This window comes from Nycticebus coucang, chromosome X (genome assembly GCF_027406575.1).
Source record: "Nycticebus coucang isolate mNycCou1 chromosome X, mNycCou1.pri, whole genome shotgun sequence".
Lineage (NCBI taxonomy): Eukaryota > Metazoa > Chordata > Mammalia > Primates > Lorisidae > Nycticebus > Nycticebus coucang.
The window spans coordinates 111844321-111916037 of NC_069804.1; the positions used below are offsets into that span (position 1 = coordinate 111844321).

General features: G+C 43.8%; 2 protein-coding genes and 1 pseudogene across 4 annotated transcripts; all 3 read left to right on the forward strand.

Moving 5' to 3' along the window:
- Window positions 1-20325: 20325 nt before the first annotated feature.
- LOC128577697 (39S ribosomal protein L1, mitochondrial-like) lies at window positions 20326-21296 on the forward strand. The gene is given in 2 exon segments (XM_053579979.1): window positions 20326-20473; window positions 20476-21296. Coding segments are annotated over 2 exon segments (969 nt in total).
- Window positions 21297-35738: 14442 nt separating this feature from the next.
- On the forward strand, window positions 35739-35837 carry LOC128578773 (uncharacterized; annotated as a pseudogene).
- A 22521-nt stretch (window positions 35838-58358) lies between these two features.
- On the forward strand, window positions 58359-69102 carry ARMCX4 (armadillo repeat containing X-linked 4). 3 transcript variants are annotated; one of them, XM_053579996.1, is made up of 6 exons: window positions 58359-58471; window positions 58973-59046; window positions 59775-59854; window positions 60384-60467; window positions 60771-60869; window positions 61216-69102. In XM_053579996.1, exon 6 carries the CDS (start codon window positions 61361-61363, stop codon window positions 68753-68755), a length of 7395 nt encoding a protein of 2464 aa, XP_053435971.1. In that variant the 5' UTR covers window positions 58359-58471; window positions 58973-59046; window positions 59775-59854; window positions 60384-60467; window positions 60771-60869; window positions 61216-61360; the 3' UTR covers window positions 68756-69102. The 3 variants fall into 3 exon arrangements, with proteins under 3 accessions (XP_053435971.1, XP_053435972.1, XP_053435973.1); XM_053579997.1 differs by having other exon boundaries at window positions 58371-58471; window positions 58976-59046; XM_053579998.1 differs by lacking the exon at window positions 60771-60869 and having other exon boundaries at window positions 58371-58471.
- The last annotated feature ends 2615 nt before the right edge of the window (window positions 69103-71717 follow it).

Consider the following 71717-nt stretch of genomic DNA (forward strand, 5'->3'; position numbering starts at 1 on the left):
GATCTATTTTCATAGAGTAACAGAAGAGCAATCTGGATTGGAATAGAATGCAGTTAGCAAAGAGGGGAAGACAAAGAAATGGAAAAAAAGCGTACAGGCAGCTATTGAAGCAGTTTAGCTGCAACGGACATGGAAATGTCAAGGTAGTAGCAGGAGTGAGATTAGAGTCAAGACAGGCCTCTTTTTTAATAGGGAAAAGTTTTGTAGATGGTAAAGTTTATATTTAAGGGTCTGTAGAGAGGTTAAAATACAGCAGAGAGAGGTGATAAATTATAGTGTATGTTTGCTGAGAAAGAAAAGGGGATGGGACCCAGAGCATATAGGTGGAGGAATTAGTGTTCAGTGTGTCAACCTAAAATAATCAATTTTAGTGACCTACTTTATTTAATTTTATTTTATTTTTTGAGGCAGAGTCTCACATTGTTATCCTTAGTAGAGTCCTGTGGTGGCATAGCTCACAGCAACCTCAAACTCCTGGGCTCAGGCGATCCTCTTGCCTCAGCCTCCCAAGTAGCTGGGACTACAGGTGCCCATTACAATGCCCAGCTATTTTTTAGAGATGGGGTCTTGCTCTTGATCAGGCTGGTCTTGAACACCTGAGCTCAAGCAATCTGCCCACCTCGGCCTCCCAAGTGCAAGGATTACAGGCATGAGCCACTAGACCTGGCAAATAATCTAATTTAAAGAGAGTTTATTTGAGTGCAAAATTTGAGGATGAGCCACTTGGAAACACTGACTCCAAAGGAATGAAGTCAGTATTATGAAGTAGAGAAGTTAAAGTTTCATTTATATAGGCAGAGACAGCAGAGTTTTTAGCAGTATTATGACGTTTTTCATACAAAGTTGGTACATAGTTACAGAAATTTGATTGGTTATAAGCAGTGTTTCTTTTGGGGGAGGGTATGTTTAACATTTTTTACAGAGGTATAAAATAGTCATTTCATGAGTTCTCTGTTATCCTGTCTAAGCAAAGCAAGACAATAAAAGGAAAGTTATCTTGAACGAGGATCATTGATTAAAAAGGCAGAACGTTTTTGTCCCTGCCATCATCATTTAATTCTCTCTAGTCACTGCACAGAACAAGAAAAATAAGAAAGTAGGGTGGTGCCTGTGGCTCAGTGAGTAGGGCACCGGCCCCATATACTGAGGGTGGCAGGTTCAAACCCAGTCCCTGCTGAACTGCGTCAAAAAAATAGCTGGGCGTTGTGGTGGGCGCCTGTAGTCCCAGCTACTTGGGAGGCTGAGGCAAGAGAATTGCCTAAGCCCAGGAACTGGAGGTTGCTGTGAGCTGTGTGATGCCACGGCACTCTACCGAAGGCCACAAAGTGAGACTCTGTCTCTATAAAAAAAAAAAAAAAGAAAGAAAGAAAGAAAAATAAGAAAGTAAATTAATCTATAATCTGAGAAAAAATAAAAGGGCGGTGCTTATAGCTCAGTAGCTAGGGCACCAGCCACATACACTGGAGTTGGCAGGTTCGAACCCAGCCCAGGCCTGCCAAACAACGACAACTACAACCAAAAAATAGCCAGATGTTGTGGTGGGCACCTGTAGTCTCAGGTACTTGGGAGGCTTGGGCCCAAGAGTTGGAGGTTGCTGTGAGCTGTGACACCACAGCACTCTACTGAGGGTGACATAGTGAGACTCTGTCTCAAAATAAAAATAAAAATAAAGGGCCACAAGGTGGAACTATGGTAGGGGAAATCTATATATAAGTAGCCATTATTTCCTCCCTTCCTTTCCTATAATTGCTTACTACTCAGGAGCCATATAGCTGATGGTCCTAAAGATTCTTAACTTTCTTTTTCTTTTCTTACTGAGACAGAGTGTCACTATGTGGCCCTCAGTAGAGTGCTGTGGCATCACAGCTCACAGCAACCTCCAACTCTTGGGCTTAAGTGATTCTCTTGCCTCAGCCTCCCAAGTAACTGGGACTAAAGGTGCCTGACACGATACCTGGCTATTTTTTTGTTGCAGTTGTCATTGTTGTTTAGCAGGCCCGGGCTGGGTTTGAACACACCAGACTTGGTGTATGTGGCCGGCGCCCTACCCACTGACCTATGGGGGCTGAGCCTTCTTAGCTTTCTTCATTGCTGCCACAGATAACAACTTTGTGAAACCTGAGGCTGATTTTTTTTTTTTTTTTGAGACAGAGTCTCACTTTATGGCCCTCGGTAGAGTGCCACGGCATCACAGCTCACAGCAATCTCCAACTCATAGGCTTAGGCGATTCTCTTGCCTCAGCCTCCTGAGTAGCTGGGACTACAGGCGCCTGCCACAGTGCCCGGCTATTTTTTTTGTTGCAGTTTGGCTGGGGCTGGGTTTGAACCTGCCACCTTGGTATATGGGGCTGGCACCCTACCCACTGAGCCACAGGTGCTGCCCAATTTTTTTTTTTTTCGAGACAGAGCCTCAAGCTGTGGCCCTGAGTAGAGTACTATGGCATCACAGCTCACAGCAATCTCCAACTCCTGGGCTCAAGTGATTCTCTTGCCTCAGTCTCCCAAGTATGTGGGACTACAGGTGCTTGCCACAAGAACTGTCTATTTTTTGGTTGCAGTATTTTGTGTATTTTTTGGGAGGCCTGAGCTGGATTGGAACCCATCATCTCTGGGGTATGTGGCTGGAGCCTTAGCTGCTTGAGCTACAGGCAGCAAGTAATTTTTTTTTTTTCCTGAGACATAGTCTTACTTTGTCACCCTTGGTAGAGTGCTATGGTATCACAGCTCACAGAGACTTCAAACTCTTGGGCTTAAGCAATTCTCTTGCCTCAGCCTCCCAAGTAGCTGGGACTACAGGCACTGCCCCAATGCCCTGCTATTTTTAGAGACGGGGTCTCACTCATGCTCTAGCCGGTTTAGAACCATGAGCTCAGGTCATCCACCCACCTTGGCCTCCCTAAGGCTAATTTTTGAGATACTTTCTAGGCCCTGCATTCCAGTGGAATGGCTGACTCACCCAGACCAGTGGCCCATACTAAGAAACTGACTCAACTGGTCTTGTGACACCCCACCCAAGAACCAACTCAGCGAAGAAGGTAATTTCTTTACCCCTATGGTTCTGACCTGAAGCCAGCCAATTAGCAGACCAAAGCATACCAAATCCAATTGCCTAGCCCTTTACCTGATAAACTATCTTTAAAACCCCTTTCTCCCAGGTGGTGCCTGTGGCTCAGTGAGCAGGGCGCCGGCCCCATATACTGAGGGTGGCGGGTTCAAAACTGCAACAAAAACAAACAAAAAAAACCCAAAACAAAACCCTTTCTCCCAAATTCTTAGGGAGATGAATCTGAGAACTTCCTTCTATTTTCTCCCATGGCACCTGTAATATGCTGTCTCAGTGTATTGGCTTTGTCTTGTTCAGTGGGCAATAAACCTTGTAGGGCTCTAACAACATTGGCAGCCCATTTGTACAAGCCCGTTTCAGGGTTTTTTCTTTTTTTTTTGAATCAGAGTCTCACTTTGTCGACCTAGGTAGAGTGCTGTGACATCACAGCTCATAGCAACCTCAAATTCTTGGGCTCAAGCGACTCTCTTGCCTCAGCCTCCCTAGTAGCTGGGGCTACAGGCACCCGCAACAATGCCTGGCTATTTTTTGTTGTTGTTGTTGCAGTTGTAATTGTTGTTTTAGCTGGTCCAGGCCAGGTTCGAACCTACTAGCCTTGGTGTATGTGGCCGGTGCCCTACCCACTGAACTATGGGCACCACCCCCCTTTATTATTATTTTTTTATTTTTTATTTTTATTTTTTGCAGTTTTTGACCGGGGCTGGGTTTGAACCTGCCACCTCTGGCATATGGGGCCAGCGCCCTACTCCTTGAGCCACAGGCGCCATCCTATTTTTTTTTTTTTTTTTTTTAGAGATAGAGTCTCACTTTGTCGCCCTTGGTAGAGTTCTGTGGCATCACAGCTCACAGCACACACCCCCATTTTTTAAACAGAGTCTCACTCCATTGCCCAGAGTGCCATGGCATCAGCTTAGCTCACAGCAACTTCAAACTCCTGGGTTCAACCCATCGTCCTGCCTCAGCCTCCTTAGTAGCTCAGACTACAGGTGCCCACCACCATGCCTGGCTAATTTTTGTATTTTTAGTAGAAATGGGGTCCCTCTCTTGCTCAGACTGGTCTTAAACTCTTGAGCTCAAGTGATCCACCCACCTTGGCCTCCTAGAGTGTTAGGATTACAGGTGTGAGCCACTGCGCCCAGCCCCATTCCAGGTTGTTAATGTTAAATTTACCATGAGCCAAACTTTGTTTTCTAAATGCCTTTCGAAGTATTCTAATGTTTTATTTAGTCCTCAAAGCAGCCGCATGAGATATTATTATTATTGCCTCCTTTTCATAGAGGATGAAATGGAGATACAGCTAAGTTATGTCATTTGTTCAAAGTCAAAAGAGCTATGTTTGGAAACAGGCATCAAATCCAGATAGTCTGGTTCTAAAGCCTATGATCTTTTTAAAAAAAAATTCAGATTAGGGGGCGGCACCTGTGGCTCAGCGGAGTAAGGCGCCAGCCCCACATGCTGGAGGTGGTGGGTTCAAACCCAGCCCCGGCCAAAAACTGCAAAAAAAAAAAAAAAATTCAGATTAATTCGAGGTATAAACAATTAGGTTACAATGTTTGCATTTGTTAAGTAAAGTCCCTGTTGTAGTTGTGTCCTGTACTCAGGAGGTGTGCCTTTCCCCCTACATTCTGCCCATTAGGTGGGAGCACACCAATCCCTCTCCATCTTCCCCACTCCCCATTCCCTCCTCCTTGAATTGAATTGAGTTTTTCTCCTGTGTGGGCGTGTATTAGTTTGTCTATTGGTTTCATATTAGTGCTGAGTACATTGGGTACTTGCTTTTCCATTCTTTTGATACTTTACTAAGAAGAATGTGTTTCAACTCCCTCCAGGTTAATAAAGAGATGTAAAGTCTCCATTTTTTATGGCTGAATAGTATTCCATGGTATACATATACCATAGTTTATTAATCCATTCCTGGGTTTATGGGTACTTAAGTTGTTTCCACATCTTGGCGATTGTAAATTGAGCTGCGATAGACAGTCTAGTGCAAATGTCCTCATGATAAAATGATTTTTTTTCCTTCTGGGTAGATGCCTTGTGATGGGATTGTAGGATCAAATAGAAGGTCTATTTTGAGTTCTTTGAGGATTCTCCATACTTCTTTCCAAAGAGGCTGTATTAGTTTGCAGTCCCACCAACGTGTAAAAGTGTTCCCTTCTCAGGGCCGGGCGCGGTGGCTTACACATCCTAGCACTCTGGGAGGCTAAGGCAGGTGGATTGCCTGAGCTCACAGGTGCGAGACCAGCCTAAGTAAATACAAGACTCTATCTCTAAAAGAAAATAGCCAGCCATTGTGGCAGGTGCCTGTAGTCCGAGCTACTCGGGAGGCTGAGACAAGAGAATTGATTGAGCCCAATAGTTGGAGGTTGCTGCAAGCTATGAGGCCATGGCAGTCTACCAAAGACAGTCTACCAAGGTTGCTGCAAGCTATGAGGCCATGGCAATCTACCAAGGGCAGTCTATTCTGTCTCAAAATAAAAAAAAAGTGTTCCCTTCTCTCCACATCCCCTCCAGCATCTGTAGCTTTGGGACTTTGTGATGTGGGTCATTCTCACTTGGATTAGGTGATATCTCAGGGTGGTTTTGATTTGCATTTCTTTGATGATTAAGGATGATGACTATTTTTTTATGCGTTTTTTGGCCATTTATCTGTCTTCTTCAGAAAAGGTTCTGTTCACAAGGTTCTTGCCCAGTGATAGATGGAATTGTTTGCTCTTTTTGTTGATTAACTTACAAAGCCTGTGATATTAACTATTAGACTAAAATATGTCCTAAAAATTGGTCCTGGCTTGGCGCCCGTAGCACAGTGGTTATGGTGCCAGCCACATACACCGAGGCTGGAGGGTTTGAAACTGGCCAGAGCCAATTGCAACAAAAAAATAGCCGGGCACTGTGGCGGGCGCCTGTAGTCTCAGCTACCGGGAGGCTGAGGCAAGAGAATTGCTTAAGCCCAGGAGTTTGAGGTTGCTGTGAGCTATGATGTCATGGCACTCTACCAAGGGAACATAGTGAAACTCTGTCTCAAAAAAAAAAAAATAGGTCCTGATCATATTTTACCTTTGATAAATATAAATCTACATAATCACATTTAATGACTGCACTATAGTCCATTGTATGGGTGTAGCTCATGTTAGGATGTGGTCAAAGTATTTTCTTTCAAAGTGGTTTTCTTGTTAACAGGCACAAACTCAGTTGCTAGAACAGAAACTGTGTTCTATGTTCTTTCTTTCTTTTTTTTTTTTTACTGCCCTCTGTAGAGTGCTGTGATGTCACACGGCTCACAGCAACCTCCAGCTCCTGGGCCTAGGTGATTCTCCCGCCCCAGCCTCCTGAGCAGATGGGACAACAGGCACCCGCCATGACGCCCGGCCATTTTTTTGTTGCAGTTTGGCCGGGGCCGGGTTCGAACCCGCCACCCTCGGTATATGGGGCCGGTGCCCTACTCCCTGAGCCACTGGCACCGCCCCAGTGTGTTCTTTTGCCCTGTGTGCTTATAGGAAGAAAGCTTAGGAAGGCTGTCAGTGAACATGGAGTTGTTTGCACTTCTGGCCTGACTAGTGACTCTGTCCAAACTGAGCCTTGTAGTATACTGGGCTCTGACTCTTTCATAGAGAGCATCTCCATAGATTTGTAAATTGGTTTTATGCTTGGCAGTCTGTTCAGTTAATTTTCCAGAAACTCTATAGTTACGATTCTGTGTTCTCAAGTTAGTCAATAATGAATGCCAAATCCTAGAAAAGAGAGAGCTTATTTGAACACTAGGTTACAGGATGTTTTTTTTTTGGCCGGGGCTGGGTTTGAACCCTCCACCTCTGGCATATGGGACCGGCACCCTACTCCTTGAGCCACAGGCGCCGCCCAGGTTACAGGATTTTTAATTTCCCCTCTTTCTTTTCTTTCCTTTCTTTCTTTCTTTCTTTTTTTTTTTTTTTGAGAGACAGAGCCTCAAGCTGTCCCCCTGGGTAGAGTGCCATGGCATCACCACTCAAAGCAACCTCCAACTCCTGGGCTTAAGCGATTATCTTGCCTCAGCCTCCCAAGTAGCTGGGACTAAAGGCACCCGCCACAATGCTTGGCTATTTTTGGTTGTAGTTGTCATTGTTGTTTGGCAGGTCTGGGCTGGATTTGAATCCGCCAGCTCTGGTGTATGTGGCTGGCACCTTAGCTGCTTGAGCTATAGGCACTGAGCCGTTTCCTTCTTTCTTGTTTTTTTTTTTTTTTGGTAGAGACAGAGTCTTACTTTATTACCCTTGGTAGAGTGCGGGTGTCACACAGCTCACAGCAACCTCCAACTCCTGGGCTTAGGAGATTCTCTTGCCTCAGCCTCCCGAGGCCCCCACCACAATGCCTGGCTATTTTGTTTTCTTTGAGACAGGGCCTCAAGCTGTTGTCCTGGGTACAGTGCCGTTGCATCCAGCTCACAGCAACCTCCAACTCCTGGGCTCAAGCGATTCTCCTGCCTCACCCTCCCAAGTAGCTGGGACTACAGGCATCCGCCACAATGCCTGGCTATTTTTTGGTTGCAGCCGTCATTGTTGTTTGGTGGGCCCCAGGCTGGATTTGAACCCGCCAGCTCAGATGTATGTGGCTGGTGCCTTAGCCACTTGAGCCACAGGGGCCGAGCCCCGGCTGTTTTTTTGTTGCAGTTTGGCCAGGGCCAGGTTTGAACCTGCCACCCTCGGGTATATGGGGCCAATCGCCCAACCCACTGAGCCACAGGCGCCACTCCCTTCTTTCTTATTTGTTATATTTTTCAGTTTTCTATAGAGAGTATATGTAACTTTCATTTATGTCTTAGTAAAGCATCATAAGAATGGAGACGTAAGAATCCAATGTACTCAATTCTGATATGAGGACAATTGATGCTGGGACATGGTGGGGGGAAGGGGAAATGGGGGAGGGCAGAGAGAGGGAAGGAGGGAGGAGGAGGGAAGAGTGTGTGGGGCTATGGTGTGTGACACACCTCTTGGGGGTGGGACACTAATTTTTTTTTGAGACAGAGTCTTACTATGTCACCCTCAGCAGAGTGCTGTAGCATCACAGCTCACAGCAACCTCAAACTCTTGGGCTTAAGCAGTTCTCTTACCTCAGTCCCCAGGTAGCTGGGACTACAGGCGCCCGCCATAATGCCCGGCTATGGGGTGGGGGTGGGACACTATTAATAGAGGGACTTCACCCAGCAAACACAAGCCATATAACTTGGCTCATTGTACTCTCAACGATTCCCCAATGATAAAAAAAAAGAAAAGAAAAAAAAAATTTCATTTTGTGGTGGAAAATAAAATTAACTTCTATAAAATGAAAAATCCAGGCCAGGCAGGCAACAGGTCTAAGACTCAGTCCTTTTTTGTTTTAAGCCACTCTCTTGCCTCAGCCTCCCGAGTAGCTGGGACTACAGGCACCCGCCACAATGCCCGGCTATTTTTTTTGGTTGCCGTTGTCATAGTTGTTTAGCAGACCCGGGTTGGACTCGAACCCACCAGCCTTGGTGTATGTGGCCGACACCCTACTCACTGAACTGTGGGTGCCAAGCCAAGACTCAGTGCTTTTTTTTTTTTTTTTTTGTAGAGACAGAGTCTCACTGTACTGCCCTCGGGTAGAGTGCCGTGGCGTCACACGGCTCACAGCAACCTCTAACTCTTGGGCTTACGCGATTCTCTTGCCTCAGCCTCCCGAGCAGCTGGGACTACAGGCGCCCGCCACAACGCCCGGCTATTTTTTGGTTGCAGTTTGGCCGGGGCTGGGTTTGAACCCACCACCCTCGGCATATGGGGCCGGTGCCTTACTCACTGAGCCACAGGCGCCGCCCAAGACTCAGTGCTTTTAAATCTACAATAGCTAAACATATGTTTGCTCTGTGTCTTAGTTTATTTTGTGTTGCTAAATCAGAATTACCCAAGACAGGCAGCACCCGTGGATCAAAGGAGTAGGGCGCTGGCCCCATATGCCGGAGGTGATGGGTTCAAGTCTAGCCCTGGCCAAAAACCACAAAACAAAAACAAAAAAAAAATTTGACTAATTTTAGGGCAGTGCCTGTGGCTCAAAGGGCGCCAGCCCCATACGCCGGAGGTGGCAGGTTCAAACCCAGCCCCAGCCAAAAACTGCAAAAAAAAAAAAAGAAGCAGAATTACCCAAGACTAGGTAATTTATAATGAAAAGAGGTTTATTTGTCTCACAATTCTGCAGGTTTGGAAGTTCCAAAGCATGAGCTTGACTTGTGGCAAGGGCTTTCCTGTTGTGTCATAACATAGTTCAGAATGTCAAAGAGGAAGTGGATTCATGTAAAGAAGCAAACCTCAGGGGCATCCTGGCTTTATAACAACCCACTCTCATATGGGGGAAATGGCAACTGATCCATTTCCAAGGAAACTAATTCATTGTCCAAACAGGGAGAACTTTTCACTACTATAAGAAAGGCACCAAGCCCTAGATGCCTCCCATTAGGTCCCACCACCCAACACTGCCACATTGAGGATAAAATTGCAACATGTTTTGGTGGGGACAAACCACATGCAAACTATGATCCAAAAGTTCCATCCCTAGGTATGCACCCAAGAGAAATAAAACCTAATGTGTATGTAAAGACTTGTATACAAATATTCTTAGCAACTCTATTCATAATTGCCCCAAACTGGAAATAACCAAAATGCACATAAACAAGTGAGTAGATAAACTGTGGTACATCATACAATGAAATACTACTTATCAATAAAAAGAAATAAATTCTTTTTTTTTTGAGACAGAGTCTCACTATGTCACCCTTGGTAGAGTGCCATGGCATCACAGCTCACAGCAATCTCAAACTCTTGGGCTTAAGCGATTCTTGTGCCTCAGCTTCCCAAGTAGCTGGGACTACAGGCACCCGCCACAACACCTGGCTATTTTTTGTTGTTGCAGTTATCGTTGTTTAGCTATCCTGGGCTGGGTACGAACCCGCCAGCCTTGGTGTATGCAGCTGGCACCCTATCCACTGAGCTACAGGCGCCGTTCCGGAATAAATTCTTGATATATGCACCAACACAGACAAATCTCAAAATAATAATGCTGGGTGAAAGAAGTCAGATTTAAGAAAAGTACATGCTGTATTATTCCATTTATATACCCTGTTTTCCCCCAAATAAGACATCCTCCGAAAATAAGACCTACTTACAGGAAAGATAAGACGTCCCCTGAAAATAAGACCTAGCGCATCTTTGGGAGTACACCTCTTTCTTATTTTCTGGGAAACGGTAATATTCTAGGAAAAACCAATTAATGTATATTTACAGTAATCAGATCAGTGGTTACTTCTTGGGGAGAGGATTAATAGGGAAGTGGCATGAGGGAAACTTGTAAGGTGATGGAAATGTTCTTGATCTGTTTACAGTGGTATATATATATCAATTTCGTTGAGCTGTACATTTAATATTTGTTCATGCTATTATTCGAATATCATAACTCTTAAACCTGTACTTGGGCTCACATAATTTTTTATTTTTATTTTTTTTACCAAATAAGAATGAGAAGGCTTTTTCACTGGCTTCCACAACATTCTGTAGTGGTTGGTTTGAGACAGCTAGCTGTTGCTATGCTGTTAGAGAAGTGAAGACAGGAGAAGCATCTTGACTTCTTCAAGATCTTGTATCTTGTACAGTGATAGGTCTGGCACTGACAAAGTGTTCTGTATCTTGCCTCGTGTATGCATAATAAGACATTGCAGACACCTAAGTAAATAAAAATGAGATTATAATTTTTCTTTCTGTTCCAGATTCTACCAGATGACTCATTCCTATCACATAGAAATGACAGTAAAGTCAACCATAATACAAATGCCTATTTATTTCTCTATTTGCTGATCCATTTTTGAGAGATTTTATGCTAGCTGTGCTATTTATTTATTTATTTATTTATTTTGAGACAGATTCTCAAGCTTTCACCCTGGATAGAGTGCTGTGGTGTCACAGCTCACAGCAACCTCCAACTCTTGGGCTTAAGCGATTTCTCTTGCCTCAGCCTCCCAAGTAGCTGGGACTATCACTTATCACAATGCCCAGCTATTTTTTTTTGTTGCAGTTGTCATTGTTTCTTAGCTGGCCCGGGCTGAGTTCGAACCTGCCAGCTTCAGTGTATGTGGTGGTGCTGTAACCACTGTGCTACGGGTGCCGAGCCTATTTATTTATTTTTGAGACAAAGTCTCACTTTGTCACCCTCGGTAGAGTGCTGTGGCGTCACAGCTCACAGCAACCTCAAACTCTTGGGCTTAAGTGATTCTCTTGCCTCAGCCTCCCGAGTAGCTGGGACTACGGGTGCCCACCACAATGCCTGGCTATTTCTAGAGACGAGGTTTCCCTCTGGCTCAGTCTTCTCTGGCTCAGGCTTGTCTTGAATTATTAAGCTTAGGCAATCCATTCTCCTCGACCTCCCAGAGTGTTAGGATTACAGGTGTGAGCCACCGGTGCCCGGCCCCTGGCTGTGCTATTTAGTTGATCTCAAAGTTGTCTTCTTTAGGGAAGTTTGGAAAGAGAACTGCTATTTGTTGAATGATTGTTCTGTGTCATGCATGGGGCTGGTTGTTTAATATGAGATATAAACAACCTTGTGAGATAATGACCACTATTGGGTTGGGGAGAATGAGAAAACGTGATCTTAGAAAAGAGAACTAGGAAAAAAAGAAAGAAAGAAAAGAGAACTAAGGGCAGTACCTGTGGCTCAGTGGGTAGGGCACCAGCCCCATATACTGGGGGTGGAGGATTCGAACCCAGCCCCAACCAAACTGCAACAAAAGAATAGCTGGCATTGTGTCAGGCACCTGTATTCCCAGCTACTCGGGAGGCTGAGGCAAGAGAATCGCCTAAACCCAAGAGTTGGAGGTTGCTGTGAGCTTTGACATTACAGCACTCTACTGAGGGTGATAAAGTGAGACTCTGTCTCAAAAAAAAGAAAAAAAAGGAAAGAGAACTAGTTTCTATTCAGCCATTCAGCTAATATGCGTGAGAAGCATATCCCCATCCATTGATTTTATTACTTTTTGCTTTGTATTTAAATAAGAAGCATGTGGCAAATAGTCTAGCCTTTCTCAATTTCAGCTTTATTGCAGTCACTGTCAACCAAGGTATCTTCCTGAAACCAAAAACATTCAGTTTTAACCATGGAAGCAAATTGAACACTGATGGCCTATAAACTCCAGACATGGCTTTGACTAAATGTCTGTCTACCCATCCATTCATTTGTTCATTCATTCAACAAATTTATTGAGCATTGAGGCATAGTATAAGGTGCAACTTTTTTTGTTGTTGTTATTGTTTGTTTGTTTTTTTTTTAGAGACAGAGTCTTGCTCTGCCACCCAGGTTGGAGTGACAGAGTGAGCCCAATCGTAGCTCACTGTAACCTCAAATTCCTGGGCTCAAGCAATCCTCCTGCCTCAGCCTCCAGAGTAGCTGGAACAAGTGGATGCCACCATTTTTTGTAGAGACAAGGTCTCACTATGTTGCACAGTCTGGTCTCAAACTGCTGGCCTCAATGATCCTCTTGCCTCAGCCTCCCAAAGTGGGATTATAAGTGTGAGCCACTATGCCTGGCTGTGACTATTGAACCCAGAGTAAAACCACTTATCTCCCACAAATGAAGCATGGCTCCTTTAGGGACCTACCTGCCTTAGGAATGATTAGATTTGGGATTAGGATTGGAAGTGAGGATAGAGTCTCAGAAGGAAGGAAAGAAATATTTACTGAGCATGATTGTGTCAGATTCATGGTTTCCTGGGAAGTTCATTAACCAACAAGGGTATTCCTGGGTCTCAGCCCTGGCCAGCAGCATCTTAGAGGCTTTCTCTGGAGATGGGACTCTGAAGGGTCTAAGGCCTAGATATGCCCCTTTCAGCTGATGCCCCTTTCTTTCCTTTTTTTTTTCTTGAGACAGAGCCTCAAGCTGTTGCCCTGGGTAGAGTGCTGTGGCATCACAGCTCACAGCAACCTCCAACTCCTGGGCTCAAGTGATTCTCCTGCCTCGGCCTCCCAAGTAGCTGGGACTACAGGCGCCTGCCAGAACAGCTGGATATTTTTTGGTTGCAGCCGTCATTGTTGTTTGGTAGGTCCAGGCTGGATACGAACCCACCAGCTCAGGTGTATGTGGCTGGTGCCTTAGCCGCTTGAGCCACAGGTGCAGAGCCTGATGCCCCTTTCTATCCCCCCTCCACCCTGTACTCTTTTTTTTTTTTCTTTGAGACAGAACCTCAAGCTGTCACCCTGGGTAGAGTGGCTTTGCATCACAGCTCACAGCAACCTCAAACTCTTGGGCTTAAGTGATTCTCTTTCCTCAGCTTCCCAAGTAGCCGGGACTACAGGCGCCTGCCACAGTGCCAGCTGTTTTTTGGTTGCAGTTGTGATTGTTGTTTGGCAGGCCCTGGGCTGGATTTGAATGCGCCAGCTCTGGTTTATGTGGCTGGGGCCTTAGCCTCTTGAGCTATAGATGCCGAGCCAATCCTCTGTACTCTTGAGTTTTAGATGGTCATGTTTGTCTTTGTATCCCAAACCTACATTTCAGTGTATGTTTATTTCTTCCCCATGCTGTATGGGCATCTTGTTCATTCACCTGGGAGGGTCAGACTTGAAACTAGACTCCTTGCCACTTCAGAGGGGCTGTCAGGATACACTGTAAATCTGGGAGAATGAAACGGTTAGGTCTCACTCGCCTTGGTAAGGCAAACCAAAATGAGTACAGACATCTATCACTATGACCTAGGTAAGAATGAAAGATTAAGTGTGCCTTGCTCAGAGGTGTCTTGCAATACATATTTTCTACATCTGCATTCATTCTTTTATTTTGTTATTTTTTTTGAGACAGAGTCTCACTATGTTGCCCTCAGTAGTGTGCTGTGGTGTCACAGCTCACAGCAACCTCAAACTCTTGGGTTTAAGCGATTCTCTTGCCTCAGCCTCCCAAGTAGCTGGGATTACAGGTGCCTGCCACAACATCTAGCTATTTTTTGTTGCAGTCGTTATCGTTGTTTAGCTGTGCCGGGCTGGGTTTAAACCCATCAGCCTTGGTGTATGTGACTGGCGCCATAACCATTGTACTACGGGTGCCAAGCCTATTATTATTATTTTTTATAGACCTCTTAGTCAAGTGAATGCATTCCGTCTTGAGCATCATTTTTTGGTTCTGTTATACACTATACTTTTTTCTCAGAAATTCACAATATTTTTCATTGATAAGCAGTTAAAGAATGCCCTACATTTGGTCTTACAAAAGTTTATGCACTAAATTCCCTAAAGGCATATATAGTGATTACTTTTATTCTAGTTTTTCTTATAGCTTATATTTTCTTTAGCTTACATTTTGCTGATCATGAATAATAATTTCTGTACAAAATTTATGAAAATACAGAAATATGTATATGAACAAATGAGTCAGAGGAAATTCCTGTTGACATTCTGGCATATTTCCCTCTAGTCTTTTTTCCATTGTCTACATTGGTTCCACCCTTCTAGTTTTTTGACAAATCTTGAATCACTTTTAAAATTAACATTATATGTCCACTTTTCCTGTTTCATTAAAATATTCCCATGAAAATTTGTTTCAAAGTTTGCATTTTCTCCCTCTTATTGCTGTAGAAATGTTCACTCAATAACACCTTAACCTTGGAGCCCTCTCGGACTGCTTCTGCCCCTATATTTCCTGCCTGCAGAATGTATTATACTGAAGATGAGTTCCTTGTTTTCTATCCCTTATTACTGGTTTCATGTGAAGGAGTTCTGCCTTCCAGAATAAGTGAATCAAATCTTCCAAGACACCAGCCTTTTCTTTGTTTTACCTTATACATGTTTTAAAGCACTTATGACCATGTTGCACAATAGGAAGGTCTTCATAAAACATTCTTGGGAAGGGTACTTCTCTGAGTCTGCGTTTCCTCGTCTGTCACATGGACCACAGGAGTACCACTTCTTTTTTTTTTTTGAGACAGAGTCTCAATATGTCACCCTCCGTAGAGTGCGGTGGCATCACAGCTCACAGCAACCTCCAGCTCTTGGGCTTAGGTGATTCTCTTGCCTCAGCCTCCTGAGTAGCTGGGACTACAGGCATCCACCACAACGCCCAGCTATTTTTTTGTTGCAGTTTGTCTGGGGCTGGGTTTGAACCCACCACCTTCAGTATATGGGGCCGGTGCCCTACTCACTGAGCCACAGACACCACCCTAGAACTAATGTTTTTCAATGCCTACTATGTGCCTGACACTGTCAAGTGCTTCCCTCAGGCTTTCTCATTTAATGCTCTCAACAATATTGTAAGATCAGAGTCATAATCCCAAATTCACTAATTCTTTTTTTTTATGAGATAGAGCCTCAATCTGTCACCCTGGCTAGAGTGTTGTGGCATTACAGTTCACAGCAACCTCCAACTCCTGGGCTTAAGTGATTCTCTTGACTCAGCCTCCCAAGTATCTGGGACTACAGGTGCCTGCCACAACGCCTGGCTATTTTTTGGTTGTAGTTTTCATTGTTTGGCAGGCCCAGGCTGGATTCTGGTGTATGTGGCTGGCCCTTTAGCCGCTTGAGCTACAGGCTCTGAGCCCCAACTTCACTGATAATGAAGCTAATCCTCAGATCCCAAAAGTTTAATTATGTCACATAACTTCATTTTTTTTTTTTTTTGAGACAGAGACTCACTATGTTGCCCTCAGTAGAGTGCTACGGCATCACAGCTCACAGCGACCTCAAATCTTGGGGCTTAAGTGATCTTTTTGCCTCAGCCTTCCCAAGCAGCTGGGACTACAGGCTCCCGCCACAATGCCGGGCTATTTTTTTTTGTTTGTTTGTTTATTTAGCAGTCCTGGGGCCGGGTTCAAACCCACCAGCCCCAGTTCATTTGGTCAGCGCCTTAACCACTGAGCTATGGGCACCCAGCCAAGGTCACATAACTTCTTTTTTTGTTTGTTTGTTTGAGACAGTCTCACCTTGTTACCCTCGGTAGAGTACCACGGCATCAGAAGTCACAGCAACCTGCAACTCTTGGGCTTAAGCGATTCTCTGCCTTAGCTTCCCAAGTAGCTGGGACTACAGCTGCCTGCCACAGTGCCGGACTATTTTTTGTTGCAGTTGTTAATATTTGTTTAGCTGTCCTGGGCCGAGTTTGAACCCTCCAGCCTCGGTGTATGTGGCTGGTGCCGTAACCACTGTGTTATGGGCGCCAAGCCAGGTCACATAACTTCTAAGAGGCAGAACCTGAATGCAAATCCCAGGAGTACCTGGCTCCAAGCCCTGGTCCTCTCCTTTCACTTCTCATGATGGTGGGCTGGCCCAACAGCCCAGGGAAGCAGGCAACTTACCATTTCCTTCACCTTGAAAAAGCCCCCATTTTTTTTTTTTTTGAGACAGAGCCTCAAGCTGTCACCCTGGGTAGAGTGCTGTGGCATCACAGCTCACAGTAACCTCCAACTCCTGGGCTCAAACGATTCTCCTGCCTCTGCCTCCCAAGTAGCTGGGACTACAGGCACCCGCCACAATGCCCAGCCATTTTTTGGTTGCAGCCATCATTGTTGTTTGGCAGGCAGGGCCTGGGCTGGATTTGAACCCTTCAGCTCAGGTGTATGTGGCTGGCACCTTAGCCACTTGAGCCACAGGCGCCAAGCCGAAAAAGCCCCAATTTTAAGAAAGGGAAAGGAGAGAGAGCAAGTCAGTGGTCAGCACTAGAATCGTACAAAGGAACATCAGTACCTGTCAGGGCAGCAGTGCAGATGTGCATGAGCATGCAGAAATATGCACAAATGTATGTGGGCTGTCCAGAAAGTATCCAGCCATGTGATATGAAAAATAGAAACATACTGGATGGATACTTTCCAGAAAGTCCTCATATACCACCACCATCACCTGTGCTTTGTGACCCTCGAGTCTAACAATACCCCAGAGAGTTTGCTGGAAGGCAGAGTAGACAGCCTACCCACATCCCCCAACCACCGAGTCAGGAGATTCATTTTCCTTTGTGTGTGTGTGTGTGTGTGTGTGTGTGTGTTTGTGAGAGAGAGAGAGAGAGAGTGGGTGTGAGACAGAGTCTCACTCTGTCACCCTGTGTAGAGCGCCATGGTGTCATAGCTCACAGCAACCCCAGTCTATTGGGCTCAAGAGATCCTCTTGCCTCAGCCTCCTGAGTAGCTGGGACTACAGACGCCCACCAAGAAGCCCGGCTAGTTTTTCTATTTTGAGTAGAGATGGGGTCTTGCTCTTGCTCTTGCTCAGGCTGGTCTTGAACTCCTGAGCTCAAGCAGTCCGCCCACCTCAGCCTCCCAGAGTGCTAGGATTACAGGCATGAGCCACCACACCCTGCAGGGGATTCATTTTCAACCTGAAGCATAAGCTACTTTCCAGGATCAGGTAGAAAGTTTGCAGCCACAACAATCCTGGCCTAAGGTGATCTGTAGTGATGGCTTGTGCCAGTGGTTCTCTGAGTGTGGCTTTCCGGACAAGTGACATCAGCATGACCTGGGATCTTGTTAGAAATGCAAATTCTTTTTTTGTTTTTTTTAATAGAAAGAGTCTCACTTTATCACCCTCAGTACAGTGCTGTGGCGTTACAGCTCACAGCAACCTCCAGCTCCTGGGCTTAGGCGATTCTCTTGCCTCAGCTTCCTGAGTAGCTGGGACTATAGATGCCCACCACAATGCCCAGATATATATTTTTTTGTTGCAGTTTGTCCAGAGCCGGATTCGAACCCGCCACCCTCAGTATATGGGGCCAGCGACCTACCCACTGAGCCACAGGCATCGCCCCCAGAGATGCAAATTCTTAGCACCCGTCCCCCCAGACTACCTGAATGAGAAACTCTGTGTGTGTGTGACCCAACAAGCTGTGCTTGACCTCCCATTTGATCCTGCAATCCCATTATTGGGCATCTACCCAGAAGGAAAAAAATCCTTTTTTTTTTTTTTTGGCCGGGGCTGGGTTTGAACCCACTACCTCTGGCATATGGGACCGGCGCCCTACTCCTTGAGCCACAGGCGCCACCTGGAAAAAAGTCCTTTTATCATAAGGACACTTGTACTAGACTGTTTATTGCAGCTCAATTTATAATCGCCAAAATGTGGAAACAGCCTAAATGCCCACCATCCCAGGAATGGATTAACAAGCTGTGGTATATGTATACCATGGAATACTATTCAGCTATTAAAAAAAAATGGAGACTTTACATCCTTCGTATTAACCTGGATGGAAGTGGAACACATTATTCTTAGTAAAGCATCACAAGAATGGAAAAGCATGAATCCTATGTACTCAATTTTGATATGAGGACAATTAATGACAATTAAGGTTATGGGGGGAGGAAAAGCAGAAAGAGGGACGGAGGGAGGGGGATGGGGCCTTGGTGTGTGTCACACTTTCTGGGGGCAAGACATGTTTGCAAGAGGGACTTTGCCTAACAATTGCAATCAGTGTAACCTGGCTTATTGTACCCTCAATGAATCCCCAACAATATAAAAGAAAAACAAAAAAACAAAAACCAAAAAAACAAGTGCTCAGCTGTAGTTTTGCTTCAGGGACATACTGGCTGTTGTGGATTCCATTATTCATCCATTCACGTATTGCTGCTTTTATTTATCTAACCCTAGAGGAGGTAACAAAAACAGAGACAGTGCTGTGTACAAGCATGGTATATCTTTTCTACCTCTCCTCCCAGCAAATTGATATGAAAATGCATTGGAAATTCCTTTACAAATCAAGTCTTTTTCCATTAGGGATAACTTCTACCACTGTCAGTAAAAATGAAGATTTCTCCAAAATAGGCCTCAAGGGTTATTGCAAAACAGACAGCTGCTGATGGGTTTTCTGACATTATTACAAAGTCCTGGATTGGCAGTCAAAGCTCCCCCCCAGTATGGTTATAGACCACATTTCTAGTCCTACCTCACAAGAGCTCTATGCTCTTGGCAAACAGTGGCACAATTGTTTGTTCTTTCAAGAGACTCCTGCATTTTCCACATCCCTTGACATGCCCTGGGCTCAAGGGATCCTCCTCCTGCTTCAGCCTTCTGAGTAGGTGGGACTGTAGATCCATGCCACCACACCTGGCTTTTTAAGAATTTTTTTTTTTTGTAGAGATAGGGTCTCACTATATTGCTCAGGCTGATCTTGAACTCCTGGCCTCAAGCAATCCTGCCTTAGCCTCCCAAAGTGCTAGGATTATAGGCATGAATCACTGTGCTTGGCCTGAAACTACTTTTTACTTTTCCAGCCATCCTGATTTCTTGTCTCTTGGTTCCTTGTGAAGAGCTTAACAGTTCCCTGTGGTTGACCTATCATAATTTCAGGTGTGTTCATTTTGCTCATTCGATTTTACCCTTAAACAAATATTATGGCCTCCACAATAGCTGACTACTACATGAAAAAGAATAGGCAAGTGATGTGTTCCGTAGGCAGAGATTATTAAAACAAGGGAGCACAGAATGGCAGCTTCAGACATGTATATAGTAAGTAGCATGTATATAGTAATATCTGCCTTTTGAGGGGACAAATTTGTTTGAAAGTCTCTTGTTGATTATCTATTGCTGCACAACTGACCCCCCAAATTAGCAGCTTAAAACAATAAACCTTCATTATCTCACATATTTCTGGGGTCAAGAATCTTGAAATGGCTAAGTTGGGTGATTCTGGCTCTGAGTCTCTCATGAGGTTGCAGTTTAGATATTGGCTGAGTCGGTAGTCATTTGAAGGTTTAGAGTTAAAAGATTCATTTCCAAGTTGGTTCATAGAGCCATTTGCAAAATCAAGATGCCTGGGTTCCTCACCATGAAGGTTTCTTTCCAGGGCTGCCAGAATGTCCTCATGACCTGGCTACTGGATTCCTCCAAGTGAATAATCTGAAAGAGAGAGATAAAGGAGAAAGCTATGATGCCTTTTATGATCTAGGCACACACTGTCATTTCTGCCATGTTCTTTTAGTTGTGAGTCACTAAGTCCAGCCCACACGTAAGGGAGGGGGCGGTTAGCCCCAACTTTTAGAGGGGGGAATATTAAATAATTTGTGGATATCTTTTTAAACCACCACTGTCCTCTTAATTTTACCTACCCTGTACTCATTAGTTCAACAAATATTTAGTGACCACACTACCTAGTGCTGGGTCCTATGCTAAACTCAAAGGATCCAGCAGCAAGGAAACAACAACAAATAACAGCAACAGCAAAACCCTGACAAGATTGCTACTAAGGTTGACAGAGTAGGAGGTGGGGGGGTGGCCAGATAAAAATCAGATAATGAGGATCAATTTTGCGAACACCATCCGGAGTGGTCAAGATGGCAGCTGCCTTTGGGTGCTTTGTTTTGATACATCATCAAAGGCATTGTTTTTCCAAGATGGTTTGTCAGACATTGCTTTATCCTTGTTCTGTAAACATTCTGGGGCCCAACAGACATTTTTCTGCTGCTACAAAGCCCGCAAAGAAAACAAAAAAGGTGCTAAAGACAAAGCACAAGATGAAAAAAAAGATGATGTAGAAAAAATAAAGTGGTACTCTTACATGGAAGGTGAGTCTGAGGATGACGTCTATTTAAAACGGTTATACCCAAGGCAGATATATGACGTGGAGAAAGCGATTCCCTTACTTAAGAAATTTCAAATTCTTGACTTTACTAATCCAAGGCAAGGTGTTTATCTTGATTTGACATTGGATATGGCACTGGGAAAGAAGAAAAAAGTGGAACCATTTGCCAGTGTTGTTAGGTTACCATACCCATTCTCTTCAGAAATCAATAAAGTTGCTGTATTTACAGGGAATGCAGAAGAGGTTAAAATAGCAAAAGAAAATGGAGCTACTTTTGCAGGAGGAACTGATCTGATTCAGAAGATTTTGGATGATGAAATTCATGTAGACTTTTATGTAGCTGTCCCAGAAATAATGCCTGAGCTTCACCCATTAAGGAAGAAACTGAAAAAAAGATTTCCAAAGCTTAATCGAAATTCTATTGGCCGTGACATCCCCCAAATGCTTGAACTATTTCAATATGGACTTGAAATTAAGGTAGATGAAGAAAGGGAGAACTTTCTGAGGACCAAAATAGCAGCATTGAATATGTCAAGTGACCAGATAATTGCCAATCTGCAAGCAGTTATTAATGAAGTTTGTAAGCACAGACCACTGAGTTTGGGTCCCTTTGTGGTACATGCTTTCCTTCGTTCTTCAACAAGTGAAGGTTTGTTACTAAAAATGGATCCATTTTTGCCTAAAAAAGTAAAAACGGAAGAAAGTAATAAAGAAGCTTCCTAAATGTGTTGAATTGTGAAATTATTTGTGAATTTTGTGAATTCACAATTTTGAATTTGTGAATTTCACAATTTTATGAAGAAGCAACAGAGAAAATTATAAAACTGCATAATTTCTAAAAAAAAAAAAAATCAGATAACGAAACAAGCAAATGTGAAGAGGAGAGGATTTAATTATGGTGGCCCTGAATTGGAAAAGGCTGTGTGGGAGCTGAATTGCCCACTCTTTCCTTCCTGTTTGTCTATGCTTGTGTCTGTGTTTTGATAAGTAAAGACACAAGGCCAAAATATGCTTCAAAAGATCATAGATGAATACATTATTCACTCCCGATATTAATCTAGAGAGTCCAAAGAGTAAAAGGAAATCTCAACAATTCATTTAAAAAGAAGGTAATGTTTTTTTTCCTTTCAACCCTAGCTCCATCACACCTACTTATTGTACCACATAAAAATGGTCTTGAAATTACTACATAATGTACAAAATAGTGCTTATTTTCCTTTTTGCTGCTAAGTTTCCAAAGGAGCTACATGGCATGGTTATGCTGTTTGTTTTATGAGGAATTTATTTCTTTTCAGAAAGAAGGTAGCCGGGAAGGAGGGAATTTACATTTAATGAGTAACTACAACATGCCAGTCACTTTATATAGGTTTTCTCATTTAATTCCCACCACCACTCTGAAAGAAAAAGTACTGTTAATATTTTAGAAATGAAGAAATGGATCTTCAGAAAGGTTAATTATTTCTTTTAGGATCACTCTATCAGTGAATGGAACAGACGGGACTCAAACCTGGGCTTTGTTTACCTGTGGTGTTTATCAGGGTGCTTCCTTTTCAGGTGGTATGCTTTGTAGCTTCAGGGGTAGGTTCATTTAAATTTTCTGAGTCATAAAGTTCTTTTTTGATTCAGTGACAAAATGAATGTAAATCTTTAGCATATTTTTATGATACATAATAGTATTTATCGTTATGAAGTGCCATTAATGTTAATACCCTGAACTCTATGGCTCTAAGTCCCTAATTCTATAGATCCGCATTTCTTGAACTTACATGTGTATACATTTCATCTAGGGAATCTGATTAAAATGAAGGCTCTAATCCAATAGGTTTGGGACTGGGACCTAAGATTCTGCATGTCCAACAAGCTGATGCTGCTTGTCTTCGGATCATACTTTTTTTTGTTTTTTTGAGACAGAGCCTCAAGCTGTAGAGTGCCTGGGTAGAGTGCCGTAGCATCACAGCTCACAGCAACATCCAACTCCTGGGTTCAAGAGATTCTCCTGCCTCTGCCTCCCAAGTAATTGGGACTACAGGCACCCACCACAATGCCCAGCTATTTTTTGGTTGCAGCTGTCATTGTTGTTTGGTGGGTCCGACTGGATTCAAACTCGCCAGCTCAGGTGTATGTTGCTGGCACCTTAGCCACTTGAGCCACAGGAGCTGAGACCAGATCATACTTTTAATAGAAAGACTACGGTGTATTCCTCCTTAAATATTCCTGGTAGCTCCAAGGATGCTTCCTGCTGTCCAGGAATTTGTAGCCACTAACAAGGGTTGGATAACTGAGCTAGAACTGAGGGTCTGGTCATAGTTGTTTTACAGGGGTTCTCCTCTACATCAGAACTATGTGGTACCATTTCTATCTACTGTATATGAGTGGATTAGGAAATCTGCTATGCCAGGTATTGCTGTATCTTCATGCTATTGCAGTCCCTTGTTAAACATAAGGAGTGGCTTATGAGCAATGTCAGCCTAGAAAAGTGCGAGTTAAGAGAGGCAAGCACAATAGGTATGTGCTGTTGGATAAAGCATGGTCAATTCTGGAGGGCACATGTATAGCTTTGGTCTAGATGAAAGGTCTATATCAAGTCATGGCTTGATGCACAGGCCATAGAAAGTATCCTACTCACTCCCCTTGCTCTGATTTCATGCTTTCTGGGTAGACGGATAATCACTGCAGATAGCAGCCAGAAACTGTCTTCTCTGATAATGTTTCTCCCAGAACTGGAAAGTGTTTTATAGCTATGCATTCCAGTCATTCATTCAGATAACCCATCTTCCAAAGGAGACTAGTACTGAAGGAAACCAGAATATTTCACCCCCCAAATCTATTTCTTTGACATAATTTTTATATGGCTATTCAGAGGAACTTCAAAGCATAGGAATAGCTATGAAAAGCTGCCATTTTAAGGAGGAGATGTTCATCTGTAGAAAGAAACCTACATTAGTGAAATAAACAGCCAGACTTTCTCTGACACAGCCCCCTAAATTTAGGGAATTTTTCGAAAATTTAAAAAAGATTAACACATGAAAAGGAGACTAAAGTTGGACACTTTTAAAGGTCTGACGAAGAAACCTTTATCACAGAAGACTATGTATTCTTTCTTAGATTTGAGATTACCAGAAAAGATTTTATCTACATAACAAGACTGCTTTGGCACGCTTGCCTGCCTTCACTCTCCCATGCTGTGTTGCACCTTCCCCTGAGAAGCCCCATGCCCTTTTCCTTCTCAAGGAGCTCAAGATAGTATAAAACTTCTACCATGTGGCCCTTTTTTCAAGTCTCACATTTTATTTAGGTCCCATGTTTACACACATGAGTAAACTTGTACACTCTTCCCTCTTAGTCTGTTTGTTGTTAATTCATTTTAACATCCTTTGACACAAACTTTCAGAGAAAAAGTTTAAAATTCCCTATAGTACCTTTTGTAAGGCAGACACTCAGTAAGATTCTAGAGCTATAATGTCTTTACTCTCAAGAAAATTTCAACCTGTAGGGGAAGACAGACAAGTAACCTATAATACATAGTAATGAGGGTATTTTCAGAACCTATAGCAGAGCCATCTGACCACATTTGGAATGGGGGTGGAGGGTAGTGATGTGCTGGTAAATGTCTAACAATTGTGTAAAGAAAAGCGCTCTGATTTGGCTCGGTGTCTGTGGCTTAAGTGGCTAAGGCACCAGCCACATACACCTGAGAAGGCAGGTTCGAATCCAGCCTGGGCCCACCAAACAACAATGATGGCTGCAACCAAAAAATAGCCGGGCATTGTGGGGGGCACCTGTAGTCCTAGCTACTTGGGAGGCGGAGGCAGGAGAATTGCTTGAGCCCAGGATCTGGAGGTTGCTGTGAGCTGTGATGCCACAGCACTCTACCTAGGGTGACAGCTTGAGGCTCTGTCTCAAAGAAAAAAAAGCGCCTTGATTTGCAGTGTTTGTTGATTTCCATGGTGTAAATACTTCCATAATGGACAATTTCAACGTACTTGATGTCCCTGAACGTTGAGTGAGGAGAGATGTGCTTAAATTGGCTCTTGTAAGTCAGGGCAAACTCACTGCAGCACACCATTGATGTATGGAAGGTTTCCCAAAGAAAATGGTGTCTGTCATTGTCAGTATGGACTGTCATAGCAAAGTACCATGGACTTGGTGACTTGTAAACAACAAAAATTAATTTTTTATAGTTCTGGAGTCCAAGATCAGGGCGCTGGCATGGTTGGGTTCTGGTAAGGGCCCTCTTCTAGGTTACAGACTGCTGACTTCTCCCCGTACTCTAACATGGCATAAAAGGACAAGCTGGCTCTCTGGCCTTATAAGGGCATTAATCCCATTCATGAGGGCACTATTCTTATGACCTAATTATCTCCCAAAGGCTCCACTTTCTCATATCATCACATTGGGATTAGGCTTTCAACATATGATTTTTTTTTTTTGAGACAGAGTCTCACTTTATCACCCTCGGTAGAGTGCTGTAGCGTCACAGCTCACAGCAATCTCCAACTCCTGGGCTTAGGTGATTCCCTTGCCTCAGCCTCCCAAGTAGCTGTGACTACGGGTGCCTGCCACAACACCTGGCTATTTTTTTCTTGCAGTTTGGTCGGGGCTGGGTTTGAACCTGCCATCCTTGGTATATAGGGCCGGTGCCCTACCCATTGAGCCACAGGCGCTGCCCATCATATGAATTTTTTGATGGGGAGGGACACAAATATTTAGCCAATGCAATGCATAAGAAAAAATGTAAAGGATAAGCAAAAATCAGTCCATCAAGTGTGGAGGACAGATAAGGGAAGTCTAGGTAGAAGGAACAGCAGATATAAATGACTCAAGGTGATAGGAAAAACATGGTGCCTCGGCAGTTAAGTTATGATAGTCTGAATTAAAGAGTGGGAGAGGAAAGTGCTACATTTCCTAGTAGGCAGACATTTAATTATATATATGTATTAATTATACTCCCTTTTCTGACCTCACTATTACTTTTGCCAAACTATTTCCACTAAACTAGACCAATGGGGCATTTATGTCTGTGATGAGTTTAATCCTTAGTAAGGATATGACTTTTTTTTGTTTTGTTTTTTGAGACAGAGCACTTTGTCACCCTCGGTACCCTGTTTCCCTGAAAATAAGACATCCTCCAAAAATAAGACCTACTTACAGGAAAGATAAGACGTCCCCTGAAAATAAGACCTAGCACATCTTTGGGAGCACACCTTAAAATAAGACACTGTCTTATTTTCGGGGAAACAGGGTAGAATGTCCTGGCGTCACAGCTCACAGCAACCTCCAGCTCTTGGGCTTAGGCAATTCTCTTGCCTCAGCCTCCCGAGTAGCTGGGACTATAGGTGCCTGCCACAATGCACAGCTATTTTTTGGTTATAGTTGTCATTGTTTTTGGGCAAGCCTGGGCTGGATTCGAACCCGCCAGCTCTGGTGTATATGGCTGGTGCCTTAGCTGCTTGAGCTACAGGGGCTGAGCCAAAAATTTGTATTTTCAAGATAGTTCATAACAACTATTTCTCCATATTGTAGAAGAAGAAAGGTATTGGGGCCACTGATAACTGCCAGTCAGACTTGGGTTCTTTTCATCCTACTGTTGGAGAGATTGGGTTCTCCTTTTTTTGTTTTCCCTTTGTTGCAGTCTTTAGATAGATTTTTTTTTTTTTTTTTTTTGTAGAGACAGAGTCTCACTTTACCACCCTCGGTAGAGTGCCGTGATGTCACAGGACTCACAGCAACCTCCAGCTCCTGGGCTTCGCGATTCTCCTGCCTCAGCCTCCCGAGCAGCTGGGACTACAGGCGTCCGCCACAACACCTGGCTATTTTTTTGTTGCAGTTCGGCAGGGGCTGGGTTTGAACCTGCCACCCTCCGTATATGGGGCCGGTGCCCTACTCACTGAGCCACAGGCGCCACCCTAGATAGATTCTTGTTTAGTCACTCCAGTGAGTTTCCCTATTTCTCCTCCTTTCCTTCAGGTTACACTTTTCTTCTGAAGGTTGATCCTTTCCTGTTGCTTTTGTTTATGACTTAGTTTCAATTTTTGCAGGAACAGGTTTGACCTACAACCTGCAGAGTTTTTCTTGGGCTCTTTCTTTAGCTGAATTGATTTTCTTCTTAGAAATCTTGGCGGTGGCTGCAATGGGCATGGTGGGTATTTAAGTGCTTGTGGGTCTTCACAAAGCTTGGTTACCTGGCTGCTGCCAATCACACCGAGCTACCAGTTGGGAGAACCAGGTGGAACTGCATTTGGAGTCTATTATTTTAATCTAATTTAAGGAAATTACCATATTTTGCTGTGTATAATGAGTACTTTTTTGCCCAAAATATTGAGCGAAGGATGCACATCATACATGGATAGTACAGGGGTGGAGGGATGGGAGGAGGAAGCCCAGCAGGCCTTTTAGGCTGACCTCCCGAAGGGGTTATAGTCCAGCCTGGGAGCGTCGAGGAGGAATCTGGTGGGAGAGGGACAGAGTGGCCTCCCCTGAGCTCTGTGATAAGGGAGGTGGTGGTGGTGGGCTGGCAGTGGGGCAGCGGCTTTGCAGAGTGAGCTCCAACGCCAGAGGTGTAGTCATGGGGGAGGAGACCAGGGGCCATGCACAGGCCTCAGGGACCCTCATGACTGCCCATGGGCCGCTCCCACCCTGGTAGCCATGTGTGTGACCAACTCTCTCTGTCGGGAGGGAAGGACCCTCTGGGGCCCTTCAGGTGGAGAGGGAAGGGCTCCTGGGAGAGAGGGAAGGGGAAGCCTTCAAAGAGTGGGTGGCTTACAGGAGTGTGGAAAAGATTTGCAGAGCTGCACGTTTACCAGGGAAATGTTAGCTCTTCTAAGACGTGTCTTTCCCAGCCGGGAGCCTGGCCACTTTCCCAAGGGGTGTTTCACTGCAAGTTTAGGTGAAAAATGTAGGTGTGCATTATATGAGGAAGCACATTTTACATGGCATCTATGAAATCTTTTACCTATGTACTCATTCCTCCTCTCCCTTTTTAAATGGTAGCATACTTTACATACTTTTCTTCATCTTGCTTTTTTCACCTAAAAGTATACGAGGAGATAACTCCAAAGGAGTACATAGAGAATGTACTCTTCATTATTTTTACAGCTTCATAGTATTCCACCCACTGGATGGAATACATTTGATTCAATCAGTCTCTTATTGATGAATGTTTAGTTGAGTTTTTTTTTTTTTTTTTTTTTACATTCTGCTATTACATCTAGAGTTGTAATGAATAACCTGGGATATATGTTGTGAATATCTATTTTTGCCAGTGTGTCTTTGGGATGGATTCCCATGAGTAGGAATGCTAAGAGGATAAATGTTTATGTAATTTTGCTGGATATTGACCATTTTCCCACTGTTGGGGTAGTGCTATTTTACATTCTCACCATCAAAGCATGAGAGGGCTTGTTTACAGCCTCATCAAAAGAATATGTAGTCAAACCTTTCAATTTTTGCCAGTCTTATAAATGAGAAATCATATTCAGTTTAGTTTTAATTTATATTCCTGTTACTATGAATAAAGTTGAACAAAAATTTTCTTTCATGTATTTTGGGCCATTTGTATATTTTTTCTGGGAACAGTGTTGACAGTTTTAAAAATATATTCAATGTGTTTCAATCGATTGTAGTTTTTTTTTTTTTTTTTTTTTTTAGAGGCAGAGTCTTTACTTTGTTACCCTTGGTAGAGGGCCGTGGCGTCACAGCTCACAGCAACCTTCAACTCCTGGGCTTAGGCAATTCTCTTGCCTCAGCCTCTCGAGTAGCTGGGACTACAGGCGCCTGCTACAACGCCCGGCTGTGTTTTTGTTGCAGTTTGGCCGGGGCTGGGTTCGAACCCACCACCCTTGGTATATGGGACCGGTGCCCTACTCACTGAGCCACAGGCGCTGCCCATATTGTAGTCTTTTTTAATGCTCAAATTCTATCTTTGGATAGTGGAAACCTCTTCAGATTTCCTTTTTTTACTGATTTGTGTGTGTGTGTGTGTGTGTTACATCAGAGAAGTTGAATTTTTACTGTTTTTTTAAAATTTTGAAATATTAAGGGGAGGTTGGAACAGTGGTTCATGCCCATAATTCTGTTACTTTGGGAGGCCAAGGCTGGAGGATTGCTTGAGGCTGGGAGTTGAGACCAGCCACAGCAGGAATGAGACCCCATCTCTACTAAAAACAGAAAAATTATCTAGACACAGTGGTACACAATTGTAGTCACAACTACTTGGGAGGCTGAGGCAGGAGGATCACTTCAGCCCATAGTTTGAGGTTGCAGTGACCTATGATTATGCCATTGCACTCTATCCAGGCAAGACTTTATCTCAAAAAATTAAAAAAAATATATAAACACCTATAGTCCAAGCTACCTGGGAAACTGAGGCAGGATGATCGCTTGAGCCCAGGAGTTCAAGGTTGCAGTGAGTTATGATGAGGTCACTTCACCCAACTTAGGTGACAGAGTGAGACTCTGTCTCAAAAAATATATATATGTGTGTGTGTGTGTACAGGATACAAGCGTTTTTGTTACATGGATGAATTGAATAATGCTGAAGTCAGGGCTTTTACAGTGCTTGTCACCAGAGTAGTGTACATTGTCCCCAATAGGTATATTTTTATCCCTTATCCCCCCCTCCTTAGTTTCCAATGTCCTTTACTATATGACCATGTATACCTATTTTTTAGCTCTCTCTTATTAATGAAAACATGTAGTGTTTTTTTTTTTTTTTTTTGTAGAGACAGAGTCTCACTTTATGGCCCTCGGTAGAGTGCCGTGGCCTCACACAGCTCACAGCAACCTCCAACTCCTGGGCTTAAGCGATTCTCTTGCCTCAGCCTCCTGAGTAGCTGGGACTACAGGCGCCTGCCACAATGCCTGGCTATTTTTTGGTTGCAGTTTGGCCGGGGCTGGGTTTGAACCCGCCACCCTCAGTATATGGGGCCGGCGCCTTACCGACTGAGCCACAGGCGCCACCCGGCGGTGTTTGTTTTTCTATTTTTGAGATACTTCACATAGGAGAGTGTTCTCCGGTTCCAATTCAAGTTGCTGCAAAGGGTATTATTTCATTCCTTTTTACGGCTGAGCAGTACTCCACAAGAGTACTGAGCCCAATGCGTTCTTTCATTCATCTATTCATTCCCATATGCTGAGTAACTGGTCTGCTCTAGACAGTGGCCCAGGCAAGATGGTAATGTTTGTGTTAGCCTGGAGCCTCAGGTTGGCTACTACCATACTTTGCCTGACCAATGCCCTGGCTGGACATTGATAGATATCTAGCCAGACTGAATAGGCAGGAATGATTTCTCTCCAATGTCAATCTAAAGCTGAACTAAGTGCAGTAAGCACCTGGAATAAAAAAATGGCAGAATATTTTCTTGCCTTAGGACTCATCCTGCAATTAGATTAATACATAGCCCTAGGCTTGGTGCCTATAGCTCAAGCAGCTAAGGCACCGGCCACATACACCAGAGTTGGTGGGTTTGAATCCAGCCCGGGCCTGCCAAACAGCAATGACAACTACAACCAAAAAATGGCTGGGCATTGTGGCGGGCGCCTGTAGTCCCAGCTACTTGGGAGGCTGAGGCAAGAGAATCGCTTAAGCCCAGGAGTTGGAGGTTGCTGTGAGGATGAAGCCCAGGATGACAGCTTGAGGCTCGGTCTCAAAAAACAAACAAACAAAAAAAACCCCATAGCCCTAAAGATTCATACATTATGGAAATGTGTGTTATTTATTTATTTATGTATATTTCATTTCTTGCTTACATGTCCAGATGCTGTCTATAGTACTTCTGTTCTACACAGTTTATATGAAAGGGAGAGCAGAGTAGGCCAGGACTGACATTTGTTAAAGTCTTACTGTGTGCCATGCATTCTTTGTAGATTGTTTCATTATGTTTTCTCTTAGAGTCACTTAAAAGATAAATTAAGGAAGACAAAAAAAGCACATTTTTTCTTCTTTTTCTTTATTAAGTCAAATACACATAGATCATGAATACATTTTGCATATGTGGGGTACAATTTGTTGATTTTTTTTTTTTAATATGGACTTTTTATTCTTTTTTTTGTTTTTGAGACAGAGCCTCAAGATGTTGCCCTGGGTAGAGAGCCATGGCATTACAGCTCACAGTAACCCCAACTCCTGTGCTTAAGTGATTCTCTTGCCTCAGCCTCCCAAGTAGCTGGGACTACAGGTGTCCGCCACAATGCCCGGCTTTTTTTTTTTTGTTGTTGTAGTTGTCATTGTTGTTTGGCAGGCCCGGGCTGGATTTGAACCCGCCAGCTCTGGTGTATGTGGCTGGTGCCTTAGCTGCTTGAGCTATAGGGGCAGAGCCAATTTGTTATTCTTTTATCAACCCCAGAAGGTAATTCATCTTACAACATGGAAGTATCACTAGATAACCATCTGCACAGGATTACAATTTATTTCTCACACCACTATGGTGAAGTGGGAAAATTTATCACCTCCACTGAGGAGACTGAGGCTCAGAAGAAGTGATAGTGTATAAAACTCTCTCAGTCATTTGAGAGAGCAGAGGTTCTCAAACTTCAGCATGCATCTTTTGTAGATGTGTAAACACTAATGGCTGAGTTCCACCCCTAGAGTTTCTGATTCAGACCATCTAAGTAAGGCTGAAGGATATGCATTTCTAATAAGTACCCAAGTGATGCTGATGCTATTGGTCCAAAGACCACAGTCTGAGAACCACTAATGCAGATAATAAACAAACAAAAACAGCACTTATCCCTTATAGAATACCCAGAAGGGGCATCCAACCTGTGGCCTACAGGCCCACATACTGATTTTGTGAGGACCCTTTTTTTTTTTTTTTTTTTTGGAGACAGAGTCTCACTGTGTTGCCCTTGGTAGAGTACTGTGGTGTCACAGCTCACAGCAACCTCAAACTCTTGGGCTTAAGCGATTCTCTTGCCTCAACCTCCCAAGTAGCTGGGACTACAGGCGCCCGCCACAACGCCTGGCTATTTTTGTTGTTGTTGTTGCAGTTGTCATTGTTGTTTAGTAGGCTGGGTTCGAATCTGCCAGCCTTGGTGTATGTGGCCAGTGCCCTTAACCACTGTGCTATGGGCACCGAGCCTGTGAGGACATTTTTTGCTTTTCTGTGGTGCTAGATATCACAAAAAGTATGTATGGACCTTTTTTGGTGCTAATCAGCTTGTGTTAGTGTTTGTGTATTCAATGTGTAGCCCAACACAACTCTTATTCTTCCAGAGGAAAAAAGAAAAAAAGGGGCAGTGCCTATGGCTCAACGGAGTAGGGTGCTGGCCCTATATGCTTTAGGTGGCGGGTTCAAACCCAGCCCTGGCCAAAAACCGCAAAAAAAAAAAAGGTTGGACATCCCTGAGGAGAATCATACTGATCTGAGAGGGTTGGGGGAGGTAAATGGCCTGGATTCCAAGCATGGACGTCATAGTGTGTGGTGTACCTGGACCTATGACTTGAGCTGTACAGTTAGGCAGTGGGTGACACAATGTCATTCCCTTAAAGTGGGAGAGGTCAGTCACTGATTCCCTGGATCAGGTCACCTAGGCATTGGTGATTTCATCTCCCATCTTCAGGAGCCTTGTGGGTGAGGTTAATCACTCCAGGCTCCCAATATCTTTCTTGATCTTAACAGCTATTCAAATTATTAATTATTAAATCCATAATTCAGAGCAAGGCTTGGTAAGTCAGGAGGTTAAGTAAATCAGGGAAACTGCCTTGTAAATGCCAGATTAGTAGTGAAACCCAGAATTACTCTAAAGCTTTTCCCATTGTATTTGGAAGCCTCCAGGGCCCTAAGTGCTCTAATCTCTCTAGGCAATTGATGCTGGTGAACATACTGCTGAACTTTTTAAAAATATTGAGTTGTTGGGCGGCGCCTATGGCTCAGTCGGTAGGGCACCGGCCCCATATACCGAGGGTGACGGGTTCAAACCCCCGGCCCCGGCCAAACTGCAACCAAAAAATAGCCGGGCGTTGTCGCGGGCGCCTGTAGTCCCAGCTACTCGAGAGGCTGAGGCAAGAGAATTGCTTAAGCCCAGGAGTTGGAGGTTGCTGTGAGCTGTGTGAGGCCACGGCACTCTACCAAGGGCCATAAAGTAAGACTCTGTCTCTACAAAATAAATAAATAAATAAATAAATAAAAATAAAAATATTGAGTTGTATTATTTTTAAATTATGATATTACTAAAAAAATTAAAACATCACATGTAGCAAAAAAAATCAGTAAAGCTTGTCTGAAATGGCTATAGCAAATATTTGCTAATTATATGTGGCTAATTCTTCTGCTATATAAAGCATTCCCATTGGCCAATATAAAGAGATGGGCAAATGAGGTAAGCGGCTTCTAAGATGATTTCAATGAGCAATGCCTTCCAGTGTTCATGCACTGTTAATCCCCACCCTTGGATGTGGGCTGGAAGTTAGTGGAGGCTGAGTGGTTAATGCTGGAATTTAATCTAAGGCTTTTCCCTTAGTGTCCTGAAGCCTCCAGGGCTTTGAACATGCTAATCTTCTGGGTACTGGCATTTGAAACTCCTCCGAGTATTGTTCAATTTCTGTTAAACTACACGTAACAAAAAAATGTAGCATTTTAATCATTTTTAAGAGTACAATTCAGTGGCATTAAGTATATTCACATTGGTATGCAACCACCAGTACTCTTCATCTTGCATAACTGAAACTCTATACCCATTAAATAACTTCCTATTTTCCTCTTCCTCAGCCCCTGCAACCACTGCTCTCCTTTCTTTTTTTCCTTCCTTCCTTCCTTCCTTCCTTCCTTCCTTCCTTCCTTCCTTCCTTCCTTCCTTCCTTCCTTCCTTCCTTCCTTCCTTCCTTCCTTCCTTCCTTCCTTCCTTCCTTCCTTCCTTCCTTCCTTCCTTCCTTCCTTCCTTCCTTCCTTCCTTCCTTCCTTCCTTCCTTCCTTCCTTCCTTCCTTCCTTCCTTCCTTCCTTCCTTCCTTCCTTCCTTCCTTCCTTCCTTCCTTCCTTCCTTCCTTCCTTCCTTCCTTCCTTCCTTCCTTCCTTCCTTCCTTCCTTCCTTCCTTCCTTCCTTCCTTCCTTCCTTCCTTCCTTCCTTCCTTCCTTCCTTCCTTCCTTCCTTCCTTCCTTCCTTCCTTCCTTCCTTCCTTCCTTCCTTCCTTCCTTCCTTTCTTTGACAGAGTCTCACTATGTCGCCTTCAGTAGTCGTCATAGCTCTTGGCAACCTCAAACTCTTGTGCTTAAGTGATTCTTTTGCCTTAGTCTCCCAGGTAACTGAGACTACAGGCACCTGCCACAACGCCTGGCTATTTTTTGTTGCAGTTGTCATTTGTTGTTTAGCAGGTCTGGGCTGGGTTCCAACCTGCCAGCCTCAGTGTATGTGGTTGGTGCCGTAACCACTGTACTATGGGTGAACTGAGCCCTTCATTCTCCTTTCTATCTCTATGAATTTGACTACACAAAGTACCTCATATGAGTGAAACCATACAGTTTTTATCCTTCTGTATCAGTCTTTCATTTACCACAATGTTTTCAAGGTTCAGTCATCTTATAGCATGTGGCAGACTTTTCTTCCTTTTTAAGGCTTAATAAAATTCTACTGTATGGATATACCATATTTGTTTATCCATTCACCCACTCATGGGCATTTGCGTTGTTTCTATGTTTTGACTATTGTGACTAATGCTGCTGTGAGAATGAGTATGCAAATATCTATTCAAGTCCTTGCTTTTCAGTTCTTTTGGGTATATACCTAAAAGTGGAATTCCTGGATCATATGGTTATTCTATGCTTAATTTTTTAAGGAACTACCATAGTGTTTTCCACAGAGGGTGCACCATTTTACATCCCATAAGGGTTCTAATTTCTCCACATCCTCACCAACATTTATTATTTTCCCTTTTTTTCATAATAACTCTCTAATAAGTGTAATTAATTAATTATTTTTTGAGACTTGGTTTGTCACCCATGCTGGATGGAGTACAGTGGCCTCATCATAGGTCACTGCAACCTCAAACTCCTGGAATCAAGTGGTCTTTCTGCCTCAGTCTTCCAAGTAGCTGGGACTATAGGTATGTGGCACCAGGCCTGGTTAAGTATTTCTATCTTTAGTAGAGATGGGGTCTTGCTCTTGTTCTTGCTCAGGCTAAACTCCTGACTCGAGCAATTCTCATGCTTCAGGATCCCAAAGTACTAGTATTACAGGTGTGAGCCACAAATCTTGGCCTATTATTTATTTTTAAAATAAACTTTATTTTGCAATAAGTTTAGGTTTACGAAGCTGTATAATCTTTTTTTTTTTTTTTTTTTTTGAGACAGAGTCTCAAGCTGTCACCCTGGGTAGAGTGCTGTGGCGTCATAGCTCACAGCAACCTCAAACTCTTGGGTTTAAGCAAATCTCTTGTCTCAGCCTCTCAAGTAGCTGGGACTACAGGTGCCCACCTCAACGATCAGCTGTTTTTTTATTTTTGTTTCAGTTGTCCTTGTTCTTTAGCTGGTGTGGGCCCAGTTTGAACCTGCCATCCTTGGTGCATGTGGCTGGTGCTGTAACCACTGTGCTGTGGGTGCTGAGCCATAATATTTTTTTTTTTCTTTAGAGACAGAGTCTCACTTTGTCACCCTTGATAGAGTGCCGTGGCGTCACAGCTCACAGCAACCTCAGACTCTTGGGCTTAGGTGATTCTCTTGCCTCAGCCTCCCAAGTAGCTGGGACTACAGCCACCTGCCACAACGCCCGGCTATGTTATTTTCTTTGTTTTCTTTTCTTTATTTTTTTGGCCAGGCTACATTTTTGTTGCAGTTTGGCTGGGGCCAGCTTTGAACCTACCACCCTCGGTATATGGGGCCGGAGCCCTACTCACTGAGCCACAGGTGCTGCCCTTCTTTTTTTTTTTTTTTTTTTGAGACAGAGTCTAGCTCTGTCACACCAGTTAGAGTGTGGTGGCATCACTGTAGCTCATTGCAATCTCAAATTCCTGGGTTCAAGCCATCCTCCTGCCTCAGTCTCGCAGGTAGCTGAGACTACAGGTATGTGCCACTGTGCCCAGCTAATTCTTCTAATTTTTGTGCGGATGGGGTCTTGCTCTTGCTAACGCTAGCCTTGAGCTCTTGAGCTCAAACAATCCTTGGATTCCAAGAATGCTAGGATTACAGGTGCCCAGTCACAAAGCTGTAGTATAACCTTAATTAACAACATTATTGAAGAATTTAGTGCTTGCTTCAGCAACATATATACAGAGAATATTAGCATGTCCCTTGCGCAAGAATGACATGCAAATTCTTGAAGTGTTCCATATTTTTTAAAATAAAAAAAAATTAAGTAGGCCAGGTACAGTGGCTCACAACTGCAATCGCAGCACTCTGGGAGGCCTAGGCCAGTGGATTGCTTGAACTGAAGAGTTCAAGACTAGCCTGAGCAAGAGTGAGACCCTCATCTCTAAAAATAAGCTGGGCATTGTGGTGGGCGCCTATAGTCCCAACTACTTGAGAGGCTGAGGCAATAGAATCACTTAAGCCCAAGAGTTTGAGGTTGCTGTGAGGTGTGACATCACAGCACTCTTCCAAGGGTGACAAAGTGAGACTCTATCAAGAAAAAAATTAAAAGGCTTGGTTCCTGTAGCACGGGGGTTACCTGTGAGCCACATACACTAAGGCTGGCGGGTTTGAACCCAGCCCTGGCTAGCTAAACAACAATGACAACTGCAACAACAATAGCCTGGTTATAACTAAGACATCTGTACCAGAATGTTTATTGGAGCCCAATTCATAATTGCTAAGTCATGGAAGAAGCCCAAGTGCCCATCGACCCATTAATGGACGAGCAAATTGTGGTACATGTACACCATGGAATATTATGCAGCCTTAAAGAAAGATGGAGACTTTACCTCTTTCATGTTTACATGGATGGAGCTGGAACATATTCTTCTTAGCAAAGTTTCTCAGGAATGGAAGAAAAAGTATCCAATGTACTCAGCCCTACTATGAAGCTAAATTATAGCTTTCACATGAAGGCTATAACCCAACTATAGCACAAGACTATGGGGAAAGGGCCAAGGAAGGGGAAGGGAGAGGGAAGGTTAGGGTGAAGGGAGGGTAATGGGTGGGGCCACACCTATGGTACAATCTTAGAATGGGTACAGGTGAAACTTACTAAAGGCAGAATACAAATGTCTGCATACAATAACTAAGAAAATGCCATGAAGGCTACGTTGAACAGTTTGATGAGAATATTTCAGATTGTATATGAAATCAGCACATTTTACCCCTTGATTGCACTAATGTACACAGCTATGATTTAACAATAAAAAAAAAATTAAAGAAAAAGAAAAAAAATAGCCTGGCGTTGTGGTGGGCGCCTATAGTTCTGCAACTTGGGAGGTGGAGGCAAGAGAATCACTTAAGCCCAAGAGGGCTGTGAGCTGTGACGCCACAGCACTCTACCCAGGGTGCCAGCTTGAGATTCTGTCTCAAAAAAAAAAAAGATAAAAAACCCCCTAAAATGTGGTATATAGTAGAAAAAAGGCAAATGTTATATGAAAAATAGAATGTTTGAAAACTGTAAGAAGCTTACATTTACAAGATAGGTGGGTCAATGATGTCAACAGAAAATTCACTTCAGCCAGGCGCAGTGGCTCCCACCTGTAATCCTAGCACTCTGAGAGGTTGAGGAGGGTGGATTGCCCTGAGTTCACAACCTGAGCAAGAACTAGACCCCATCTCTAAAAATAGCAAGGCATTGTGGCAGGCACCTGTAGTATCAGTTACTCTGGAGGCTGAGGCAAGAGAATCCCTTGAGCCCAAGAGTTGGAGGTTGCTGTGAGTTATGATTTCATATCACTCTACCAAAGGTGACAAAGTGAGACTCTGTCTCAATAAAAAAAAAAAAAAATCCACTTCATGAGCAGTATTTATGCCCAGTTATCACTAGCTAATAAAATGCCAGAGAAAATCAGTGATATTGTACTAAATGAAATAGGCAAATTTTAGAAGAATTTTCATAACATGATAATATGGAAGAATATGTATATTTTTGAACATTTTATGTAAATATTTTTCTTTATACATAGCTATACATTTAGTAAATTACATGCAGTAGAAACACATCTGGAGAACATGCGTCTATTTTCACTGAATATCTTTGGGTCAGGGAATGAGGGTCAGGCAGATTAAACAGGGTATAAAGGTATATACACATACCATTTTGTTTTGTTTTATTTTATTTATTTATTTTTGAGACAGAGTTTCACTATGTCGCCCTGGGTAGAGTGCTGTGGCGTCACTCAAACTCTTGGGCTTAAGCGATTCTCTTGCCTCAGCCTCCCAAATACCTGGGACTACAGGCGCCCACCACAATGACCGGCTTTTTTTGTTGTTGTTGCAGTTGTCTTGGTTGTTTAGCTGGCCCTGGCCAGGTTCGAATCCTCTAGCCTCAGTGTATGTGGCTGGCACCCTACCTGCTGAGCTACAGGCGCTGCCCTATTTTGTTTTGTTTTAGATTTTGTAATCAGGAAAATTTATTAAGATAAATATTTTAAGGGCAGCACCTGTGGCTCAAAGGAGTAGGGCACTGGCTCCATATGCTGGAGGTGGTGGGTTCAAACCCAGCCCCAGCCAAAAACTGCAAAAACAAATAAATAAATATTTTTTTTTTTTTTTTTTTGTAGAGACAGAGTCTCACTGTACCGCCCTCGGGTAGAGTGCCGTGGCGTCACACGGCTCACAGCAACCTCTAACTCCTGGGCTTCCGCGATTCTCTTGCCTCAGCCTCCCTAGTAGCTGGGACTACAGGCGCCCGCCACAACGCCCGGCTATTTTTTTTTGTTGTTGCAGTTTGACCGGGGCTGGGTTTGAACCCGCCACCCTCGGCATGTGGGGCCGGCGCCCTACTCGCTGAGCCACAGGCGCCGCCCAAATAAATAAATATTTTAAAAAGCAAAAATACATAACTCAACCAGCAATAATTAGGTACATGTACAGGGTATCCATAAAGTTCGTGTGCATTTTAAAATTGCATTTGAACTTTATGAACATCCTGTATATTATGTTTTGGAAATACGTGCACAATACACTGGTTTCTTGGAGAAAAAGCAGATGAAAGCTATTGATTTAACTGTCTGTTTATGTGCATGTTTCTGTCTCAGACTTCTTCACCCCAAATAATCACACACGCACACAAACAGCTTTCTCTTGAGCTCAGGCAGGAAGTGGATATCTAGTTTTAGGGCTCAGAGACCACAGAAAGTCCTACATTTAGAGGATTACTGACAGTGGGTGGTAAATTCCAGAAAGATCTGGCTGACGTCAAGAAATCCAAGCCCCTCTCTCAATCCCTCCTCCCCTTGCAAAGCCTCCTGTCCTGAGACTTTCAGAATTGCAACTCTGATTCTGATCAGTAGATGGCATCTGCCTCCACTTTCTCTTGCTCTTTTTAAAGAAAAAGAAAACATAAAGATGTTATCTTTAAAGCCACTTATGAAACAATATACGTGGACTTATACATTGCTTATAAAATGTTTTTTTAATATACAAAGACTGAAGGTATATCTGTTCAATTTCATTTATGTACACTTTCTCCTCTCTCTCCCCTCCTTCCTCTCCTCTCTTTCTTCCCCACTTTTTTCTCTCTCTCTCCTCCCTCCTCCTCCTCCTCTCTCTCTCTCTCTCTCTCTCTCACTAAAATTGGCTGAACCGTCCACACTGTACAGAGAGCTCCCTGAAGAGATGGGGTGGCTCAATATCCCAAGATCCATGCCTCTATAATACAGGCCACTTTACACACGGCTGCCTAGAGCACTTTCCCTGAAGTTGGCTCTAATAATCATCACTCAAATGTTATGAGAGGCAATCTACTACCTACCAAGAGAACTACAAACTCTTTTCCCAGCTCCTCACTCTATGGATCCAGACTATTTTCCTACCGTGTCTCCCAAGTGCTCTGTGTTCTTGGCAAGCTGCACCCTGGGGTGCTCCTTCAAGGGATTCCTGTGCTCCTGTGTGCTTCTTTAGCAGATTGGGGATCAACTTGCACAGCCCTTGGCTCTTGAACACACACTGTGACATTACATAGTTATTCAACTCTTTGGGGAAGGATTATTTTCCTCGTCTTTTTTTTTATTATCCTTGTTTTAACGATGTGAAAACTGAATCTTAGGGGGAGTGGAACAAGTCTTGTCACTGGGAAAGACACTGGGGTTCTAGAACTAAGAGACATAATTGATAGCTTGGTAGTAATAATGAATAGGATTATTTTGCTCCATAACAAAGATGAAGGGATAAGGTGGTCACTACTATTAAGTGCCTACTATGTGTAGAGTTAATTTTGTTTTCCCCTAACATTTAAATGATACATGTTCACTGTAGAACATTTGGAAAATATAAGCACACGCAATCCTACAACTGCAACAAACCAAACCTTTCTAGGATTTGCTGGCATCTAGTGGCAGGTTCAAGAATGTCAAATAATACCTGTCAATGAAGATAGGTCAAGGTAGGATAAAAAGGCTTCCAGGTTCCATCTTACCCTGGCTTCAATAGATACAACTTCCTAGTTTTACAGTATTGCTTCCCTATTTAGATCGATGGCTTTCTAGGGCTCAGGATGTGACTGTGTTCCATTTGTTTGGAATGGTGGACACATTTTACGAAAATACAGATATGTATGGGTACCAGTTCATCAAATCCTTTCGATCGAGATAAAACTGCTTTCTTTGCGCTAAAAAGCCAAAGTGTATGACCGACATCACTTGGCCTCCAAGACAGTGATACAAAGCAGAAGAAGTATGGGCTTTGGAATCACAGATAGGAGTGGGGAATGAAGGCAAGTGACCTCATATTTATTTAGGAGCACTCTACAGTCAGATAATGTGGTAAAATTAATTATACTAGACTTGAGTAATGCATGCATATATTTTGTAATCACTAGGGTAACTACTACATGAATAGTAATAGAATGTATAATTAACAAGATAATAGAGAAAGTGGATTATAAAAATTATTAAGCGATCCAAAAGAGGGCAAAAGAAAAGTGAAAAACCTAAAATAGGCAGAAAGCAAATAGTAAGATGGTAGATTTAAGCCCCCAAATATAACAAATATACCATATATATGTTATAGGTAAACAGCCCAAAAATTCCAATTAAAAAATTAGATTAAACAACAACAACAACAACAACAACAACAACTATGTGCTTGGGAGGCCAAGGCAGGAGATCTCCTGGGCTCAGGTGTTGTAGACCAGCCTGAGCAAGAGGGAGATACCATCTCTAAAAATAGCTGGATGTTGCTACAGCTGTAGTCCCAGCTGTTTGGGAGGCTGAGGCAAGAGAATCACTTGAGCCCAAGAATTTGAGGTTGCTGTGAGCTGTGATACCAGAGCACTCTACTGAGGGTGACAAAATAAGACTCTGTCTCAAAAAGTCAAAAAACAAAAAACAAAAAAACCCAAAAACCTATATGCTGTTTAGAAGAGAGCCACTTGCAAAATAAATCCATAGAAGGCTGAGAGTAAAAGGATGGAAAAAGATATTCTATGCAAATATTAACAAAAGAAATCTCATGTAGTTTATATGTATTAATATCAGATAAAGTAGATTTTTTTCACACTTCTTGTTCATCAAAATTTTTATTTTAGTTGATAAAGTAGATTTTAAATCAAGAAGTAATAACAAAGACAAAAGGGACATTTAATAAATATAAGAGAGTCAATTCACCAGGAATACAAAATAATTATAAGTTTCCATGCCTCTAACAATATAGTTTTTTTTGCAGTTTTTTGGCCGGGGCCGGGTTTGAACCCACCACCTCTGATATATGGGGCCGGTGCCCTACTCCTTTGAGCCACAGGCGCCACCCAACAATATAGTTTTTAATAATAGAGCTCAACATTATGTTTGTTAGAATCATCCATTTGGTTGCATGTGTTAGTAGTTTGTTCATTATTATTGCTGTATAGCATTTCACTGTATAAATATATCAGGTGATGTTTAACAGACTTTTCTAAGTATTGGTAAAAATAATAAGACAAAAATAAATAAGAATATAAAATATTTGAATAGCACAAATTATGATCTTAGCATAATTGACAAATACAGAAACTTTCACTCTGAAACTGCAGAATACACTACAAAATTTGACTCCATGAGGGGCATAAAGAAAGTCTCAACAAACTGTGAAAGTTGAAATAACACAGAGTGGGCTCGGCACCTGTAGCTCAGTGGCTAGGGCACCAGCCGCATACACCGAAGCTGGTGGGCCTGCCAAACAATAATGACAACTACAACAACAACAACAACAAAAATAGCCGGGCGTTGTGGTGGGCGCCTGTAGTCCCAGCTACTTGGGAGGCTGAGGCAAGAGAATCACTTGAGCCCAGGAGTTGGAGGTTGCTGTGGGCTGACACCACGGCACTCTACCCAGGGCGACAGCTTGAGACTCTGTCTCAAAAAAACAAACAAACACAGAGTGTATTTTTGTTATTATAAAATTAAGCTTGGACTCAGTGCCTGTGGTTCAAGTGGCTAAGGTGCCAGCCACATACACCTGAGATGCCAGCCTGGGCCCACCAAACAACAATGATGGCTACAACCAAAAAATAGCCAGGCCTTGTGGTGGGTGCCTGTAGTCCTAGCTACTTGGGAAGCTGAGGCAGGAGAATCGCTTGAGCCCAGGAGTTGGAGGTTGCTGTGAGCTGTGATGCTACAGCACTCTACCCAGGGCAACAGCTTGAGGCTCTGTCTCAAAAAAAAAAAAAAAATTAAGCTTGAAGTTAATTTAAAAATAAAACATTGCTATATGGTCTGAAATTAAGAAACATATTTCCTTGGGCGGCGCCTGTGGCTCAGTTGGTAAGGCGCCGGCCCCATATACCGAGGGTGGAGGGTTCAAACCCGCCCCGGCCAAACTGCAACCAAAAAAAAAAAAAAAAAATAGCCGGGCATTGTGGCGGGTGCCTGTAGTCCCAGCTACTTAGGAGGCTGAGGCAAGAGAATTGCTTAAGCCTAGGAGTTGGAGGTTGCTGTGAGCTGTGTGAGGCCACAGCACTCTACCGAGGGCCAGAAAGTGAGACTCTGTCTCTACAAAAAAAAAAAAAAAAAAAGAAACATATTTCCAAGTAAACTGTGGGTCAAAGAAGAAACGAAATGCAAATTAGAAGATATTTTAAACAGAATGATAATGAAATATGACATATAAAAATTTGTGAGATAGTATCAGCACAAATACTGATGGAGTATTGGGATGGAGATTGACAGGCTGATTCTAAAATTTGTATTAAAACCGGGTGCAGTGGCTTACACCTGTAATCCCAGCACTTGGGAGGCCAAGGCGGGTGGATTTTCTGAGCTCACGAGTTCAAGATCAACCTGAGTAAGAGCGAGACCCTGTCTCTAAAAAACAGCTGGGTGCTGTGGCAGGTGCCTATAGTCCCAGCTACCTGGGAGGCTGAGGCGAGAGAATTGCTTAAGCCCAAGAGTTTGAGGTTGCTGTAAGCTAAAATTTCACGGCACTCTACCAAGGGTGACCAAGTGAGACTGTCTCAAAAATAAAATAAAATAAAATAAAATAAAATGAAATAAAATGAAATAAAATTTGTATTGAAAAACAAAGGATATAGAATAGCCAAAACAACTTTAAAAAGAACAAAATTGGAGGACCCCCACTACCTGATTTTGAGATTTACTATAAAGTACAGTAATTAAGAGGATGGTTTGGGGGAAGTGATAATAGTCTCCAATTCCATCCAAATTGTTACAAAAGACATTACTTCATTTGTTTTTAAGGCTGAGTAGTACTCTGTGGGGTGTGTGTGTGTGTGTGTATACACCACATTTTGTTAATCCACTCATGAATATTGATGGGCACTTGTGCTGATTCCACATCTTTTTTTTTTTGAGACAGAGTCTCAACCTGTCGCCCTGGGTAGAGTGCTGTGGCATCATAGCTCACAGCAACTTCCAACTCATGGGCTCAAGCCATCTTGCCTCAGTTTTTCTATTTTTAGTAGAGACAGGCTCTCGCTTTTGCTCAGTCTGGTCTCGAGCTTGTGAGCTTAAGCTGTCCACCCACCTTGGCCTCCCAGAGTGCTAGGATTACAGGCATGAGCCACCGTGTTCGGTCCTAATTGCACATTTTTTTTTTATTTTGCAGTTTTTTGGCCACCACCTCTCATATATGGGGCCATCACCACACTCTTTTGAGCTACAGGTGCTGCCCATTAATTCCACATCTTCGTGACTGTGAAATGTGCTGTAATAAACATTCAAGTACAATAAACCTAATTTTTAAATAATCCCGTGAATTTAAGAAAGACTGGAAATAAACCAGTAAAGCATCTATCTCAAGGAGCTAGGATAAAAACCCAGCCAAAAAAATTAAACGGGGTTAAGATGGTGATGGTATAATTCCTCTTTTGTAAAGTTATTTCATATATCAATACTTCAGTACTTGTTATTACTGAGTAGTATTCTACTGTATTTATGTACAATCAAATTGTTTATCAATTTGTTTATCAATGCTTAGTTATTTTAAGCTATTATGAATAAAGCTGATATAACCAGTCTTTGTGCATGTCTGTTTTCATTTTTCTTGGCTAAATAATACAAGTTAAATTGTTGAGGCCCGGCACTGTGGCCTCATGCATGCAATCCCAGCACTTGGGAGGCTGAGGTGGGTGGATTGCCTGAGCTCACAGGTTCGAGACCAGCCTGATCCAGAGCAAGGCCCCATCTCTAAAAATATTCAGGTGGATGGTGACTGTGGACTGTGGTTCAGTGAGTAGGGCCCCATATACTGCGGGTGGTGGGTTCAAACCCGGCCCCGGCCAAACTGCAACAAAAAATAGCTGGGTGTTGTGGTGGGCGCCTGCAGTCCTAGCTACTTGGGAGGCTGAGGCAAGAGAATCACCTAAGCCCAAGAGCTGGAGGCTGCTGTGAGCTGTGATTCCACATCACTCTACTGATGGCAACATAGTGAGACTCTGTCTAAAAAAAAAATGTTCGGTCATATGGTAAGTGAACATTAAACTTTATAAGAAACTGAGAAAGATTTTTGGAACGTGGCTGTACCATTTTACCTCCATGATCGCAATGTATTAGTTTTCTGGTTTCTCCACATTCTTAGTAATCTTTGGTTTGTTAGTCTTTTTTCATTCTAACCATTCTGGTGAAATAGCATTGTGGTTTCTAATTGCATTTCCCTTATTACTAACGATGTTGAAGGCTGGATATCTTCCTTTTGAAGTGTTCACTAAAGTGTGTGCCCTCCTTTACATTGAGGTTTTCTTTTTGTTGTTGATTTGTAGGAGTTCTTTATATGCTAGTTATTTGTTGGATATGTGTATCATATGTATACTTATTCCGAGTTTGTGACTTATATATTAATTTTGTTAATACTGTCTATGGAATAACAGAAAATTTAAAATTTGGTAAAGTCTAACTTATCAATTTTCTTTTTATTATTAATGCTTTTCATGCCCTGTTGAAGGCATTTTGCCTACCTTAGGATCATGAAGTTTTACCCTGTGTTTTTTTTTTATTTTTTTGAGACAGAGTCTCACTTTATCGCCCTTGGTAGAGTGCTGTGGCATCACAGCTCTCAGCAACCTCCAACTCCTGGGCTTAGGCGATTCTCTTGCCTCAGCCTCCTGTGCAGCTGGGACTACAGGCACCCGCCACAACACCCTGCTATTTTTTGTTGCAGTTTGGCCGGGGCTGGATTCAAACCCACCATCCTTGGTCTATGGGGCTGGCGACTTACGCACTGAGCCACAGGTGCTGCCACCTGTATTTTTTTTTTTTTTTTTGAGACAGAGTCTCACTTTGTCACTCTCAGTAGAGTGCCATGGCTTCATAACTCACAGCAACCTCAAACTCCTGGGCTTAAGCTATCCTCTTCAGCCTCCCAAGTAGCTGAGAGTACAGGTGCCCACCACAATGCCCCAGTCTTGCTCAAGCTGGTCTGAAACTCATGAGCTCAAACAATCCACCCGCCTTGGCCTCCCAGAGGACTAGGATTACAGGCAGGAGCCACCATGTCCAGCTTCCCCTGTGTTCTATGTTAGAAATTTTATGGCTTTGGCTTTTACTTTTAGTGTGCTAAGAACACAGAAGAGGCATTGGTCTCTCTGAAACAGGTTTTACAGAACAGGCTGTCAGATTTAGAGGTAATGGACAATGAAAATTAAGACTTCTTGGTTGGTACCTGCAAAAGAGTGAAGTTCTCATGGCTGACAAGGGAGGTGAAATAAAAATAAAATTCAGGCTGGGCGTGGTGGCTCATGCCTGTAATCCTAGTGCTCTGGGAGGCCGAGGTGAGTGGATTGCTTGAGCTCAGATGTTCAGGACTAGCCAGAACAAGAGTGAAACCCCCAAAATAAAAACAGGCTCGGCACCTGTAGCTCAGTGGTTAGGGTGCCAGCCACATACATGCACTGGGGCTGGTTCGAACCTGGCCCAGGACTGCTAAACAACAATGACAACAATAGCAGCAGCAACAACAACAACAACAAAAATAGCTGGGCATTGTGGCAGGTGCCTGTAGTCCCAGCTACTTGGGAGGCTGAGGCAAGAGAATCTCTTAAGCCCAAAAGTTTGAGGTTGCTGTGAGCTGTGACACCACAACACTCTACTGAGGGCAACATAGTGAGACTCTGTCTCAAAATAAATAAATAAATAAATAAAAACAACTAGCTGGGCATGGAGGCATATGCCTGTAGTCACAGCTACTCAGGAGGCTGAGGCAGAGGATCGCTTGATTCAAAGAGTTTGAGGTTGCTGTGAGCTATAATAATGCAATCGGACTTTACCCAGGGCAATGCAGTAAGACTATGTCACACACACACACACACACAAATAAGATTAAGTGCATAGCCTCCAGATCACAATAGGTAAATTAAATTGATCTAACACAAAGCAAGGGGGAAAAAGGAACAAAAAAGCATGGTACTGGTACATAGAAAATGCAAAGGCAGATGAGAGAAATAAATCCAAATTATACTGTAATCACAATATGAATTGGTTAAATTCATTTAAAATAAGAGACTCTCGGATTGTGTTAAAAATAAAAACAAAGAATGCACCTCTGTATCATATTAAATAAGATGGAAAAGGTAAACTATGTGAAAATTAATGAAAAGAAAGCATAGCAGGGTTCAGTGGGTCATGACTGTAATCCTAGCACTGTGGGAGGTGGAGGCGGAAGGGTCACTTGAGGCCAGGGGTTCAAGACAAGCCTGGGAAAATACGATACTGCATATCTACCGTAAATAAATAAATAATAAAATAGAAAGCAGAAGCTGCATTATTAATATGACAGCCTAGAATTTCAAACAGAAAGGACTAAAAAGGACAAAGAGGGATATTTAATATTGGTAAGTATGGTTATATTATCTAGAAAATATAACACATAATCTTTTAAGTAATTAACAACATGGTTTCAAAATATGCAATGCAAGATGTATTATAAATATACAGAAAAATTGTTACATCTATAATCATAGTTGGAAAGCTTAGTGCATCTCTTTCAGTAATCCACAGATTAGCAAGTATATAGAGGATTTGAATTCCACCATCAACGAGCTTTAACTAATCTCTGTAATATAAACAACTTTGTACTGAACAGCAAATAACATTCTTTTCAAATACACTTAGTTTTAAAAAATTGCTCATGCATTAGAACATGCTCATTCCGCAGTTAAATCTCACCATTTTATTTTTTAAAAAATCAGAAAGAATAATCATAGGGGTCACATTTATTATTCATCATTTATTTAGCAAATATTTATTGAGTGCCTACTGTGTTACAGGTCCTGTTTCAGGTAGTGAAAATGTAGTGCAAATCAGAAACAATGTTTGTGTTCCAAAGGAGCTTACATGCTAGGGAAAGGAATCAAATAATACATAAATTAATAAAAAAGTGATAATTTCTGTAATGAAAATCAAACTAAATGATGCCATAGAAGCAACAGGGATATTTTATTTTATTTTTTAAATACAATTTTTCACCTTTATTTTTATTTATTTGTTTATTTGTAGTTTTTGGCCAGGGCTGGGTTTGAACCCACCACCTCCAGCATATGAGGCCAGCGCCCTACTCCTTTGAGCCACAGGCATCACAGAGTCTCACTTGGTCACCCTTGGTAGAGTGCCATGGAATCTTGGCTTACAACAACCTCAAACTCTTGGGTTCAATTGAATCTCTTGCTTTAGCCTCCCAAGTAGCTGGCACTATAGGTGCCTGCCATAATGCCCAGCGATTTTTTAGAGATGGGATCTCTCTCTGACTCAGGCTGGTCTGGAACCTGTGAAATTAGGCAATACACCTGCCTTGGCCTCCCAAGTGCTGGGATTACAGGCATGAACTACCATTCCTGGTCTGCAGGGATATTTTAAATTGCACAAAAAAGAAAACTACAAACTGATGTCATCAATGAACACACGCAAAACATGTAAAATCACATAGTAACAAAGTGAAATCTGGCAGTATGTTAAAAATAGTCATTACCATGTAAGGTTTATCCCAAGAATTCAAAAATGGGGTGGCACCTGTGGCTCAGTGTGTAGGGCATGGCCATATACACCTAAGGCTGGCAGCTTTGAGTCCCATCTGGGCCTAAACAACAATGACAACTGCAACCAAAAAATAGCCAGGTGTTGTGGCGGGCGCCTGTAGTCCAGTTACTCGGGAGGCTAAGGCAGGAGAATTGCTTAAGCCCAAGAGCTTGAGGTTGCTGTGAGTTGTGATGTCACAACACTCTACAGAGGGCCACATAGTGAGACTCTGTCTCAAAAAAAAAAAAAAGAATTCAAACATGGTCTAATGTTTAAATATTTTTATTGTAATTCACCATATTAAAATCATATTAAAAATATGATCACCTGGCTCGGCCTCTGTGGCTCAAGTTGCTAAGGCGCCAGCCACATACACCTGAGATGGCAGGTTCAAATTGAGCTGGGGCCTGCCAAACGACAATGATGGCTGCAACCAAAAAATAGCCAGGCATTGTGGTGGGCCCCTGTAGTCCCAGATTCTTGGGAGGCAGAGGCAGGAGACTCACCTGAACCCCAGGAGTTGGAGGTTGCTGTGAGCTGTGATGCCATAGCACTCTACTTAGGGGGGAACAGCTTGAGGATCTGTCTTAAAAAAATATATATGATCACCTCAAAAGTTACCATGAAATTATTTCTTGAAATTAAATATCCATTTCTGTTAACAATTCTTAGCATTCTAGGAATAGAGGAAATTTCCTTAACTTGGCAAAAGGTTTGCTCAGGAGATGTATAGGAACATTATACAAGAGATGTATAGAAACATTAAAAGAATTCCCATTGTAGTCAGGAACTACACTCTGACTATAAGGATGTCTGTTATCACCTTTACTATTGAGCATTACTCTGGAGTTCTTGTTCCACACACTAAGACAAAAAGAAAAAATGAGCAGTATAAAATATCAGAAAGGAAACATACTAAAGTACCATTTACAGACAATATAAATGTCTTTCTAGAAAATCAGAGAGAATCAACTGACAAATTTCTATGGCTATTAATAAAGATTCATTAGGGTGACTAGATACAAGATCAACATTCAGATATTGCAGCTTTGTCTTGCACCAGCAATACACAACTAGAAAGTAGCTTAGAAGATTTTGTGTTAAAATGTAGGAATGACACTACCTTACAAAATCTCTCCTAATACTTAATAAATTGCAGAATAAATGAATAATGAATGAATGAATAAATCAGCAGGAGAAAAGTGGAGATAATCATTAGCAGCCAAACAAGGAAGGGGGCACATTCCAGTGACATAAACTTCAAAAAGTTACAGCTAAGTAAACAGGAGATTCCAGAGCTTATGATTATACTGCAGTGGAGCCAGGCTCTTAACCTTGTCTCAATCCCTCAGAAGCCACGTAATATAGAGCAAGTAAAAGGCACAGAACAGAAACAAGAAGAGAGCATACTACGAAGAGCAGAAGGACATTTCCAACCAGTATTTTAAGATATAGAACGACTTAATAAGAATAGGAACTTAAGACAAGAGCTCAAAGATGAGTTATTAAAACAGCAGAGTTAGATTACAAGGGAGTCTGTAAGCTAAAGAACCCTTCAGGACCAAACAGCATCATTATAGAAACAATAAATTATAAACAGCATGAAATAGGAAAAAAGTGGCTAAAAATTGATTTATGGACAGAGGAAGGGCTTTAGATAATCACATTGACTGGAGATGAAAAAGAAGAAATTAAAGGAAATAACTATATACATATGTATATATGTATCTACACACCCACACGTATATTCTTTTTTTTTTTTTTTTTGAGACAGAGTCTCACTATGTCACCCTGTAGAGTGCTGTGGCATCACACCCTCAAACTCTTGGGCTCAAGCAATTGTCTTGCCTCAGCCCCCCAAGTAGCTGGGACTACAGGCACCCACCACAATGCCTGACTATTTTTTTGTTGTAGTTGTTACTGTTGTTTGGCAGGCCTCAGCTAGGTTTGAACCCACCAGCCCTGATGTATGTGGCTGGCACCCTAGCCACTGAGCTATAGGCGCCGAGCCCACACGTAAGTGAAAAGAAAGAAAGAAAGAAAGAAAGAAAGAAAGAAGTGTTTAGATCTAAAGAATGTATCATGTTCCAGGATGTTTAATTATTGGTTTTTTTTTTTCTTTTTTATTGTTGGGGATTCATTGAGGGTACACAGAACCAGGTTACATTGATTGCCTTTGTTAGGTAAGGACCCTCTTATAATTGTGTCCCACCCCCAAAAGGTGTACCACACCCCTTGTCCCCCCACCCCCTCCCTCTTTCCCTTTCTCACCTCTCCCCATCCCCACCCTCCACCGTGTACTAGGACCTTAATTGTTCTCATGTCAGAATTGAGTACATAGGATTCTTGTTTCTCCATTATTGTGATGCTTTACTATGAATAATGTGTTCCACATACATCCAGGTTAATATACAGTGTTTTCACAGTGCTAGAGTCTGAGTGATATTTGATCTTTCTTTTTTGTACTTCATTGTATTGCTTCTTTATAAGAAGCATGAATAATATTTATAAAAATAATGACATTATTTTCCTTAAAAAATGAAGGGAGGGCTCAGCACCTGTAGCTCAGTGGCTAGGGCGGCAGCCACATACACTAGAGCTGATGGGTTCAAACCCAGCGCAAGCCTGCCAAACAACACTGACAACTACAACCAAAAAATGGCCGGGTGTTGTGGCAGGCTCCTGTAGTCCCAGCTACTTGGGAGGTTGAGGCAAGAGAATCGCTTAAGCCCAAGAATTGGAGGTTGCTGTGAGCTGTGACGCCACAGGACTCTACCAAGGACGAAATAGTGAGACTCTGTCTCAAAAAAAAAAAAATGAAGGGAGATTATAATGTACAAAACTCCGCCATTCACAATATTAACAAAACTATGAAATATATGGGAATATAGCTAATAAGAAACATGTAGAGTTTTTGGAATTAATGCCAAATATCAGGGGCCAACTGGGAGAAGTGCGCTGCCAGGAGAGATTGTCCTTCCCTAATGCCCTAATGTCACGATCTGACTTGAGAAGGAGGGAATCAAAGAGCAACTTATCTGGAAAGTGAAGGACAAAGCAGGCAGAGTGTAGATAAGAAAGTCCAGCAAACTTAAAACCCAGCAGAACACAAAGTAAAAGAAGAGCATTGAAAATAAAAGTAAATCAGTGAAACATACCTCCTGCCGGCTGGCTCCCTGGCTGAACTGAGTTCCCTGATGGGTTTTAGGTGGGGATACTACCTCCAGGCACCATTCCCTTGGGTAAAGAGGGGTTGGCTCTCTGAGCTACCCTTCTGGAGCTGACAGGAGCACAGAACCATTACCTGTACAAGCCTCATCCAAGTTGATTGCCAGCTTACAGTGGACGCCCTCGTTCTGAACTATAACCTTTTCCTCTTAAGTGGCTGACTTTTCTTCCTTTGTTTTCTGAACCATTAGAAGATTACTTCTTTTCTTGCATCTGTATTATGTAAAGACATAAAAAGCTGAACATGTGGAATTTCATCTCATTTTGCTGAATGTTGACAAAACAATTCAAGCTATTAAATAGTACACTAATTTAAGGAGCTGTTCAAGGACCATCTTTCCTCAGGGCCCAAAACATACACAGGCTGAATGGTGTTATAAGAGAATGTTAATTTCCTTTTAGTTAGAGATTTATACCCATAAGTGACTCAATCAGGCAGGATCCACCCCAACAGGATTTCCTCCAGGTTTATACAGAGACAAACAGAGGCAAATACCACACACACAAACATAGCCAGGCATTGTGGCAGCCACCTGTAGTCCCAGCTACTTGGGAGGCTGAGGCAAGAGAATCTCTTAAGCCCAAGAGGTTGAGGTTGCTGTGAGCTGTGACACTACAGCACTCTACTGAGGGCGTCATAGTGAGACTCTATCTCAAAAACAAACAAACAAACAAACAACAATAACAAAAAGAAACAGAGGCAAATACCACACATAAACAGAGACCAGGTATGTACACAAATAGAAATAAAAACTTTCCCTGATCTTTGACAAAAGAGCTATAACTGTAGAATAGGATCCATTTAATGGGCATTTTCCCCACCTTTAAGATTGTACATAGGCCAGGCCGTGTTACAGTAAAACCTCATCTTTTTCTTAGTCATAGGTGATAGGATGTGACCCAAAGGGCTGTTCTCTGGAACTAACAAATGAGCCCCCATATTTGGGCTCCACGAAAAATGCAGAAAATATGCCTAGGCAGTTAGATGGGGACTCTAACCCCTGTGTACAACCAGATAGGGACTCGAACCCCTGTGCGCACCTGAAGCAAAGTGAAAAGGATCTCTTTACAAATGTGAGGCTACAGAGAGCAGGAGGACATCACACCAGCCCTTCCTGGAAAAAAAGTATTCTGGTAGTGTTGCAAGGAGCGGCAGTGATGCATGTCCCCATATCACCTGTTCAGGTGGATAGGCAAGGCCCTAGGCGAGTCTGTACTCAACAAGCTAGCAAGCCAATGGTTCCATCTGGTTTGCCAAAATATGCTGCCAGACAAAGGAGCCCATCCGCCTGTCACCCAAGCCAATGAACAGAGAAGTGGATGAGAGACCAACAGTTTCATTTCTATTTACAGAAAAGCCAGAAGCTCCAGAGAACAGAGAGGATATCTCCTCAGAGCTGTTCTGCTTTCTTGTTTCTTTTTATTATTTTTATACCTTCAAGTAAAGGCCTACATCAGCAGTGTCATTAATCAGCATAGTATATACTAAACACCCCCCCCTTATAGGTTACAAAGTCAAAATATCTGTTGCTTTCAAGGTGGCTGTATCTTCAAAGCATTTTGAATTAGACTAAATTTACAGCCAGTTAACCCTTTGCTGAGTGCAGAGTGCCCTGTATCCTTGACTGGTAACATGGAGTCCAGTCTCCCAACTTATCTATGACGTTTGCCTTGGAAGTGAATAAACAATCTGCAGATGTCATCAGTCACGTAGGCTCATCCAGCCTTGGTAGGGCCTGACCAGCAGCATCCTGCAAGAAATGGCCCTTCAGGTTAATTGTGGCTAATAACACAAGTAGCAATATAACCTTTCTGTTTTTCACTTTCAGTACAGTATATAATAAATTATATAAGATATTCAACACTATATAAAATAGGCAGTGATTTTGTCCATCTGTACACTAGCTTAAGTGTTCTGAGCATGCTTACGGTAGGCTAGGCTAAGCTATGATGTTTGGTGGGCTAGGTGTATTAAATGCCTTTTTTATTAAATGCATTTTTGATTTAACAGTATTTTCGATTTATGATGGGCTTGTTGGGATGTCACCCCACCATAAGTCAAGAAACATCATTGTGTCGAGAGTGTGGGGAGATAGGTCTTGTCCTATGCTTGATGGGTGTGTAAATTGGCCCAGCCTTATTGGAGGGCAGTTTGATGTATATTCATTAACTATATAAAATCTCATATCCTTCTTTTGGCAGAGTCAAATGTATAAAATCTCATATCTTTAACCAAACAATTCTGTTTATAGAAGGATATTATGAAGAAACTTTCATCTGTGGGCAAAGTTGTATGTACCGGGTTGTTCATTGCAGCCTTGTTTTTATTAGACTCAGACCCAGACTTTTTTTTTTTTTTTTATGTCACCCTTGGTAGAGTGCTATGGTGTCACAGCTCACAGCAACCTCCAATTCTTGGGCTTAAGCCATTCTCTTGCCTCAGCTTCCCAAGCAGTTGGGACTATAGGTGCCTGCCACAACGCCTGGCTATTTTTTTGTTGCAGTTGTTTGGTTGGCCCGGGCCGGGTTGGAACCCGCCACCCTCGGTGTATGTGGCTGGCACCATAACCACTGTGCTACAGGCGCTGAGCCCCAGACCAGAATAGTTTGTGTTTTTTCTTTGAGACGGAGTCTTATTATGTCACCCTCAGTAGAGTGCTGTGGCATCACAGCTCACAGCAACCTCCAACTCTTGGGCTTAAGCCATTCTCTTGCCTCAGCCTCCCAAGCAGCTGGGACTACAGGTGCCTGCCACAATGCTTGGCTATTTTTTTGTTGCAGTTGTTTAGTTGGCCTGGGCTGGGTTCGAACCCGTCACCCTCAGTGTATGTGGCTGGCACTGTAACCACTGTGCTACAGGTGCCGAGCTCCAGACCCAGAATAGTTTGTGTTTTTTTTTGAGACAGAGTTTCACTTTGTCACCCTTGGTAAAGTGCTATGATGTCACAGCTCACAGCAACCTCAAACTTCTGGGCTCAAGCAAGTCTCTCGTCTCAGCCTCCTGAGTAGCTGAGACTACAGGTGCTGGCCACAATGCCCGGCTATTTTTAGAGATGAGGTCTTGCTCTTGCTAGGCTGGTCTTGAACCTGGAACACAGGCAATCCACCCACCTTGGCCTCCCACAGTGCTAGGATTATAGGCATGAGCCACTGTGCCTGGCCTCCCAGAATAGTTTTATGTTCATCTATAGGATGGTGTGTGTGTGTGCTGTGTGTGTGTGTTAAATAAATAATAGGATCACTATTATTATTAACTATGAAAAATATGCAGCAGTTAAAATAGAATGAAGTAGCTTTCAGTGTACTGCTACATAGAGCTCTCTGAGACATAATTTTAGGTGGAAAACCCCCCAAGTTGCAAAATAGTATGTTAATTGTGGTCCTATTTATATATTTTAATAAGACATGTATGCATCTGTAATGTATAGAAAGGGATTTAACATACCATATTTATAACAATGGGGAGGTAACTGTGATTTGGATGGGAATAGTGGAGTTAATATGGTACTAGTTATGTTTCTGGGTTTGAATTTTATACTACAATGTATTGTGAAAAATTTAAATAATGGCACCCAGAGAAGAAGCTGCAGTGGGAGAGAGAAGTGTAGGTCAGCTTTATTGAAAGGGGAGATGACCTGCCTGGGCAGTGCAAAGATGGTGTCTGTCTTCAGTGGCAGTTAGAAACCATTTTTATATAGGGCCATAAGGGTGGGCGAATTCCAGTTTGCCTGTCAGGCTAGGGTCTTTTGGAGCAAACTTCTCAGGGGATGGGCTAGTCAGATCTTTTGTCTTTGTCTCAGGAGGAAAGGAGGAGGAGATAGAGGGGAAAGTGTTTGTATGTGGCTGAGTGAGGCCCCTCAACATATTGTAGGGGAGAGGGGAAACCTGCCTTTTTCCCAGAAAGTTTGCCGAAAGATCAACTCACAATTAAGGCAGATGTGTAAGAGAAATATTTATTTTCAAATACAATGCACAGAGGGAGAATCACAAGAGTGATTACCCAGGGTCTCAATAATGGTTATAGATGCCTTTTAGAAGGGAGGGGGAAAAATATGGAGTATGGTTGCAACAAGTGGTTTCTGGGGAAGAGAAATAGATGCGGGAAATCAGACTGACTTGTAAATTAACCTGAGAGATAGATATTGTGTTTTAAAGGCTGGGTATTTTGAGATAAAGAGGAGAGGAAAAGAAGTTAGTTGATCTTCTTTTATCTTTTGATCAGGTAAGTCCAGTTTTATATAGATAGAGGGAAAGCCCCTTCCAAAAGCTTTCTGATCTTGAATGGCCTTTAATTCAAGGTATTCTTTATACCAAGTAGCCATATTTTGGGGTGAAATTTCCTTAGCTCCTCAGTATTCTTGCAAAATTTGATAGTAATTACCAAAAATAAAGGGCATATAAAAAAGATGTCCCCATTATCTTTCCATCAGGATACATAGTCCTAACTCTTCCTTTTTATCAGTTACATTGTATAAATCTAATACAATTTATTTAATCTCTCCCCTATTGGTAGTCATTTTATGTTGCTCCATTTTTTTTTTTAAACCTTTACAAGCACGGTAAAAAATATCCTAGTACACATATCTTTGTGGAGGGGTGGCGCCTATGGCTGAAGGAGTAGGGCGCTGGCCCCATATACCAGGGATGGTGGGTTCAAGCCTGGCCCTGGCTAAAACTGTATATATCTTCGTGGACCTGTGTAGATACATAGGTTGGCTGAAATCCAAGGAATAGAATTACTGGGTCAAATAATTTGTGAAATACCATATATTTCATTTAATAGATTTTGCCAAATTGCCCTCCATAGAAAGTTTGCTTCAATATCTGTCTCCAACAGTGTGGGAGTGCCCATTTTCTGACAAACCAGTCATCAATATTATCCAATTTCTAAATTTTGACAACTTATAGCTAACACATAGTAAGTTTCAATTTGCATTTCTTTGAAGTTGAGCATATTTTCATATGTTTATCAGTCATTTGTATTTATTTTCTGTGAACAAATCTGTTTATGCCTTTGGGCACATTTTCCTATTGAGTTGCTTATCATTTCATTATTGATTTGCAAGAGTTTTTAGATTATCACAAACTAGCTCTTTGACATCCACTGCATATTTTTTTTAACTTGGCCAGAGTTTTAAATTTTCATGTAATTAATTTAGCACTCTTTTCCATTGGTGGAGAAAGTAAGTTTGTCACGGGCAATTGAGTTCTGAAAAGCCGTTGGTAAGGCTGTATGGTTCTACAGGCTCCCTGGCTAGCCTCCTGAAAGGGCCCTTTCCACAAAGGGGCCCCTCTTAGAAGGCAGCTGGGAGGGGGTCTCTTGCTAGAGTGTCATATTTCAGTGTTCTACAAAAGAGGTTGCTTGGAGTATCTATATTTAGAGTATGACTCACCAGCAGGGACAGGTGGATGTCTAGGGGCTAACTTCTGCATATTTTGTCCCTGAGTTCTGGGATTATTCTGAGGGGTTTGTGCAGATAGTACAGTGAAGTTGTCACAGAAGGCAGGGAATAAAAAGGCCTCTTTTTCCTGGTAATTGCTTGGGATCTGGTACATTGTCCTTCCATTTGTGGGGGAAAATGACACAGACATTAGGGATGTTGCGACAATTCACAGTTACCCACAGACCCTTACCACCACCTCCACTGGAAAACCCCTGCTAGGGTGACATATGGTAAATGAATGAGAGACACCAGAGAGATCTCACCAGTGCCATGATGGAATGAAAATTCCATCTACTAAACCTCCTTTTCATCTATGCAATAGCAGTTGGTCCCCTTGCATGGGTGTGTTGCAATTGATTTGATTATGTGCTTATGTAAAATCCAAATAAAGACCCTTGAATAAGAAACAGGTTACTTGTTTGTAAGGCACTGGATTCTTCAGGAGATGGGTCTTCATTAAATTAACCAGGAGTTATCTGTAACCACTTGAAAAACTTGGGATATTCAGTCAGAGCTTCAACAGGTTATAAATTACTTGTGTAAAATTGTCAAAATTAGAAAACTGAATGCCTTTAAAAGATTAATTTATAGATAACATTGAAAAGGTTCTGGCTTTGTTTAGGACTATTTTGTACTTAAAATGTCGGTAATTGGGCAGGGTGGAGTGGCTGATGCAGTGGCTCATGTCTGTAATCTTAGCACTCTGAAAGCAGAGACAAGGTGGGAAGATCTCTTGAGCTCAAGAGTTTGAGACCAACCTGAGCAAGAAAGAGACCCCTCTCTACTAAAAATAGTTGTGGTGGGCACCTGTAGTCCCAGCTACTTGGGAGGCTGAGGCAGGAGGATAGCTTGAGCCCAGGAGTTTGAGGTTGCTGTGAGCTAGGCTCATGGCATGGCACTGTAGCCTGGGCAACAGAGAGAGACTCTGTCTCAAAAAAAAAAAAGAGTCAATAATTTGAAAGCTGTGAAACAGTCAACAATAACTAGAAAACGTTTTTTAATGTGGCACAAAATAATGTTAAGAATTGAATGAGTCTTTTGTTATTTTTATAACCTGAATTTTTTCATGTAAAGTGACAATGGCTATATTGCATTTTCCGAGTACAAAAAAAAAAAAAAAAGAATGTGATGTTAAAGGGAAAAAATGGAACATATAAAAGAAAGTTAAATCTCTACTTGCACTCTCTGCTTTCCTTCCCAACACCTTTCCCATCCCGTTTGGTGCAGGCGCTGTACTTCTGGAGGGAAGGTTGTGTAGGGGGTGGGTGGAGAGCGCTGGTCTTACAGCCTAAGAGAGAAAGAAAGGATTCCTCAAAGCAGCAGCAGAAAAGGCCGTAGCTAAGGCCTGGGAGTGGGTGGAGGGTACAGACCCTCCTTGGTAACAAGAGATGGGTAAACTCCAACTGTAAGGCGATGATGCCACCTGTGGGCCCTCAGATTGGAGGGGACGGAGATGAGTGACAGGGCAGCGTGCGCTGGGGCTCCGCGCACAGATGGGGGGGGGGTCTGTGCGTGCGGAAGGCGGGGGTCCTGTTGACTGGCCACGGGCCGGTGAGGGTGGTGGGGAGGAGTGCAAGCTCAATAGTGACGCGCGGACCTCACGTGACCCGGAGCTGCAGAGAGACGCAGCCTTCGGTGCAGTCGTCACTCGCGTCTGGCTACAGCTCCCCACTGCCCTGCGCTCGGCGGGCTGGCATCAGGCCCTGGGAAAGCGGAACAGGTAAAGGAAGGGCCCCGGGGCCTGCGCAGTGGCCAGGGCGGCAGCGGTTTGCCAATCCAGGCTGCGGGTATCGGAGTGCGGGGGGATATATGCTGGTTCAAGTTTGAGGCGGCTTCGCCTCTGATTCTCCCGAGCCCCCTTCCCCTGCCTCCATCTGTATTGGGGGAACCGTGAGCTTTGACAGGGCGGCTGGTAGGGAGAGTGTCTCCAGAGAGAAATACAGAGACTGAGATACCTATCCTCGGTAACTCCAATTACTGATCGCACATGTCCTTTCGCTTCCTGCTCATTTCAGTGGAAGGATGCGCCACGGTGGCGTTTGCAGAGAAAATGGTGGGCCTTAGTGGCTGGACGGCGGGGTTGGTAGGGGTGGTGTCTCGAATTATGGGAAGGGACATTTTGACAACCAGGTTCCTGAATCTGGAAAGGCGAGCATTGGGATCTGTGGCCTGTGTGCTGGTCCAACACTCAGCGCTTTACTCTCTCCTGTCTGTCGGACAGTAGTTCTGTGTGGCACTGTTTGTGGTGAAGAGAAAGGAAGAAGGAGAAGAGAAAACTGCACGGGATCTATGGAGGTTAGTGTGAGCTTGGGCACTGTCTGTAAACTGCTGGAGTTATATATGGACTCTATGACAGGAACTCAGGCGCTGCTATCTGATTGGAATGTGGGGGGTGGGGCTAGCTAGGGGACTTCCCTTTGACTTTTAACTTAAATTGTATGTTGAAGACCAATAAGGACAGAAAACTTACCTACAGATGCGTTTATTTGTTTTGCACTTCAGATAATAGTGAGAAAATATAAATTGTTGTATCAAAGAACATTACCATTTTTTTTTGAGATAGCCTTTTGGAGGGGAGAATGATTTGATGGAAACAGCATCCTTCCCCTACTCCTTGTCTCTTCTACTAGAGACTCCTATAGATGGGTTTAAAAGGAAGCAAATGGCAATAGGCTGTGACTCTAGAGTATGGAATCTGGGAGCTTCCATCTCTCCCATCAACCTCCAGTTTTCCAGATCCCCCCCAGCCACCTGACCGTCTTAATGAAGGAAATGGTGGACTTTTGGAGAACGTTCTAGAACTCTACAGGTAGTTTTAAAATAACTTGTCTATCTCTTGCCTTTTACTTTTCCTGCTTCCCTTTTACACCCTTCTTATTTCAGTGCTGGGAAGCTCCTGGTTCTGCCTGCCAGGAAATGGGTCTCTAGATCTATAAAGGCAGGTACAGAGACCCATGTCTTGGATACTAAGATGTCACAAACCTTCAACATTCATCCTCCCCCTTTTCTCTGTCTCTTCCTAGGTCTTCCTGTAGGCCTGCAGTGGGGCTGTTCACCAATGGAAGCAAGGAAAAGAGGAGACGACTGGCCTGGGACCATGGAGGTTGGTGTGAAGTGGGACAGTGCCTGGGGATGACAAGACAGGGTGAGCACAGCAGGTGGCTGAGGCTTGAGAAGTTCCCAGTGGAGGGCACTTCTGCCTCCCCTACACTCTGCCAGATTTCCTCACCCTTACTGATTTCAGTGCAGGAAAGGTAGGGCTATTGGGCTAAGATGGGCTGGAGTGTAACTGAGAGAAGCAAGGGAGACTATGAGATGGGGCACATTAGTAAGGGAGACTATGAGATGGGGCACATTAGTAAACTGAACCTGAGCCCTGGCATGGCAGGCATTGAGGTCGGAGATCAGGGTGCTCGTTTCTCTCTCTCTCTCTCTTTTTTTAGTTTTTTAAATTTCATTTTTAATTAAAATCATAACTGTATATGTTTTGGGGGTACAATGTGATGAGTTGATATACAATATGGAATGCTTAAATCAAACTGATTAACATAGTCATCAACCCATGAAGTGTGATTGTTTCTTCTATCAAAGACTCGGTCTCCATTACCTCCTATTTGTTTACTTGTCCATAGATCTCCCTGCGTGACTGCTACAAGGCTTGAGATCACTGGAAGCAAAAAAACAAGGAAGAAATCGTTCCTGATCAGTATAGACTGGTAAGAAGGTTAGGACTGCCTGCATAGACTTTCAGGGTGGGTTGGTAGAGACCAGCATGCATCCAATAAAGGCCAGTGTCCAGTCTGGAGGCTCCTCACCCTTTCCCTTTCCCAGCCACCTTTCTTACCATCCCATCATTTACTCCATGCACTTACCTTAATTCTGATACAGGAAAAAGAGGGTGACAGCACCTGGAGCACTGGAGTCAACTGAAGAGTGTGGAGATAGTGTTAATAATATGTCCCATCAAGAACAAATTTCTCCACTACCATCTATCCTTCCATCTGTCTGTCTGTCTCTAGGTCCAAAGATCTCCAAAGGTCCAAAGTTATGTATCTACTTTAGGATTTATCACCAAGCCAGAGAAAGAAAGAGGAGGGAACTGCCTCAGACCATTACAGGTTGGTATGAGGGCGGGGCCCTGTGGAGTTCACTACTGGACTAGAATAGGTCCAGTAAAAATCAAGGTCTGGGGCTTCTCATTCTCACCCATTCCTTGTTAGCTCTCCCATAATCCTTATAACTATTCATTTGGTATATGTAAATGTATACGGAAGTACCTTGGGGGAAAATTTTGGGGCCTTGGAGAAGATAGGGAGAGGATGAAATAAGGATGAAGAATTTGCTAATCATCCTATTCTTCCACTAAGCACATGATTTTACTTTTTTCTCTTCCTTTGTATCTATCTGCATGATACAATAGAATTAGAAAAGAAATTTTAGTTCATTTTCTTCCTCCACTTCTAGGTCTACCGCCAGTGGCAGCTGTAGTGGCCTTAGAGTAGCTGAAGACCAGCGCCCTCACAGATCTACATCAAGACCTACCACCCTATTCCCCCAGCCCAAGTGAGCCCTACTGTACCTTGTTCTGGCCTTCAGCAGGGGTGATTACATGGGCCGCATTCAGGAAGTGGGCTGGGTGACTGCAGGACTGATGATCTGGGCTGGTACCTGCTACTACATTTACAGATTAACGAAGGGAAGAGATCAGAGTGTGAGGAGACTTGCCAGAAATGGGTCCAGAGTCAAGACGGAGACTGTGGTTGGGGTACAGAATCAGACCTTGGCCATCAGTGAAGCCATGGCTGGATCAGAGATTGAGACTAGACCCAAGGCCAAGACTGGAGTGGAAACGGGAGCAGGAGGTGGGCCTGGAGCTGAAGTAGAGGCCATGGCCACTGCTATAGTCAGGCCTAAAGCCAATTCTCAGTCTAAGGAAATGGCTGGGGCAGAGGCAGAGATACAATCTGAAGCCAAAGTTGTGGCTGGAACACTGGTCATGACAGAGGCAGTGACTGTGATTGAGGCTGAGGCTGGAGCCTGGGAAGTGGCCGTGAAAGAAGCAGTGACACAAACTGATGTTGAGGCTGGGAGAGTAGTCAAGAAAGAGGCAGTGAATCAGACCAAGGCAAAATCTCAGGCACTGGATGCCAAGGCAGAGGCCAAGAAAGAAGCAATGACCCAGACCAAAGCTGAAGCTAATATATTGGCTAAAAAAGAGACAGAGATTAACAGTGTAATGGTGACACAGAGTGAGACCTTGGCAGTGACCAGGGAAGTGGCCAAGATGGAGGCCATGAACAAGACTGGAATTGTGGCTGAGACCAAGGCAAGAGCTCTGGAAGAGACTGTGAGTGTGGTTAAGACTCAGTCTGAGACCAGGCCTGATGCCACAGTTGATGCTAGGGGAAATCCCAATGGCATGTCCAGGGAGGTAGCTGGAATGGACATGAAGTCCTGTGCACAGTCTCAGGCTGTGGCCAAGATCCAGGGTGATGACATGCTTGGTGCTGGGGTTGAGGACAAGGGGAATTACAAATTCATATCTGTGGCAGGGTCTGGGGCAGACATGAGGGCTTCTGCTCAGCTTCAAATTGTTGCCAAGACCCAGGCTGAAGCCATGCCTGTGGCAAGGGTTGATGCTTGGGGTAATGCCTATGTCATGGGTAAGGTGGGGGCAGGGACAGATATGACAGCTTATATACAACCTCAGACTGTAGCCATGAAACAAGCTGAGGTGATGTCTAATGACAAGGCTGATGGAAGGGAAAATATCAGTGTCATATCCAAGGCAATGACTGGAGCTGAGTTGTGGGCTTCTGCTCATCCTCAAGCTGTAGCCAGTGCTCAGGCTGAGGCCATACCTGATGCCAGGGCTAAGGGTAGACCCAATCCAAATGCCATGGCTAAAGCAGGGGCCAAGGCAAACTTGAGGGCTAATTCCCAGGCCGAGGCCTTGGCTGATGCCAAGGATAAGAGCAGAGGCAATCACAATGTCACTACTAAAGTGGAGGCTGGGACAGACATATTATCTTATACACTGCCTCAGCCTGTGGCCAGTGTCCAGGCTGATAGCCGAATTAAGGCAAAGAGCATTGCCAATATCATGTCTAAGGAAGGAGCTGGGTCAGAAACAAAGGCACAACCTCAGGTTATGGCCCAGAGCCAGGTTGAAGCTTTATCTAATATAAGAAGTAAGGCTAGGGGCAAAGCCAAAGCCAAGTGTAAGGGAGTGATTGGAACAGACACAAACACCTGTGTACAACTTCAGGCTGGGGCCAAGACTGAGGACTTGCCTGATTTCATGGTTGATGGTAGGGGTGATCCTAATGCCATTTCTAAAGCAGGGGCTAAGGTAGACCAGAGGGCCTGTGGTCAGCCCCAGGTTGTGACCAATTCCCAGGGTGAGGCCTTATTTGGTAGCAAGAATAGAGTCAAAGGCAATCCAAAAGCTGTGCCTAAGGCAGAGGCTGGAGAAGGTACAACAGGCTCTGCTCAGCTCCAGGTTGTGGCTAATTCCCAGGGTGAGCCCTTGCCTGGTACCAAGCATAAGATCAAGGGACATCCTAATACTGGGTCTAAGGCAGAGATTGGGACAGATACAACAAGCTCTGCCAAGCCCCAGGCTATGGTTAGTTTCCAAGGTGAGGCCTTGCCTGGTGTCAAGAATAAGGTCAAGTGCAATTCCAGTGCTGTGTCTAAAGCAGGGGTTGGGGCAGATACCACAGGGTCTGCTCAGCCCCAGACTGTGGCCAGTTCCCAAGGTGAGGCCTTATCTGGTGCTAAGAACAAGGTCAGGGGCAATCCCAATGCTGTGTCCAAAGCAGAGGCTACCGCAGATACAATGGGTTCTTCCTATCCCCAGGTTTTGGCCAATTCCCCGGGTGAGCCCTTGCTTGGTGCCAAGAATAAGGTCAAGGGCAATCACAATGCTGTGCCTAATTTGGGGAATAGGCCAAATGCAGCAGACTCTGCTCAGCCCCAAGCTGTGACCAATTTCCAGGGCGAGGCCTTGCCTGGTGCCAAGAATAAGGTCAAGGGCCATCCTTCTGCTATGTCTAGGGCAGGGGCTGGGGCAGATACAATGGGTTCTTCCCAGCCCCAGGCTGTGACCAGTTCCCAGGGTGAGGACTTACCTGGTGCCAAAAATAAGGTCAGGGGCAATCGCAATGCTGTGCCTAAGGCAGGGGCTGGGGCAGATACAATAAGCTCTGCCCAGCCCCAAGCTATATCCATTTCCCAGGGTGAGGCCTTGCTTGGTGCCAAGAATAAGGTCAAGGGTGGTTCCAATGCTGTGTCTAAGGCAGAGGCTGGGGCAGGTATAATGGGATCTGCCCAGCCCCAGGCTATGGCTGTTTCCCAGGGTGAAGCCTTGCTTGGTGCCAAGAGTAAGGTCAGGGGCAGTCCCAGTTCTGTGTCTAAGGCAGAGACTGGTATGAGTGCAATGAGCTCTGCCAAGCCCCAGGCTGTGGCCACTTCCCAATATGAGGCCTTGCCTGGTGCCAAGAATAAGGTCAAGGGTAATCCCAATGTTGTATCTAAGGCAGGGGCTGGGGAAAATGCTGTGGGTACAGCCCAGCCTCAAGCTATGGGAAAGTCCCATAATGAGGTCTTGCTTGGTACTAGGAATAAGGCCAAGGGCAATTCCAATGCTATGTCTAAGGCAGAAGCTGGGGCAGGCACAACAGGCTCTGCCCAGCCCCAGGCTGTGGCCATTTCTCAGGGTGAGGCCTTGCTTGGTACCAAGAACAAGGTCAGGGGCAGTCCCAATGCTGTGATTAAATCAGAGGCTGGAGCAAACACAACCAGTTCTGCCCAACCCCAGGCTGTGACTAATTCCCAGAGTGGGATCTTGCTTGGTGCCAGGAATAAGGTCAGGGGCAATCCCAAAGCTGTGCCTAAAGCAGGGACTGGGGCAGGTAAAAGGGACTCTTCTCAGTCCCAGATTGTGGCCAATTCCCAGGGTGACACCTTGTCTGGGGCAAGGGTCAAGGCTATGCCTAGTTCTAAGGCAGAAGCTATAGTGGATAAGGTCCATGCAAAGCATGATGCTGAGACTGTGCCCACTTCTGAGAGTGAGGGTGGGTCAGGCACTCAGGCCTATGGAAAGACTCAGCCTAACATCCATGACTACTACTGGAATGGGATTGGTGTTGAGGATTGGATTGCTGCTGAGCGGTGGATTAAATTTCGGTTTCAGGCCATGGATGGAGACTGGGAGAATAGCATGTCCTGGGCTGATGATGAGAATGAAGCCAGTATTGGATCTTGGAGTGGGGCTAATGATAAGGCTGGTATTGTTGGGTCCTGGGCTGTGGCTTGTGATGAGGCCAGCGTTAAGTCCTGGGCTGGGGCTAGGGCTGAGAATGAGGTTGGTATTGGGTCCTGGGCTGGAGCTGGAGATCAGGCTAGTGGAGGACTCTGGGCTGGGGGTCAGACTAGTGAGGGATCTTGGGCTGGGGACAAAGCTAGTGGGAGTACCTGGGTAGTGGCTGAGGGCAAGGCCATTGGAGGATCCTGGACTGGGGCTGAGAACCAGGCCTGTGGTGGGTCTTGGGTTATCTCTGGGCATCAGGCCATTGGAGAGCTCTGGTCTGGGGGTCAGGCCAGTGATGGGTCTTGGCCTGGGGGCCAGGCCACTGTGGTATCCTGGGCTGGGGAAGGGGCTATTGGAGGATCCTGGACTGGGGCTGAGAACCAGGCCAGTGGGGGATCTTGGGCTGGGGCTGGGGCTGGGGCTGGGGCTGGGAATATGTGTAGTATTGGGTACTGGGTTGGGGCTGTGGACCAGGCCAGTGGATTGTCTTGGGTTGGGACTGGTGATCAGTCTGGTAGTGGATCCAAGCCTAGATTTGAGGATCAGGCAAGTGAAAAAGGGTCCTGGGCTGAGGCTGGTGGCCAGACCAGTGGAGGGTCCAGGTTGGGGCCTGAGGACCAGTCCAATGGTGAGTCCTGGGCTGATGTTGCAGACCAAGCCAGTGGAGGGTCAAGGCTGGGGCCTGTTGATCAGTCCAGTGGTGGGTCCTGGGCTGGCACTGGAGACCCAGCCACAGGAAGGTCCTGGACTGAGACTGGTGATCAGTCTGGTGGTGAGTCCAAGCCTAGATTTGAGAATCAGGCCAGTGAAGAAGGATCTTGGGTTGGGGCCAGTGGCCAGGCTGGTGGAGGGTCCAAGTTGGGGCCTGAGAATCAGTCCAGTGGAAGGTCCTGGCCTAATGATGGGGACCAAATCAGTGGAGGGTTCTTGGTTGCGGCTGTGGACCAGGCCAATGGAGGCTCCTGGGCTGGAGCTGGGGATCCACCTAGTGGTGGATCAAAGACTATATTTGAGGATCAAGCCAGTGGTGGAGGGTCCTGGGCTGATGCTGGGGACCAGACTGGTGGAGGATCCAGGCTAGGGCCCAGGGAGCAGTCTAGTGGTGATTCCTGGGCTAGCACTGCTGACCATGCCGGTGGATGGTTCTGTGTTTACACTGGGAATCAGACCAATGGAGGAGGCTCTTGGGGTGTTGCTGGCGGCCAGGATGTTGAAGGGTCTAAGCCAGGGTCCACAGACCAGTCCGGTGGTGGGTCTTGGGCTGGTACTGGGAATCATGTTAGAGGAGGGTCCTGGACTGGAGCTGGAGCTGTGGATCAGGCTGGTGGCTGTTCTAAACCTGGATTTGAGGATCAGACCATTGGAGGAGGATTCTGGGTTAGTGCTGGAGGCCAAACTGCTGGGGGGTCCAGGCCAGGACCTGAGGATCAGTCTAGTGGAGGATGTTCCTGGGGTGTGGCTGGTGGCCAGGTTGTTGGAGGTTCTAGGCCAGGGCCGACGGACCAGTCCATTGGTGGGTCCTGGGCTGGCACTGGGAATCAGGCCAGTGGAAGGTCATGGGTTGGGTCTGGGGATCAGGCTGGTGGCTGTTCTAAACCTGAATTTGAAGATCAGGCTTGTGGAGGAGGCTCCTGGGATGGTTCTGGGAACCAGGCCAGTGGAGAATCCTGGGCTGTGTCTAGGCCTGGGAATGAGGCCAGTGGAGGATCTAGGCTGGAGCCTGAGGACCAGGCCAGTGGAAGGTTCCAGGTCAGTTTTGAGGTAGAGGCCAATGAAGGATTTTGGTTTGGCCCTGGGGCTGAGGCCTGTATAGGGACTTGGTGTTGGACAGGGGAAGAAACTATTATTGTGTCTAGGTCTGATGACAAGGAAGAGGCCAGTACTGAATCCAAATCAGGGCCTGGGGAAGAGGCTGTCATTAGTTCTAAGTCTGAAGCTGTTATTAGTTCTAATTCTGAGGCTGGGAACAAGGCCAATATCAGCTCCTGGATCAGTCCTGAAGAGGCAGGCTCCTCTGTAGGGGCTGAGGCTAGGGCTGAGGCTGGACCTGGGGCTGAAGCTAGGGATGAGGCTGAGGCTGAGGCTGAGTCTGGGGCTGAGGCTAGGCCTGGGGCTGAGGCTGGGGCTGAGGCTGAGGCTGAGGCTGGGACTGAGGCTGGGGCTGAGGCTGAGGCTGAGGCTGAGGCTGGAGCAGGGGCTGAGGCTGGGACTGGGGTTGGGGCTGAAGCTGGGGTTGGGGCTGAGGCTGGGGCTGTGGCTGAAGCTGAGGCTGAGGATGGGGCTGGGGCTGGAGTTGGGGCTGGGGCTATGGCAGGGTCTCAGGCTGAGGCTGGGGCTAGGGTAGGGTCTGCGGTAGGGGCTGAGGCCAGTATGGGCACTTGGTCTTGGGATGGAGATGCAACCATTATAGGGTTTAGGCTTGCGGCTGAGGAAGAGGCTGGAGCAGCATTCTGGACTTTAACTGAAGATGTAGATGAGGATGAGCTAAGTAGAGAGTCCAGCCCTGATATTGAGGAGATCAGTTTAAGGTCTTTGTTTTGGGCTGAGAGTGAGAACAGTAATGAGTTCAGATCCAAGAGTGAGAGAGATGTCAATGTTGAGTCTGGGCCTGGGGATAAGGCCAGTATCAAGGATAAGTTTGAAGCTGCTGGTGGAGTTGATATAGAGTCTTGGTTCTGTGCTGATAATGAAAACAGAAGTGATGACAATTCTGCACCTATGGCTAACGCCAAAAAGTCAACTGAGCCAAGAGGTTTATATCCATCCATGGTCCCTGGCGCAGGAATGGGGTCATGGGATGGAGCCATGATCTGGTCGGAAACGAAGTTTCCACACCACATTGTGGCCCAGTTCCCATCTGAGCAAGGTTTCTCCCAAGCTGAGGAGAAATTTCGAGCCTGGTCCTGCAACTGTAAAAAAGAAGGTGATATGGATCCACAAGATTTTGAGAAACTGATTTGCATGATTGAGATGACCGAAGATCCTTCTGTTCATGAAATAGCCACTAATGCTCTGTATAACAGTGCTGACTATCCTTATTCCCATGAAGTTGTTCGTAATGTAGGTGGAATCTCAGTTATTGAAAGCTTGCTCAATAATCCCTACCCCAGTGTTAGGCAGAAGGCCTTAAATGCACTGAATAACATCTCAGTGGCTGCTGAAAACCATAGGAAGGTTAAAACATACTTAAACCAAGTATGTGAAGACACTGTCACCTATCCCTTAAATTCAAATGTGCAGCTGGCTGGACTAAGACTGATAAGGCACCTGACTATTACCAGTGAATATCAGCATATGGTTACAAATTATATTTCAGAATTTCTTCGTTTGTTAACTGTGGGAAGTGGAGAAACTAAAGACCATGTTTTGGGAATGCTTTTGAATTTCTCTAAGAATCCATCTATGACAAAAGACTTGCTCATTGCCAATGCACCAACATCACTGATTAACATTTTTAGCAAGAAAGAGACAAAAGAGAATATTCTTAATGCTCTTTCACTATTTGAAAATATAAATTACCATTTTAAAAGAAGAGCAAGAGCATTTACCCAGGACAAGTTCAGTAAAAATTCCCTTTATTTCCTATTCCAACGACCTAAAGCATGTGCCAAGAAACTTCGAGCCTTAGCGGCAGAATGCAATGACCCCGAGGTGAAGGAGAAAGTTGAGCTATTAATAAGTAAACTCTGATTGGCTGTATGTTATCAAACAAATTTGAGTAATATTTTGGTTTTGCACCCTGGAAATAATGCACATTGTAAATTGCATTATAACTTCAAGACTGATGTTACCTATGATGGTCTATAGCTGGACCATTTTACAACACTAAATGAATTCAAACTTGTACTGAAAATACATGTGTTGATTTTTATCTTGTCTGGATTGAGATATTTTTAGTATGCTTCATGAGCAGAAACTGAACTGATTCTTCATAAGTAAGGTAATCTTTGGTCCTTTGTGTGGACTTATGTTTATACATTTAAGACTTTATTTTTATGTCATCAATAAAGTTGTGTGTTTTAAGCAGCAGAAAAAAAGTCATTGTCCTTGTCCTTGAGTTTGGTCAATTGGTGTGCAGGATGGGTCCAAGCTGGGTTGGGGACAGGAGTGGTGACTGGAGATTGGAAAACCAGTTAGAAAGTCACAATAGTCCAGGCACGAGATGACAAAGGCATGAAATTTCACGGAAATGAGAGACCCTTTGAACCAGTAAGTGCTGGCATCTATTCTGGGGACATACACGGAGGGCCAATTTTATTTTAGGGGCCTGGGGAATTTGATAGGAAAACATCCTCTTTCTTGTTCAATGATGTTGTCTATGTATGTGAATCAGATAGGTATTATTTTGAAATAACAAGAATAAAGAATAAGTTTTAGTGCTTATATCAGATTTCTTCTATGATGTTGGTTAAGTTGGGTCCTTTATGGAGCCATGGAGAGTGCTGTTGGGATCCACATGGGAGACGATCCCCCTGTCTGAGGGTTGTGAGGGCATGGTGGAGAGGGCACTCTCAAACTGTAGGTGGAAGTGTACATTGATACAAAGGCCTTTCAGAAGTGTTCAAGATATGCATACCCCATTGACCCAGTAATTCCAATTGTAGAAATTCATCCTTAGGAAATAAATATGGTAGAACCTCCATAGTTGACCTCCTCCTTATATTGGCCTAATTTTCATAGACCAGACATGTACCATATGTATGTATCAGTACTATAAGCCTGGTTCCTTATGTTGATCACCTCTGTATGTTGACCAATTTGTTACAATCCCTTGGGTGGTCAACTTACAGTGGTTCTACTGTGGTTGGCTTGTATAAAGCTGTACATCTTCAAACTGTCTTGAAGGGTGAAAATTGTAAATGACCCAAGTGTCTCAAAATGGGCAGTTGGCTAAACAAATTAAGGTATGTCTACACATTTAAATATTCCACAGCTGCTGAAAATATTGATGGAGATCTACATTTATTTATGTGGAAAATTCCATTTATAATATTAAAATGAGAAATAGGTGGTAAAACTATATGCCATACTTTTTTTGTGGAGAACAAGTATGTATCTAAATTATATATAAACTTTGGTGTACATTCTGAGAATATTAATAGTTTTCCCTGGGTGTTAGACCAATGGGTGATTTTTTTTCTTTTCTTTTTCTTTTTTTCCTCAGAGAGGATAAGATTTCACAGATGGGTGGTTTTATCTGTTTTTTTCACTCATTTGTACTTTTATGATATTTATATTATAAACAGGGATTTCTTGTATAATTTACCAAAAAGGAAAATGTTTGATTCAGGCTAGGCAGGCCTGTCAATAGTATTTGAGGGTTTTGGAGCAAAAATACAAATAGAAGCTTGCATATTTATTTCCAAATATTTGGAAGGTATAACTTATAATTTTTAATAAATATTATTTAAATCAAACTATAAGTATGAACATATAAATCTTACTATTTTAAAAATATGACTATTCATAATTCTAGCATGTGATGGCCACCAACTTTCTACTGTAAAAATAATGATATCATGTTTGTGGTGGATTCTGCCATCTGCTGCCCTGATCCCCTTGAGAATAAAGAGCTTATTATTTCAGTTGCTCGGAGTGCTGCCAGTAGATGGTCTTCAGCTGTCAGCCCTCTTCAGGAATTTCCTCAGATGAAGAGAGAGAGTCACCTCCCCCAAGGTTATACCTGCTTCCTAGGGGTATTTCATATCCAATGACTGATGGACATGGCCTTCTTGCTCCAAATTGGGACAGCTTAACTTCTCCCTCTGTCCAATCCTGCTTCCTTCTTTTCCCTTCCACAGGTGTTGATTCCCTAATAAAAGCCCTTCACGCTGAACTCTGTCTCTGAGTCTGCTCCCTGGGAAGCCAACCTGCAACAGTCGGTACAAGAAGTGGTGCAAGAAAGCAAACACTGTGATGAAATTTTGGAGATGAATCACCTGCCGCCAAGCTGGCAATGAGGATTTCATCATTGGTGGTAAGGTGGAGTAGGTAGGCCTCTGGAGTAAGGTGCAGAGCTGTCATTGGTGGTGAACTGGGGTGGCATACTGGTAGAAGGAAACACATTAATTAGTGCCATGTACCAGACCTTTGAGAAATATGTGGAAAATATTAACTATAAGGAAGTTCAGAAAATTGTGTGGCTATTGCTAAGCTTTATTGATCTCTGGGAAAGAATAATAAAAAGCTGAGTTAAGTTAGTCTACAATTAAAAGCTACATTTGGAAGCCAGAGAGCTTCATTCATAGCATATAAAGAGACTCTCATCTTTTCCAGGTACAGGGTAGAGAAATCTGAGGACCGACCCAGGACTTATTGAAAGCAAGCTTCAAAGAAAGTTAAAATCCAACCAAGGCAAGTCTTCTATGCCAAGATCAGGACCCTTGTTAGGAAGGAATGGGAAACTGAGACTTGGGATGGGGACATTTGACATTTGGATGGATGATCTTTTTTTTTTTTTTTTTTGAGACAGAGCCTCAAGCTGTTGCTCTGGGTAGAGTGCTGTGGCATCACAGCTCACAGCAACCTTCAATTCCTGGGCTTAAGCAATTCTCTTGCCTCAGCCTCTCAAGTAGCTGGGACTACAGGCGCCCACCACAATGCTTGGCTACTTTTAGGTTGTAGTTGTTATTGTTGTTGGCAGGCCTGGGCT

Bases quoted from the DNA above. Each gene is read 5' to 3' on its own strand.
- ARMCX4 (XM_053579996.1), top strand. From the start codon at position 61,361: ATGGGCCGCATTCAGGAAGTGGGCTGGGTGACTGCAGGACTGATGATC.